The sequence below is a fragment of the Lycium barbarum genome, chromosome 7 (genome assembly GCF_019175385.1).
Source record: "Lycium barbarum isolate Lr01 chromosome 7, ASM1917538v2, whole genome shotgun sequence".
Lineage (NCBI taxonomy): Eukaryota > Viridiplantae > Streptophyta > Magnoliopsida > Solanales > Solanaceae > Lycium > Lycium barbarum.
The window spans coordinates 70,089,522-70,161,610 of NC_083343.1; the positions used below are offsets into that span (position 1 = coordinate 70,089,522).

The 72,089-nt window shown below is 39.0% G+C and overlaps 1 protein-coding gene and 1 long non-coding RNA gene across 11 annotated transcripts; one reads left to right on the forward strand and one right to left on the reverse strand.

Annotated features, from left to right (window-relative positions):
• Window positions 1-39,873: 39,873 nt before the first annotated feature.
• LOC132603469 (uncharacterized) lies at window positions 39,874-51,786 on the reverse strand. 10 transcript variants are annotated; one of them, XM_060316557.1, is made up of 13 exons: window positions 50,407-51,775; window positions 44,684-44,819; window positions 44,268-44,341; window positions 43,906-44,065; window positions 43,771-43,795; window positions 43,538-43,627; window positions 43,008-43,179; window positions 42,849-42,925; window positions 41,684-41,756; window positions 41,161-41,232; window positions 40,939-41,072; window positions 40,597-40,670; window positions 39,874-40,487 (listed from the first exon to the last, which is right to left on the reverse strand). In XM_060316557.1, the coding sequence occupies exons 2-13, from the start codon at window positions 44,706-44,708 to the stop codon at window positions 40,426-40,428; spliced, it is 1,038 nt and encodes a 345-aa protein (XP_060172540.1). In that variant the 5' UTR covers window positions 44,709-44,819; window positions 50,407-51,775; the 3' UTR covers window positions 39,874-40,425. The 10 variants fall into 10 exon arrangements, 6 of the variants coding, with proteins under 6 accessions (XP_060172540.1, XP_060172538.1, XP_060172539.1 ...); XM_060316555.1 differs by having other exon boundaries at window positions 44,553-44,819; window positions 50,407-51,774; XM_060316556.1 differs by having other exon boundaries at window positions 42,849-42,922; window positions 44,553-44,819; window positions 50,407-51,769.
• An 8,483-nt stretch (window positions 51,787-60,269) lies between these two features.
• On the forward strand, window positions 60,270-66,253 carry LOC132603470 (uncharacterized). Its single transcript, XR_009568328.1, has 2 exons — window positions 60,270-60,447; window positions 60,817-66,253. It is a non-coding gene; the product is annotated as an uncharacterized LOC132603470 (long non-coding RNA).
• Window positions 66,254-72,089: the final 5,836 nt, after the last annotated feature.

Consider the following 72,089-nt stretch of genomic DNA (forward strand, 5'->3'; position numbering starts at 1 on the left):
ATTAAATAAAATCAATTCAAAACATCCTTCCAACATCACTCTTATTCGGCCACACTATACACATACATATTTCATGAATTTCATCCATTCCTACATACTTCAACATACATAAATCATCTATAACACATGTAAAAGAATATTGGATACATACCTTTCTCCACACATCTTCTTTCTCGGCTAGAGTCCACAACTCGTACAACGAATACTTTGCTTACTCCAACAATTACTCCATGTTAAAGAGGACCTTCCAATTAGTAGAAATGCTAGAAGAAAATAATTTTTCTTGATCAATTTTCCATGGCTCAATTTTGGGGAGCCATAGCCGAATGGCTTCTTCTTCATTTTCTTTCTTTCTCTTCTTCTCCAAGCTTCTTAACTTAAGAGGAATATGTCTTATGTTTTTTCCCACCACTTGTCTATATATATAATTAGGCCCTTCAAGTAAAAATATGGACACATGACCATGGGTGGGACCCACCCACACCACATGGCCATGGTGGCATGTTCTTGAACATTCTTGAATTTTTTTTTTTGTGAAATGCCCTTCTTGCCCCTAGCCTTCCTCAATATTACCATGAACCACTTTGTGAATTTCCCTTTTTAACCTTAGCCTTTCTCAATATTTTCATACTAATAAACAACTTGTACATTAAAATAATTTTGGAAAATAGTCTTGCCCTTAACTTACCACGACTTCCTTGAAATATCTGAATGTACGAAATGCGGGACATAACAACTGCTCCAGGAAGAAAATGGAGTTTGCCAATCCCAGCTGATAGCCAACCATCCTAGCTGAATACTTTTACCTGCAAAACAATCTGGGACTGTGTGGCATGAACACAGCGCCCCCAGGCAAAGGGACGTCAGTACGAACAATGTACCGAGTATGTAAGGCAGCAGTAATCATAAAGAATGAGATATAAGCCATAATGAAAGTATGAGAAACCACCTGTAATATGAATAGCCCTGAAGGCAGAGAATAACCATGTAAGTAGCCCCAAGGGCAATGACTAGAAATGTAAATATATACCATACCCGGCCCTTTAGTAAGAGACTCGGTGAAATATAAATATATACCGTACCCGACCCTCTAGTGAGAGACTCGGTGAACAATGCAATGAAACTGTGTACGAATACGTACCCGGCCAGGGACTCGACGAATGATATATTAACAGCATGTAAGAGTAGAGTATCATGAGCAACCATATGCAAACTATATCATCATCTGAGACTTAATAGAATGATTAGAATGAGCCGACACTTGAGAATCAAAGACAATTGTCATGTCAAGTACCGCTGAGAACTAGAATTCATTGGAGACATGTATGTTCATCGTTCGCTTGTTTACGTAATTCATGCCGAAAAGAAAGAAGGGATAGCTTTACATATATATAGAAGCAAATGAATGCAAGTGAGACTCATAAGATTATTTCTGAAACTCTTTGAATTACCTGGAAGCATAATACCCTCGAATGTCACTATAGATTATAATATCAAAATAGGACTTCAGGAATCATAGACACGTATCAGGACATAATGAAATAGCTTCTGGAAATCAAGAACATTAGTCATTCTAGTATTTAAGAATAGAAGCTTCTTTGGAGTTTATACGTTCGTCGTCCGTTTGTTCCATATAGACCATGCCAAAAAAAGAAAAGGGAATAGCCTTAACATACCTTGTCGCCTCCCAAGTTAAACATAACTTAGGTCTCGGGCTTCACCAATCTACAAACAATACCAAATATGCCAATAATCAAATTAGGATACTCTTTCAAACCAATCCTTAATTACGTAGAAATCTGACGATATTCGGGTAGCATCTTCCTTAAAAACTTAATAATTCTCATGATTCCAATTTAGCCAAAATATCAATCACAATACCAATAACAATACCAACAAATATATATCCAAATAGAATCAAATCCATTCATAGATCACCTCCAAAACAACCCAATATGCATTCCTATACCGATGCTTGTATACACTTCTTTATTTTCGTACATACATAGTATAACAACAAACACAACAACAACAACAACTACAGCCAATCCCACAATATTCCATCCCACAAAACAATTCATAACAACCACCAAACAGTCCACATGATAACAACAACAATTTATCCGATTTCCGATATAGTCTTCGTAATTCTTTCATCTAGCAACGTAGATACGACTCGGATAACTCAAATACATCTAGGAGATAATAGTTCTTACCTTATATGCCAAGAAATGATTTTCTTCCACCTTACTTTCCTTCAAAGAAAGCCCGATTTCAACAACGCGATTAAACGAAACAACGAGATCGAAGTAGTGAGTAAAACCCGAATATAATGAGACTTTGATCTTCTTGAAATCTACAGGTTGTTGTATATAGGGAGTAGTACATTGCTGCTATAAAGGGAGTATTACATTGTTGCCATAGCTATGGATATCACCTTGAAATAAGCACAACAACGTTGTTGCCTATTATTTTTCATTGTTGCCTCCATTCTTTTTAGGAGCATAATTCTAATCAAAGATAAATATCAAGATTACCCCAATCCCCTATTGCCTTCTTTATCTACATCCTCTCTTTGCCATTTACGAATTGTATATATATATAAAGATAGCCACCAGCCACTTAAATACATGAATGAGTCTTTGTTCCCCATTTTACATCTAGAAGCCACGTGGAAAAGGTGTCCCCTGTCAGTTACATTGCAAGCTCACTCTTATCTTTAGTTAATAAATGCTTGTCTTTTTTTTTTTCCCACTATGCCTCAAAATATAACTAATTACCCACATAATTAATTGCTTGATCACAATTCACTATTTCGTAGCCTCCTTTGGCACCTACAAAATATTATTTCCAATCACTATTGTCACACTTTTAAGTCTAAAATAATTTTGGGACTTCATTACTTTTACACACCGAACTCTTGATTTCCATGCTTGAATATGGCCAAATCCTCTGGCTCGGGTAAATTTGCTCATGTTGGACTGTTCAATTTCCTGGTCCAAAAATACAGGGTATTATAGCTTAGGCTGTAATTCATTCAAATAAATTTCGAACCTCGATAAATCTTATTTTCTTCGATTTGTTTAACTTCTAATCCTTATGATACATCCGTAATCACTCTAACCACCTATAAGCTTGGGGGATAACCTCATTTCTATTACTAATGTCATTTAACTCGCACGCTTTCCAATGCATGAAAACACGGGATGTAACAGAAGATAATGAAGGCTTCTGAGATTGAGTCTGTTGAGTTGGCTTCGTATCGATTGCGGGATGTAGCTGTTAATCGGTATGAGTCTTGGGAGTTTATCTAGGGGCGAGGGTGCTCCTCCAGCGGTATGGCATGAGTTTGTGGAGGCCTTTCTTGGCCACTTCCTACCTCCAGAGATGAGGCGAGCTAGAGTTGATTGATTCTTACATTTGAGGCAGAATGGCAGGAGCGTTCAAGAGTATAGTCTTGCGTTGGATTCGTTGGCTAGATATGCGCCAACTATTGTAGCTGATATAGCAGATATAGTGCATCGTTATGTGATGGGACTAGATCGTTATTTGATTGATGGTTGTATGGCAGTGGCTCTTCAGCCAGGTATGGGTATTGCTCGGGTACAGGCATATGCACAGGGGGTAGAGGATCGACACAAGGGACGTCATCCAGATAGAGATCATGACAGAGGCCACCATAAGAGGGCTAGATCAATGGGTTATTCTGGTGAGTTTCGAGGCGGGCAGCCACGGCAGCATATTAGATGTTCTTCCCAGCCAGCACAGAGTGCACCCCCACGGTTCACAGGTAGAAGATTCGACTGCACAGGGTATTCAGAAGCCGGTCAGAGCTCCAAAGGTTTAGGTTCACAGATGAGCAGGGGTTCGAGTCAATCGAGGCCACCTTTGCCTCGGTGTTCTCAGTGTGGTAGGCCCCATTTTGGGTAATGTCGTTTGGCTATAGGTGTTTGTTTTTTTGCGGCCTTCAAGTCCATCTGAGGAGAGAGTGTCCTTAGAGAGGTGGTACAGGTGGTATGGCTCAGCCTACGGGGTCGGTTGCTGGTTTATCTTCTTCTGTAGCTATGCGCCCTACGGGGCAGGGTATTCAGACACCAGCAGGACTTGGTAGAGGTAACTGACGGAGCTTCCAGTTCTAGCGATCCTTCGAACCGCATATATGCTTTGGCTAGTAGGCAGGATCAGGAGGTGTCACTGAATGTGGTTACAGGTATATTATCGATTTTCTCCCGGGACATATATGTATTGATAGAAAGATGGGTCGCTGCGGATGTGTATTGATTATAGGCAGCTGAATAAAGTAACAATAAAGAACAGGTATCCCCTCCCCAGGATTGACGATCTATTTGACCAGTTGCTGTGTACTAAGTGTTTTTTAAAGATAGACTTATGGTCAGGTTATCATCAGGTGCGGGTAAAGAAGGCAGATATTCCGAGGACGGCATTCAGGACCCGATACGGGTATTATGAGTTTAGAGTGATGTCGTTTGGGCTGACCAATGCTCCGGCGGTGTTTATGTATTTGATGAACCGGGTATTCAAACCATTCCTAGATATGTTCGTTATTGTATTTATTGATGATATTCTGGTTTATTCACGTTCAGAAGAGGAGCATGCAGACCATTTGAGGACGGTACTTAGGGTACTCTAGCACCACAAGTTGTATGCTAAAATTTTCTAAGTGTGAATTCTGGTTGACTTCAGTAACATTCTTGGGGCATATTATTGAAGTTGACGGTATTCGGGTAGATACGCAGAAGATTGAGGAGGTAAAGACTTGGCCCAGACCTACGACACCAACTGAGGTACGCAGTTTTCTGGGCTAGTAGGATATTACAAGAGATTCGTAGAAAAGTTTTCCTCGATTTCAGCGCCTTTAACAAGGCTAACTCAGAAGGCAGCTGAGTTCCAGTGGACTAATACTTGTGAGCAAAGCTTCCAGTTGCTGAAAGACAAGCTGACTACGGCTCCAGTTCTAAATCTTCCTGAGGGACCAGATAGCTATGTTATTTATTGTGATGCTTCAGGCGTTGGACTAGGTAGTGTATTGATGTAGCATGGCAGGGTTATAGCCTATGCCTCTCGACAGCTCAGAAGCATGAGAATAATTATCCTACTCATGATGTAGAGTTAGCAGCAGTGATTCATGCCTTGAAGATATAGAGGCATTATTTATATGGGGTTCATGTTGATATTTATACGAATCACAAGAGTCTCCAATATATCTTTAAGCAGAAAGAGCTGAATTTACGACAAAGACGGTGGCTAGAGTTACTAAAGGATTATGAAGTTGATATTCTATGCCATCCAGGGAAAGCAAATGTTGTAGCAGATGCTCTTAGCCGTAAATTTATGGGTAGCTTGACAGATGTGCAGCCAGAAAGGAAGGAGATGGTTCGTGAGATTTACCAACTAGCTAGCCTTGGAGTCCGTTTGGCTAATTCTGGAGATAGTGGAGTTTCTGTTCAAGAAGTTACTGAGTCCTCTATCATAGAAGAGGTAAAGAGACACCAGTACGAGGACCCTGTTCTGGCACAGTATAGAGATACAACTCTTCAAAAGGAGAAGACCCCATTCGAGGTTACACCTGACGGAGTGCTACGGTATAGAAGCAGATTGTGTGTACCTGATATTGTAGAGCTACGACGGCAGGTTATGGGAGAGGCACATTATGCCCGTTATTTTGTTCATCCGGGGTCAACAAATATGTATCATGACCTTAGATGCTTATATTGGTGGGATGGCATGAAAAGGGACATAACGGAGTTTGTTGATCAGTGCCCGAATTGTCAACAGGTTAAGGTCAAGCATCAGAAGCCTGGTGGATTATTGCAGAAGATAGAGATCCCAACTTGGATATGGGAAGTGATTAATATGGACTTCATTACAGGTTTACCTCGTACTCAGCGCAAGTATGACTCTGTATGGGTTATTGTGGATAGGTTGACAAAATCAGCCCATTTTCTCCCAGTCAGGACTACTTATTCAGCTGAAGACTATGCGAAGTTATACAACAGGGAGATTGTGAGACTTCATGGGGTTCCCACATCTATTATATCGGATAGAGGAGCTCAATTTACAGCTAACTTCTGCAGATCGTTCCAGAAGAGATTAGGGACACAGTGTTACAACTCAGAAAATTTCATGTCGTTATGCGGTAAATAAGCCAACGTAAGTTAAGGTGTATATGATATCCCTACTAGTAAAAAGGGATACTTAATGATTCTAATTAATATTCTAATTAAGTGTGTAGGTATATCTACACTTAATCTCTTAAGGTGCAAACAATATAAGTGAAGGGGAGGAGGCTTAGGTGTCAATTTTATAGTACACATATACTAAAAGGTTGCCAGCAATCACACCACTATACATATCCTTGTTTATTAAGATAGCAAATCAGAATATTAGCTACATTTGATTTTGGTACTAATCCTTTGGGAGGAGCAAGACACTAAAAATGTACAGCAACCATTTCAATATACACAACGTATAGCAACTATTTCCTCCTACGAACCAGCAGCAACATGGAAAGCTAAATAATTTATTGACCCCTCCGAAGCTCGTATTCATGGCATAATCCTTCTTTTCATCCTTGTGTTGATTTGGGGAAGTGGTGCAATTGGTGCAAGGGGTAGTAGGATCTGTTCTAGCTTAGTTAAGGTAAGATTTCCTCTTCTTATAGTGTAATTGGAGTTAAATGATGTTGTAATTAAGAGATTAACTCGTATTAAGCGAAACGGGAAGTAAGAAAATGCATATGATTGTATTGGTGTTGTAATTGGGATGAATTGGAGTTGTTTCAATTAAATTGGTTTGGTTATTGTTGATTGATTGTTGTGTGAACTTGGGAATGTAGTAGAAACAGGGGAATGCTGCCGGAATTATTTCAACGCAAATCATCATTCAATATATGCAAAATATGCATGATATACCAATAGATTCCTAGCCTAACGAAGGTGTAAGTGTTACTATAGGCCGAGACGTTGATTAAACTATGGGTTAAGGATTTGCTAGCAGGCCATTATATAATATACGAGGTATGTAAAACTATCCCTTCTTCATTCTTTGGCATGAATTACATAAAATGAACAAACGACGAACACATGTGACTCCAATGAACTCTAGTTCTCAGTAGTACTTTACATGATAGTCGTCTTTGGTCCCCCAACTGTTAGTTCATCCTATCTATTCTCTCGAATCCCAAATGATGGTTCATTTTGTACATGATTGCCCCTAATAGTAAATGTTCTCATATCGATAATAACTCTTTCAAAAGATATTCTGAGATAATATGATTGTGCATTCACAAAAGAGTCTTCATACAGGATTATGAGTTACTAATGAAAGGCTTGGCATTCGTATACATTTTCATTGCATCATTTCACCGAGTCCCTTACTAAAGGGCCGGGTACGGTATATATTTACAAAACCACTGATACAAGACTAACTCCATCGAGCTTCATGAAGATGGAGTCTTTGAAGATCATGGGAGGTCCACATAGGATGGCCTTCAAGATATGGGAGATAGCTTGGATGGAAGGCTTTAAGAACGTCACATTCAAGATATGGAAGATAGCATGCAAAAGGAGCTAGCACTTAAATGCAAGCCTTTTCAAGTTTCACTTCCATGGAAGATATCCAAACAAGGCCCTTACTTCATTAAGGGTATAATTGTAATAATGTAGTGTCTTCTATTAGTTAGTTAGTATAAATAGCTAGTCTTTCATTTCATTAGGGGACTTTTTGACTTTGGATGAATTGATGAGTGATTTTGAGAGTTGTCTCTAGAGAGAGAAACTTGTAGAGAGGCCATGGATGGCTCTTATTGGCTATTTGATTGTTGAGAGGTTGGTTGCTTGGGAATTCAATTCCCTTGAGGTCATCCTAAGAGGTTGGTGCTTGTTTATGTTAATTAATAGAGGTCTTTAGGTTTGATACACCTTTAGGTTGCTTTTAATTCCATTTTCTTGTGTCAATCTATCTATCCTTTACTTTCCTTGTTATTTTATTGCTTCCGCGTATCTGTTATTGTATCAATTGGTATCAGAGCTTAGCTTAGGTTTGTTCCATCAAATCTAGTCTTGGGTTTTGATTCAACAAAAAAAAATCAAAATTCAAAAAAAAAAACGAATTTTCTTGTTGATTTTGTTGAATCTAGTGTTAGATTAGAGTTTCCTAGTGTTTCTAGAGTCTAAATCTTCAATTTCGAGTCAATTTGGAGTTAGGGTTTGTGTTCCACCATTGTTGAGCTTCAAAGCTTCAAGAACTTGAAAGTGGGTCTTGTTGAAGAAGGTGAAATTGAAGGTTGAAACCTATTGGGATTTGTTCTCTACATTAAAGAGAACTTAAATCCGAAATTTGAGCCAATTTGGAGTTGATTTGAGGGTAGTTGAATTTTTGAATTGTTCTTGTGTTCTTGAAGACCATCAAATCTTCATAAGGAAGAAGACTCTCCAAAGGGTCATTTGATCCAAAAGTTGTCAAATATTTCTGATTTTTTGCGGACAAAAAAAACATCGAATTGGCCCATATGCGACACTACATGCGACACATGCGAGTCGCGTGTTGAACCTGCGAGTCGCAGGTAGTGTCGCACCTAGTGACAGAGAGTTGAACGTTTTGGGGGGATCGTCTGCGAGCCGCGGATCACCGTCGCAGGTGGTGTCGCACCTTGTGACAGAGAATTGGCATTTTGGCTGCATCATCCGCGAGTCGCGGATCACTATCGCAGGTTGCACCTGCGAGTCGCACGTGCTGCACAGGTGTCGCAGGTTGCACATTTCAGGTTTTTCAACTTTAATTCTCTTTGATTCCATTTATCAAAAAAAAATCTTGATCCTTAGTTGATGGTCTTGTGTCCCTAATCCTTTGGTAGGGAACAAAAAAAAAAGTATAGAAATTTAAAAATTTCCGTTATTTCAAATTGATACCTTGGATCAATTGGGGCTTCCCGGTCTTGTTTTCAAGTTATCACCTACCCGGGCCCGAAAATTTAGTTATTTTCCCGATTTTTGCACTCCATTTTCTTGTGTCTCTCAACTAGTAGCCATTTAGTAGTTGTTCCTACTTGTGTTTGCTAGTTCTTATGTCCGCATTTCTTTCGTGCCAATTCTTTCGTCCTTTTCTTCATTTTATCTCGTTGTTAATTTCTTGGCTCGAGTGCGTTTGTTTTAATTGAGTCGTCCTCGTTCTTCTTGAGTCTACAAGAATCCATTCCGATCTCGAGTAGTAATTGTGCACCTTGCAACCAACCGAATCCAATCGAGAATCAACATCGGCTAATCCAATTGAGTGGTAAAAGGCAAAAGTGTGTCAGTTCATTTGAGTGGTGCTAGCCGAGCACAAACGAGTGTAAACACGAGTGTGGTGAGGTTTCTTTACTACTAACGTGTTTGCTAAGTTTTCTTTGCAGGTACTTCTCCATGGATTCCGATTCATGTGGTGGCGATTATGATTGTTATGACGATGATGGTTGTAGTTATGAAGGGGAGGACTATTGGAGCTATCAAGGGTGTGACGACGGGGAATATGAGGGCTATATGGGAAATGGTGATCATGAGGAAGTTCGAGGAGAGAATTACCATTTTGAAGGAGAATATGAAGAGAGTGGTACTCATGTGTCTCATGAGGAAGATAGGGATGAAGAAGAAACTTGTTATGCTTCACATGATGAAGGTGAAGGTTCTTATGCTATACATCATGAAGATGAAGATGACTCAAGGTATGACTCTCTTTCACACGTATCTTATGGGTCTTATGGGGAAAATCCTTATACAAGTAGGACTCGTGGAGGGTATATCTATGGAGGTAGTGGAAGTGCTAATGTTGATTATGGAAGGAATTCTAGTTGGCATGCATATGCTTCTTCTTGTAGTACTTCCTATCCTAAGCAAAGTGGCATGAGTGGGAATGTGAGTACTAGTTGGAGTCGTCCTATACAAAAGAAGGTGTTTCCAAAGAGGAGATTCATGGAGACCAAGGTAAACCTTTGTGGTAGAGAGGGAACCCTTGTGCTTGATGACGATTGTTACACCAATTTCATCACCCCTCGTGCGGTTGAAGAATTAAGGCTACCTTGTGTGAATAGGCAAAATCCTTATTATGACGAGGAAGGATATTGGGTTGATAGGAGGGTGATGGTATATATTTCACTTGGCAAGTACCAAGAGGAGGTTTGGTGTGATGTGCTTCCAATGGATAATTGCCACGTATGCTTAGGAGTCCCTTGGTTCCAAGAGCATGGAATCCCACATGAACAAGATTGGCATCGATATGTAGTGGACAAGAAAGGCAAATTGCTCCTTCCATGCATACTTTCTCGGAGGAGTCCAAGTATAAAAGTGCGAGATACCTATGTGAAATGGCCTACCTTAGCTAGGGAAGCTAGTGGAGAAGAATATGAGAAATGGGAATCCATAATAGATGAGATCTTCACTAGCTACAACTATTCGCAAGAAATGAAGATGGACTTAGCCGTCCAAACTTTTGACTCAAAGCTTGTTCAATATTGGGAGTATGTGAAATGTTGTGGGAGACGAGTGAGGAGTCCAATCAAGACTTGGGAGGACATGAAAAGGATATTGAGAGGCCAATATCCCAAGCCCCATGTGAGACGAAATAAATCTTTGAAGGGTACCTCTTTTGAGAGAACCCCATGCTTAAAGGCAAGGACGGCGGCCCCAACCATTCCTTTCATTGGTCAAAGGAGCTTACGTGAACATCAAGGTAAGATCACTTATCCTTATACTCCTATATCTTTGTGTAATTTTAATGCCGAGTCAAGTATGAAAGTTAGCTTATCGTGCATTAAGCCTAAAGCTTCTTTGTCGTCTATTGGTAATGCCATTATTGAAAGTGTTCCCACACTAGTTGATCCTATTGATGACCGAATTTATCCTTCTTGTAAGGTCGATTTGTGTCCACCTAGTGTTGACACTTGTGCTTCGAATGATAGTGCATTATCGAATAAAGGTGCTCAAACACTAGTTGATCCTTTAGATGACAAAATTGATTCTTCTTGCAAGATCGATTTGTGTCCATCTAGTGTTGACACTTACGAATTGAATTGTAGTTTGTCATGTGGTCACCATGTTAGTAATTCTTGCGAGATTGACATACTACCAACTACTGTTGAAACTTGTGTTGATCAACTTGTTTGTAATGATAATTCACTACTTGAGGATCCTTGTGACGTGCTTAATGTACCTCTAGTTAGTGATGATGTTGATATAGTTGGTCAATTGAAAGAATATGACATATCACCCTTGCTTGTTTCGTGTCAAAATGAGTCTCTTGATCGTACTTTAGTGTCACGTGATAAGACTCCAATTTGTAGTGGTGATGTGTGTCATGTAGATAGTCATGTGAGCGAAAATGCATTGAAAGATGACATTGGTTCTTTTGAGAGTGAAATGACATGCTTTGACTCCTCATTGTTCATGGATTACTCTCTTGTAAAGGATAATGTTTTATTTGAGGATGACATGACTGTTGAGAGTGAAATACCTAGTGGGTTGTTTGGTAATGTTGAACGTTTAGTTTCCTTTGGAGGCTATAATGTGATATGTAACCCACTATGGATGAAGACACTCTTTTCCATGATGGAGATCTTCCTCTGAGGAATTGTGATCCATTTGTGGGGAAGGAAAGTGTTACAAAGGAAGGTAGTTCTCGTCTAGAAATTGCAAATTCTTTCTTTCATATTCAACTTCATAGTAACCCCTTGGATAATCTTGTCCTTGAACCGCATGGTGAGGTTACATTGGGGAGTGATATTGATGAGGAAGTTATTTTACGTGATACCTTTCTTTATTACTTGTTTGCATATGATGACATTCTTGAGCATATAGGGAGTGCATCTTATGTGGGATAAGGCTCTTATGATCTAGCCGATTGTGTTCTTGACCACACTAGATGGATGTTCGTCCCCTTTGATCCGGGCAACACCTTGTGTGATTTGAGAGCACTATCTTGGGGGAGTCCTTGTTTGAAAAATGAGAGTGTTCTTGTTTGGACATTATGCTACATGTCAAATAGAACCAATGTCGAGTTGCATACTTCGTATTTTGAACCCATTGGTTTTATTACTCCCTTATGTCATGAACCTTGGAGGAATCAACTGCTTGATACCTCATGTGTGCAAATGTTAGTCATGATTGTCATAGATGTGTGGTTGTACCACAAGTTTGTTCATCCTTGGCATGAATATGTGATTATTGCATTGTGTGCTAACCCTCAATCCTTGAGGAGTATGTTTTTGTTTGTCTCCCTTATGGTTTTTCAAGGTTTAGATTCGAGGACGAATCCTTTTCAAGAAGGGGAGAATGATACAAGACTAACTCCATCGAGCTTCATGAAGATGGAGTCTTTGAAGATCATGGGAGGTCTACATAGGATGGCCTTCAAGATATGGGAGATAGCTTGGATGGAAGGTTTCAAGAACGTCACATTCAAGATATGGAAGATAGCATGCAAAAGGAGCTAGCACTTAAATGCAAGCCTTTTCAAGTTTCACTTCCATGGAAGATATCCAAACAAGGCCCTTACTTCATTAAGGGTATAATTGTAATACTGTAGTGTCTTCTATTAGTTAGTTAGTATAAATAGATAGTTTTTCATTTCATAAGGGGACTTTTTGACTTTGGATGAATTGATGAGTGATTTTGAGAGTTGTCTCTAGAGAGAGAAACTTGTAGAGAGGCCATGGATGGCTCTTATTGGATATTTGATTATTGAGAGGTTGGTTGCTTGGGAATTCAATTCCCTTGAGGTCATCCTAAGAGGTTGGTGCTTGTTTATGTTAATTAATTGAGGTCTTTAGGTTTGATACACCTTTAGGTTGCTTTTAATTCCATTTTCTTGTGTCAATCTATCTATCCTTTACTTTCCTTGTTATTTTATTGCTTCCGCGTATCCGTTATTGTATCAACCACGGATCAGCTGGCTTTTCTCACCGAGTCCCTTACTAAAAGGCCGGGTACAGTATATATGTATGTATATGACTTCACTCACTGAGTCCCATAATGGGTCGGGTACGGTATACAGAGTATATATATGAATGACTGACGACATAAGGTACAAATGCATTGGTATCCCTGGATTATCATACTTATCTCCTGTCATCTTTTCACTCAGTAATGATCTTCATTCTTGTACTTCATGCTTTACATATTCAGTATATTTTCCATACTGACCCCCTTTCTTCAGGGGCTGCGTTTCATGCCCGCATATACAGACACTCAGTTTGGTGATCTACCAGCCTAGGACTTCTGCTCAGCTGCTTGGAGAGCTCCATTGTTCCGGAGCTTGAGTCATTTTGGTACAGATCCTTTGATATAGACTTATGCATACCCAGGGGTACGGCGGGGCCCTGTCCCGTCATATTTCTCTATTATACTCTTAGAGGTCTGTAGACATATGTGGGTTGTATATATGTTTTGGTCAGCTATATCGACGTAGTTCATTTTGGATATTCCTGTATATAATGGCACTCTTGTCGGCTTGCATATTTTGTTATGTTTTGGTTAGCTGTGACTCCTCAGGAGACAGGTTCATTCTGATTTATGACATTATGAGTCTACAGCATGCTTTTACAAATTTCCATAGTGTCCTCAGTTTCAGTCTGATTATATCTAACAGGTTCATATACGAGTGTCCAGCTCGGGCACTAGTCATGGCCCATCGGGTTGAGTCGTGACAAAATATCTCATCTTTATATCATTTAACGCACATATGGCATGAAATCAAGTCAAACAACAAAAATGGCATGAGATGTAAAGTACTGTATGCAATGCAAGTGAATAGTATGCAATGCAATGGCCATATGCACCGATATACACACTCTCCTGCAGTAGGTTTCACGGGACCCATGGGGGACTTATGAGGTCCATACACTCACCCGGAATACCATATCTCCTAGATCACATTAAGTCCCAGCCATTTGGTTGTAATATCATCATCACTCTTGTTATAACCCATATTTTCATACATTGGGACGTTTGAAAATAAACGCGACAAGTTAAAGACAAGACTATCTTAAGATACGAAGTAGAGACTTTAACTTCCGGCTTCGTTTCAAGTCACAAATTACCTACAAATTTCGTTTGGCATGGAAGTATTAATGGGAAATTGGGATTAAATTAATCATTATTAGATTATTAGTGGGATTGGGAACAAAAATCAGTCCATTATTTTAAGCCATGTTTGGCCGTGTAGTTGAGTGAAATGGTCAAAGATTCTTGACCCAAAAAACTTGAGTAGGACACTTGTCCAAACCTTGTATCCCATATATAGGGTAAAAATCTGATTATTCATCAACTCACTACATCATTTCAACATTACAAAGTGTAGGAAAATATAGTGTTAGAGAGAGAAGCTCTCGGCCTAGAGCTAGCCGAGAGTGGTGGGGTGAAATTGCTCCAAACAAAATCAGTTTCTACATCAAATCAACTCCTCATCAAGTGCATGAGAACGTGTAGTAGTTGTTGGAAAGAAACAAGGAGGTGTAGCATTTCAATAGGGTTGAAGATTCGGCCAAGGTTGAAGAACAAGTTGTAAGGTAAGAATGATCATTGTTCTTGTGGTGCATGATGATTTGAATGTATAATTCATGCATGTTGTTGTTGGATTGTTGTTGTGGTTGAACTTGAGGGTGAGCCGTGAGCTTGGTGAAGCCATGGTTGGTCTCATTTTGCATGCATTGTTGATGGAGTGAATGTGTGTCAACATATGTAAATGAACAAAGATTGTAGAAGTTTGTTTATGATGTTGCATATTGGTATTGGACTATTTTTCTTAAAAATTGAAATGATCCGTGTAGACTTAATGGAATCATGTTTAATCTTCTTGTACATATATTGGAAATGGATTGAATGTGTTGTGGTTTGGGTGAATGGATGAAAATCATGAAGATGTGGTAATTGTGTGGAAGCCGTTTAAGGAGACTGTTTTAGGGGAGTTTGTGGACTGTTTTGTGCCAAGTTTTGATTGTTGTTGTTATGGACATTGTGGTGTATTGTATGCATATTGAATATGTGAATTGAGGTGTTAAAGAAACGAATCATGTTGAAGTATACAAGCAGCCCAAAACCGTGGACTGTTTTAAGGTTAGAAGTGAATTAGTGTATGTTGAATGTTGAATGTTTTTATGAACATATAGTGAAAGTGAAGTGCAATGATTCAAGTTGAAATTGAAATGATTTGTGGGCTGTTGTAAGAATAAAAATGATGCTAAAACAGTTCCAAGAATCGTGAAAGTAATGTTATTAAACGTGTTGTTGTCGTTGTAAGTTAAATCTGGAAAATTGCTAAGTGAAAATGGTATTGTGGTATGTGTTGTTTGGCCGTGAGTTTGGGACTGATTTGAATGATGTGCAAGCTGTCCAAAGTCCCTTAAGTCATGTTAAACAAGTTTGGATTGATATATGAAAGAATGATTAGCAATGTTAGCTTGTAGCACTAGTTGGTTTGAATGCGAACAAAACGTCGTTTAAATGTTAGAAAGGGATTGTGAGCGTCAAAATACGTATTAAATTCCTTTGTAGACTAATTGTAACTCTTGATATCTTGATATAGGATAAGTGTTTTTGGGCAGCAAGTACAAGTTATAATACGACTAAACGCTAAAGGTATGTAAAGCCTATTCTTTCTTTTGGCATGTCCTAGACGTAAGTATGAAATGATATGAACCTTGGGGGTAAATTCTATTCTCTAGCTCCATGCATGACTTATGATTCTATACTTCCTTAATGCTATTGTCACGAGCCTACTACATGATTAACTAATGAATGATGTATAGAAGTTCTTACTCTTAAAAGAATGGCATGAACAGAAGCATACTTGACTTTCAAAAACTACATCATGGAAATTGATACATGTACGTGAAAGCTGAAACGTTCCTTGCTATAACTTATAATAAGAGTTGAAAATAATTGAATATGATTATTATCCCAATACTTTAGAGCTGGTTAGTTGCTTATCTATTGAGTCTCAAAAGATGAATTGCGTATATGTGGTTGCTTATCATTCTGCTCGTGCTTACCGCTATATCCTTCACTGAGTCCCGGGCCAGGACACGTTCTCGTGCGCATATTTACTATATTAATCACCGAGTCCCTCACTAGAGGGTCGGGACACGTTATATATATATACATATGATGATATGATGATGTGATGATATGATGATGTGATGATATGATGACATGACGATATGGAGATGGTGGCCAGGAGGGCATATTCCCTATTACCGAGTCCCTCACTAGAGGGCCGGGACACGTATTTGTTTATGTTTATGATGATATGATTTTAATTACCGAGTCCCTTACTAAAGGGCCGGGACAGGTTATATATGTTATATACAGAATGACTATGCAGCTTTGATTACAACACTCTACATTGATATTGAAATGAGAATGATACAGATGAAATATGTTCAAAGGAAAATTTTACGAAATTCTGTTTGTTGCGTTGGGTCCTATACACCTTGTCTCAGTATGAGTCCATTACTATATTTCATGCTTTACATACTCAGTACATATTCCGTACTGACCCCCTTTCTTCGGGGGGCTGCCTTCATGCCCGCAGGTACAGACGCTCGTTTTTTAGATCCGCCAGATTCAGCTACTTTGAAGTGCTCCTTTGTTCCGGAGCCTAGCTTGTGGTATAACTCCCTTTTATCGTATGTGTATGTGTTTATTCGGGGTACGGCGGGGCCCTGTCCCGTCATATGATACTATCACTACTCTTAGAGGTCTGTGGACATCTATGTGGGTCTATGTATAGTTGACGTTGCGTTGTATGAACATGACTTATGTTTGGGGCGTACCCATTCGTGATGGCAGCCTTGTCGGCTTGCATAAGTATGTATGTTTGGAATGTTGCGTGTAATGGCAGCCTTGTCGGCTTGCGTATATATAAATATATGTTGTTGTTGAAAATGGTAACTCCTCAGGAGACAGGTGCTTATGACATACAGAATCGTGACAGCTTTAAAATAACGTCTTGCCTTTTTATACAAATAAGTTCATGAGATGCTAGTTATAAGTGATTACAGTTAACAGGCAATATGAGTGTCTAATTCGGGCACTAGTCACGGCCTACGGGCTTGGGTCGTGACAAAAGTGGTATCAGAGCGGTTAAATCCTCGGAGTGTCTACAGACCGTGTCTAGTAGAGTCTTGTTTATCGATGTGTTGTGCACCACGTTTATAAACAGGAAGCTACAGGACATTTAGGATGTCATCTTTCCTTCTCATTCTAGATCGTGCGATAGAGCTGTATTATCAGGATAATCTTTCCCTAACAGATTGTTATGTTTACAGCGATGCCTCCAAAGAAGGCAACAGCCGCCCAGAAGGGCAAAGCGGTAGTTGGAGAGACCAGTGGGACCCGAAGGGTCACTAGAGCTTATTCCCAGTATGTGCCTGAGATTAGGCTTCAGTCAGCGAGCTCCGCTACACCATCATTATCAGAGGAGCCTAGGGCAACAGCAGCTGCAGATCAGGAGACAGAATTACCACCAGCTCCTGAGGCTCCAGCACCCGAGCCTCTAGCTCCCCAGCCTAGAGCGGAGGACAGGGCTATGCCTGACGCAGTACAGTTGTTGACCAGGTTGGTGGCGGGGCAGGCTCACAGACGCGGGTTAGGAGGTGATTATGTGGGCAGACACGATAGTTTGAGGGTCCGTGATTTTCTGACTTGTAACCCCCCAGAGTTTTATGGGTCAAAGCCCGCAGAGGATCCATAGGAGTTTATTCGACATATGTTGCGTACGTTGCGGGTGACTAAATCTTCCGAGACTGAGTCGGTCGAATTGACTTCATATCGGTTGCGGGATGTGGCAGTTAATTGGTATGAGTCCTGGGAGTTATCCAGGGGTGAGGATGCTTCACCAGCAGTATGGGACGAGTTCGTAGAGGCTTTTCTGGGTCATTTCCTGCCTCCGGAGATGAGACGAGCCAGAGTTGACAGATTTCTACACCTGAGGCAGAATGGCAGAAGTGTTTGAGATTATAGCCTCGAGTTTGATTCACTGGCTAGGTATGCGCCCACTATTGTAGCTGACATGGCAGACAGGGTGCATCGTTACGTAATGGGGCTGGATAATTACTTGATTGATGGCTGTATGGCAATGGCTTCTCAGCCCGGCATAGATATCGCTCGAGTGCAAGCATATGCACAGGGGGTTGAGGAACGACAGAGAGGCCGTCGATTTGATAGGGAGCAGGACAGGGGTCAGCATAAGAGAGCGAGATCAGCGGGGTACTCTTCTGGTGACTTTCGGGATAGGCAGCCCCAACAGCAGTATAGCAGATACCCTTCCCAGCCGGCACGGAGTGCACCTTCACGATTTACTGGCAGGAGGTTTGATAACACGGGGCATTCGGGAGCTGGTCAAAGCTCCATGACTTCAGGTTATCAGATGCACAGGAAATCAGGCCAGATGAGACCACCTATACCTCCATGTCCTCGATGTGGCAGACGCCATCCAGGGGAATGTCGTCTTATTACTGGTGCTTGTTTCTCTTGCGGCCATCAGGGCCATACTATGAGGGAGTGTCGATTTGGGGGTGGTGCAGGTGGCCCAGCTCAGCCTACGGGATCAGTTGTGGGTTCTTCTTCTTCGGTGTCTATGCGCCCTATGTGGCAGGGTATTCCGACACCAGCAGGCCGTGGCAGAGGCCGTGGGGGGGGGGGGGGGGGGGGCTTCCAGTTCTGGCGGTCCTTCAAACCGCATATATGCTTTAGCCAGCAGACAGGATCAGGAGGCGTCTCCAAATGTAGTCACAGGTATACTATCGATTTTCTCCCGAGACGTATATGCATTGATAGACCCAGGCTCCACATTATCATATATTTCCCCTTTTGTTGCTAGTAAAATTGGAATAAAATCTGAATCTATAGAACCATTTGAGGTAGCTACACCAGTAGGGGATTTTGTTTTAGCCAGATTAGTGTATAAGGATTGTTCGGTGGTCATATGTAATCACTGCACCAAGGCAAATTTGATAGAACTAAACATGACTGAGTTCGATGTTATTATGGGGATGGACTGGCTAGCTTCTTGTTATGCTAACGTTGATTGCAGAGGCAAAGTAGTTCGGTTTCAGTTCCCAGGGGAACCAATTATAGAATGGAGGGGGAATACAGCATCGCCGAGGGGTAAGTTTATTTCATACCTCAAGGCAAGGAAGATGGTTAGAAAGGGTTGTATTTATCATCTGGTTCGTGTGCATGACTTGAAAGCAGAAACACCGACTCTTCAGTCAGTCCCGGTAGTTAATGAATTTCTAGATGTGTTTCCAGAGGAACTTCCAGGCCTTCCTCCTGAGCGTGAGATAGAGTTCACTATAGATGTACTGCCAGACACTCAGCCCATATCTATTCCTCCTTACAGAATGGCACCTGTAGAATTGAAAGAATTGAAGGAGCAACTGAGAGATTTGTTAGAAAAGGGCTTTATTAGACCCAGTACATCACCTTGGGGCGCACCGGTATTATTTGTACGAAAGAAGGATGGGTCGCTGCGGATGTGCATTGATTATAGGCAGCTGAACAAAGTCACAATAAAGAACAGATATCCCCTCCCCAGGATTGATGATTTATTTGATCAGTTGCAGGGTGCTAGCTATTTTTCAAAGATAGACTTGCGGTCAGGTTATCACCAAGTGCGGGTAAGGGAAGCAGACATTTCGAAGACTGCATTTAGGACCCGATACGGGCATTACGAGTTTAAAGTGATGTCTTTTGGGTTGACTAATGCTCCAGCAGTATTTATGGACTTGATGAACAGGGTGTTTAAGCCATTCCTCGACTTGTTCGTGATTGTATTTATTGATGATATTCTGGTCTATTCACGATCGGAAGGAGAGCATGCAGATCACTTGAGGACAGTAGTTAAGGTCCTCCAGCACCAAAAGTTATATGCTAAGTTTTCTAAATGTGAATTCTGGTTGACTTCTGTAGCATTTCTGGGGCATATTGTTGGAGCAGACGGTATTCGAGTAGACTCGCAGAAGATTGAGGCAGTCAAGACTTGGCCTAGACCTACGACGCCTACTGAGGTACGTAGCTTTCTGGGGCTGGCAGGGTATTACAGGAGATTTGTGGAAAAGTTTGCTTCTATCTCAGCGCCTTTAACAAGGCTAACACAGAAAGCAGTAAAATTCCAGTGGATCGATGCCCGTGAACGGAGTTTCCAATTATTGAAAGATAAGTTGACTACAGCTCTAGTCCTAACTCTTCCTGAAGGGCCAGATGGTTATGTTATTTATTGTGACACTTCCGGTGTTGGGTTGGGTTGCGTGTTGATGCAGCACGGCAGAGTTATAGTCTATGCCTCCCGACAGCTCAGGATGAAAGAAATTATCCTACACATGACCTGGAGCTGGCGGCGGTGATACATGCTTTGAAGATATGGAGACATTATCTATATGGCGTGCATGTGGATATTTATACAGACCATAAAAGTCTCCAGTATATCTTTAAGCAGAAGGAGCTGAATTTGCGACAAAGGAGATGGCTAGAGTTACTGAAAGATTATGATGTCGATATTCTATATCACCCAGGAAAGGCTAACGTTGTGGCAGATGCACTCAGCCGTAAATCTATGGCTTGTTTGGCAGGCGTGCAGCCAGGAAAGAAAGAGATAGTCCGTGAGATTCATCAGCTAGCTAGTCTTGGAGTTCGTTTGGCTGATTCTGATGATGGTAAAATTTTGGTGCGAGGTGTTGCTGAGTCCTCTATTGTGGAAGAGGTGAAGAAGCGTCAATATGAGGATCCTGTCTTTGTACATTACAGAGACACAGCACTTCAGAAGGACGAGACCCCATTCAAGATGTCATCTGATGGAGTACTACGATACAGAGACAGATTATGTGTACCTGAGGTTGCAGGATTACGGCAGCAGGTAATGGGGGAAGCACACTATGCTCGTTATTCTGTTCACCCAGGATCGACAAAAATGTATCATGACCTTAGGTGTTTGTATTGGTGGGATGGTATGAAGAAGGACATAGCAGAATTTGTGGCCCAGTGTCCGAATTGCCAACAGGTCAAGATAGAGCACCAGAAGCCTGGAGGGCTATCGCAGGAGATGGAAATTCCAACCTGGAAATGGGAGGTAATTAATATGGATTTCGTCACAGGTTTCCCACGCACTCCACGGAAGTATGACTCTGTCTGGGTTATTGTTGATAGACTGACAAAATCAGCCCACTTTCTTCCAGTCAGGACTACGTATTCAACTGGAGATTATGCCAGATTGTATCTTAAGGAGATAGTGAGACTTCATGGAGTTCCCACAGCTATTATCTCGGATAGAGGGGCCCAGTTTACAGCTAATTTCTGGAGATCCTTCCAGGAGGGATTGGGGACACAAGTGAGTCTCAGCACAGCATTTCATCCTCAGACTGACGGACAGGCCGAGCATACCATTTAGACGCTACAAGATATGTTACGGGCCTGTGTCATTGATTTCAGGGGCAGCTGGGATGATCACTTGCCACTTATCGAGTTTTCTTATAATAACAGCTACCATTCTAGCATTCAGATGGCACCGTACGAAGCTCTGTATGGCAGGAAGTGCAGATCCCCTATAGGTTGGTTCGACATGGGTGAAACTAAGCTGATAGGCCCGGATATGGTTCAGCAGGCTGTGGATAAGGTGAAGCTTATTCAGGAAAGATTACTGGCAGCCCAGAGTCGACAGAAGTCATATGCAGATAATCGACGTCGTCATTTGGAGTTTCAGGTTGGCGACTGGGTGTTCTTGAAGGTGTCACCCATGAAGGGTGTTATGAGATTCGGCAAGAAAGGGAAGTTGAGCCCGAGATACATTGGACCTTATCAGGTTATCCGTAAGGTAGGCCAAGTTGCCTACGAGCTAGATTTACCAGCGGATTTAGAAGCAGTACATCCGGTCTTCCATGTGTCAATGCTTCGGAAGTATATAGGCGATCCTTCCAGGGTGTTTCCGGCAGATGATGTCCAGGTAACAGAGGAGCTATCATACGAAGAGCAGCCTATAGCTATACTTGATCGACAAATCAGAAGGTTGCGAACTAAAGACGTGGCTTCGGTTAAAGTGTTGTGGCGGAACAATAATAGGGAGGAGATGACTTGGGAGGCCGAAGAGGAGATGAAAAAGAGATATCCTCACTTGTTTTCCATGCCTACAGGTAATTTAAACTCCCTTACTTGATTGTGTTAATTGTCTGCTCAATTTATATGTTAGCGATTAGGAAAACCCTTCCCAAGACTCTTATAGAACCCGACGGGATGAAAATCGACATTCGAGGACGAATGTTCTAAAGGGGGGGAGGATGTTATAACCCATATTTGCATATATTGGGACGTTTGAAAATAAACGCGACAAGTTAAAGACAAGACTATCTTAAGATACGAAGTAGAGACTTTAACTTCCGGCTTCGTTTCAAGTCACAAATTACCTACAAATTTCGTTTGGCATGGAAGTATTAATGGGAAATTGGGATTAAATTAATCATGATTAGATTATTAGTGGGATTGGGAACAAAAACCAGTCCATTATTTTAAGCCATGTTTGGCCGTGTAGTTGAGTGACATGGTCAAAGATTCTTGACCCAAAAAACTTGAGTGGGACACTTGTCCAAACCTTGTAACTCATATATAAGGTAAAAATATGATTATTCATCAACTCACTACATCATTTCAACATTACAAAGTGTAGGAAAATATAGTGTTAGAGAGAGAAGCTCTCGGCCTAGAGCTAGCCGAGAGTGGTGGGGTGAAATTGCTCCAAACAAAATCTGTTTCTCCATCAAATCAACTCCTCATCAAGTGCATGAGAACGTGTAGTAGTTGTTGGAAAGAAACAAGGAGGTGTAGCATTTCAATAGGGTTGAAGATTCGGCCAAGGTTGAAGAACAAGTTGTAAGGTAAGAATGATCATTGTTCTTGTGGTGCATGATGATTTGAATGTATAATTCATGCATGTTGTTGTTGGATTGTTGTTGTGGTTGAAATTGAGGGTGAGTCGTGAGCTTGGTGAAGCCATGGTTGGTCTCATTTTTCATGCATTGTTGATGGAGTGAATGTGTGTCAACATATGTAAATGAACAAAGATTGTAGAAGTTTGTTTATGATGTTGCATATTGGTATTGGACTGTTTTTCTTAAAAATTGAAATGAGCCGTGTAGACTTAATGGAATCATGTTTAATCTTCTTGTACATATATTGGAAATGGATTGAATGTATTGTGGTTTGGGTGAATGGATGAAAATCATGAAGATGTGGTAATTGTGTGGAAGCCGTTTAAGGAGACTGTTTTAGGGGAGTTTGTGGACTGTTTTGTGCCAAGTTTTGATTATTGTTGTTATGGACATTGTGGTGTATTGTATGCATATTGAATATGTGAATTGAGGTGTTAAAGAAACGAATCATGTTGAAGTATACAAGCAGCCCAAAACCGTGGACTGTTTTAAGGTTAGAAGTGAATTAGTGTATGTTGAATGTTGAATGTTTTTATGAACATATAGTGAAAGTGAAGTGCAATGATTCAAGTTGAAATTGAAATGGTTTGTGGGCTGTTGTAAGAATAAAAATGATGCTAAAACAGTTCCAAGAATCGTGAAAGTAATGTTATTAAACGTGTTGTTGTCGTTGTAAGTTAAATCTGGAAAATTGCTAAGTGAAAATGGTATTGTGGTATGTGTTGTTTGGCCGTGAGTTTGGGACTGATTTGAATGATGTGCAAGCTGTCCAAAGTCCCCTAAGTCATGTTAAACAAGTTTGGATTGATATATGAAAGAATGATTAGCAATGTTAGTTTGTAGCACTAGTTGGTTTGAATGCGAACAAAACGTCGTTTAAATGTTAGAAAGGGATTGTGAGCGTCAAAATACGTATTAAATTCCTTTGTAGACTAATTGTAACTCTTGATATCTTGATATAGGATAAGTGTTTTTGGGCAGCAAGTACAAGTTATAATACGACTAAACGCTAAAGGTATGTAAAGCCTATTCTTTCTTTCTTTTGGCATGTCCTAGACGTAAGTATGAAATGATATGAACCTTGGGGGTAAATTCTATTCTCTAGCTCCATGCATGACTTATGATTCTATACTTCCTTAATGCTATTGTCACGAGCCTACTACATGATTAACTAATGAATGATGTATAGAAGTTCTTACTCTTAAAAGAATGGCATGAACAGAAGCATACTTGACTTTCAAAAACTACATCATGGAAATTGATACATGTACGTGAAAGCTGAAACGTTCCTTGCTATAACTTATAATAAGAGTTGAAAATAATTGAATATGATTATTATCCCAATACTTTAGAGCTGGTTAGTTGCTTATCTATTGAGTCTCAAAAGATGAATTGCGTATATGTGGTTGCTTATCATTCTGCTCGTGCTTACCGCTATATCCTTCACTGAGTCCCGGGCCAGGACACGTTCTCGTGCGCATATTTACTATATTAATCACCGAGTCCCTCACTAGAGGGCCGGGACACGTTATATATATATACATATGATGATATGATGATGTGATGATATGATGATGTGATGATATGATGACATGACGATATGGAGATGGTGGCCAGGAGGGCATATTCCCTATTACCGAGTCCCTCACTAGAGGGCCGGGACACGTATTTGTTTATGTTTATGATGCTATGATTTTAATTACCGAGTCCCTTACTAAAGGGCCGGGACACGTTATATATGTTATATACAGAATGACTATGCAGCTTTGATTACAACACTCTACATTGATTGTTATATCCCGTGTTTTCGCACATTTGGAAAATTAGAAATAATCTTGACTTGTAAGAAATAAAGTCATAATTGATTCCATCTAACACATGAGTTGTTTATGAAAGAATATTAATTTGGAAGTGTCGAGGAAGGCTAAGGGCAAAAACGTGGAATTTTGGAAATTAGTTTCGGGAATTACAAAAATAAAAATTTTAGCCAATTGGGCTTGTAAAATAAGAAACAAATGAGGCCCAAATCAAGGGGGGGTGGCCGGCCAACATGGCCTTGGCCCAAACCCATTTAAGTAGTCATGTGCTTGGTCATGTGACAAACAAGACAAAAGGGGATAAGTCTTCATTTCTTCAAGAAAATTCAAGAAAAATCAAACAAGCAAAAGAGAGAGCAAAGAGTAGAGGGTTCGGCCATGTCCATGATTTTTCACCCCTCAAAAATCTTGTTCTAAAAATTGTTGTCTTGTGATTTTCCTACTAAACTAAGTGCCCTCTTCAACTTGGTGTAGTTGTCTTGGAGGAAGAAGCACTTGGTTCCTCAATTTGATCACCTATTCAAGTGAAGAAGACTAGAGAATAAGGTAAAAATTCATCCCTTATCCTTGTGTTATGAAGTCTTGTTTGTGTTGTAGTATGTAGAAATGAATTGATTGTATGGAAATATGGAAGTTTGCAAAGTGGGTAGGAGATATAGTGTATGGCCGTGTGTGTATATATATTGTATAATTATGGTGAGTTTAAATTATGTCATATTCTAGTTGTGATTGTGGTAAAATGCATATTGGGAATGAAAGTTGAATGAAATTGATAGAAGTTGTTAGTGGGGTGTTTGGCCGTGTGGTTTGGAGTGTGTGGAATGGAAATGGATTAAGTTTGTTTAATGTGCTATTATGATACTTGCAATGTATATGGAGATAAAATGATATAAGTTTGTATCGAAATGGAATATTGAAGCTTATGTCGTTTTAGTACGATTTTGCGACATTATGAAAATGAAGTTATTAGGTTGCTAATTATGACAAGTATTGATGAACTTGGAAGAAGGAAACATGTTATGAATACGTATGCCAAAGATTAGGAGTTTTGGATAAATTACGACTTTGGCGGAAAGTTTGTATATTAGGTATATCGTGTGTATAAGTTGAGGAAAACGATATGAAATGCTTCTAAACTATGTTGTGGTGATCTAGATTGATAATGAATGTGAAATCGTTGAGATTAGTTTGAAAGTTAAGGTTAAAGTAAAGGTTATGGCATTATGTCGGCAAGTAAAACTAGTTGTGCCATATTGTGTTTCTAGTGTTTGTTGTTGATGTTGATGTTGATGTTGTTGTTTGGGTTGTTGTTGATGATTTTGAGCCGAGTTGAATTCTCGGGGGTGCTATATGTATAGGGGAAGTGCTGCCGAAATTTCGGTAGACAAATATGAGTTGAATTGAATTCGTAGCATCTACAGCTTACAATTGGTACATGTGAATATTTGCAGATTTTCGACGAAACGGAGAGTGAGCTTGGATAGGCTTAAAAAGCTCAAAAGGTATGTAAAGCTACCCCGATCCTTCTTTTGGCATGCCTAAGTGTATTAGGATCGAATTCGGGCCTCGAAAGACTTTCTGCCCCTCGGAATCCACAAGTGAAAATATCACTTTTTCTTTCAGTAAGATTGAACTCTTTTGGTATGTTTTCTTGGAAATTATGCAAACTTTCTCTAAACTCCTTGGAAAGCTACAGAATGTCCGTAGAACCTTTATAGGTGACCCCATAAGCTTAAAGGGTGTAATTTGGACCCACCGCCTTGCTTGTCCCGAGGTGGGCCCACTATTCCCGGTTTTGCCCTTAATGTACTTAAGTTTTCTTTTCGAATAGTTCTTAAAAGAAACGTTTTGACTACTATTCTAGTTACCTAACAAACAATGTTTTAAATACTCCATTGAGTCCAATAAATTGTTTTGACACTCGGAACGATTTCAGAAAGGCTATACTTCTGTAATTCATTATGATATCTGAAACTCGTTGTTTATGTTCCCGTTCGACTTCATTGGATCAGTTTGTCTTTGATATGCCTCATCGAGTTTATTAAAACATTTATGATATTTTAAATTGCATTAGTCTCTCACTACTCCATTCGTGGATGCCCCAATGTTTCCCACACTGAGCCCGGGCCAGGATATGTTGTCAAGCGTGATCCTTTGCATTGTTCGCCGTGCCTCGATGTGAGGGGGCAGGTATACGCGTACATGGGTTTGTGGAGTATGTTGTGCCATGTACGCTTGTTCTGATATGATTTACTATGGCCATCTGATATGACATATTATGTTACGGGGTTATGCCCCTATTCTGATTCTTCTGTGTTGTGGCACCAGCGTCGGGAGGGTGGCCACGTTCTGTCTGCCGAGTCCCTTGGCAGGGGCCGGATTTGATATGACATATGTTTCTGTACACACTCCGCATGTTTTAAAAATGTATAGCTGATACTTTGTATTTTTTGTTTACTTTTTGCACGTTCTATACCAGTTATGATTTTGTTTCTGCAACTCAGGCTTTACATATTCAATACATATTTCGTACTGACCCTCTTTCCTCGGGGGCTGCGTTTTCATGCCGCGCAGGTACCGACGACAGGTTTGCTGATCCGTCCGCTTAGGATCTCATTCTGCTATTTTTGGAGCGCTCTTTTATTCAGAGCCATCTTTTGGTATAGTCTGTCACCTCTATATATGTATATTCTCGTTCATGGGTACGGCGGGGCCCTGTCCCGTCATATGATTCTGTCGGTCTGTTAGAGGTCTGTGGACATGTTTGTGGGTTGGGATCTTTCTGTACAGCTGTGTGTATATGTTGTGTTTGGGCGATCCCATTCGCCGCAGCGGCCGGTCCGCATATATTTAAATGTTACTCTGTTGGCCCTGTGCGGCCTTTGTTGGTATTTTCTGCGTGCAGGGTATATGGGATAGTCCGTAAAACAAAGGAAACTCTGCCAAAATTTTTCTGGAAATTATCTAAATTGGAAATAAAGCCTTGTCGGCTTCTGCTATGAATGTGTTTGAGTGCCCAGATCGGGCACTAGTCACGGCCTACGGGGTTGGGTCGTGACATTGATACTCAAATGAGAATGATACAGATGAAATATGTTCAAAGGCAAATTTTATGAAATTTTGTTTGTTGCATTGGGTCCTATACACCTTGTCTCAGTATGAGTCCATTACTATATTTCATGCTTTACATACTCAGTACATATTCCGTACTGACCCCCTTTCTTCGGGGGGCTGCGTTCATGCATGTTATATCCCGCGTTTTTGCGCATTTGAGAAAGCTGGGATAATCCTTCCTTGTAGGAAATAAGGCTATGTTTCTACTTTATTTACCATAAGTGTGATATTCATGAAGAATATTGTTGCGGAAATGCGAAAGAAGGCCAAGGGCAAAAATTGGAATTTCGGAAATTAGTTTCGGAAATTACAAAACGGGATTCATAACCAATTGGTCTCAAAGAAAATGGATGATAAACTAAGGCCCAATTCAAGGGCTTGACCGGCCATGGTCCAAAAGTGAATAGCCCAAGCCCATGATTTTATTTAATTAAAGGCTAGCAAATAAACATAAAGGACCATTTATCACTTCTTCAAGAAGTTTCAAGAACACCAAGTGAGAGCAAAAAAAAAACAGGGGTTTCGGCTAGGAGAGGAGAGGAGAAGATCAATAAATCTTGTTCAAAAAAATTTTGTTCTTTATGTATTTCTACCAATTCAAGTGTTCTCTTCAACATGGTATAATTATTGAGGTAAGAAAACCGTTCATTCTTGCAAACTCACAATTGTAGTCAAGTGGAAAAGTTTGAAGAAAAATTAAGAATTTCTCTTCCTTTATATGCTATGAATGGTTTAGTATGTTGTAGTATGTGGGAAAGAATGAAATTCAAAAGAAAGTTGGGTGTGTGTTGTAGCCGTACATGGTGTGTGCATGTGTGGCCGTGTATTTGTTGTAGAATGTAAGGGGTGATGGATTAATTTTGTGTAGTAGGTTGCTTGCTATTGTAATGCATGGAAAATGAAAGCAAATATATGAAACTATGGATGTAGTGTTGTGGCCGTAGGGCATGGTAAATTGGAGAGGAGTTGAATACATTTTTAGTTAGCATGTTAATTGTGTTCTTGTGATGCTTGCTATGTGAATATAGATAAAATGATGCAAGTTTGTATTGGAATGGAGTGTAGGAGTTTATGCCGTTTTAGTACGATTTTATGTAAATATGGAAATGGAAGTCGTTAAGGTGTAAATGATTATGATTGTTAATGAAGCTGGAAGGTAGAAACATGTTATGAATATGTATGTTAAAGATTAGAAGTTTTGGATGATTTATGATTTTGGTGGAAAGATGGTATATTTTGTATATCTTGGGAATATATTGTATAAATGATAATAAATGCTTCCAAATTTCATTGTAATGATCTTGATTGATGATGAGCATGAAAACGTTGATATTGATTGGGAATATAAAGTCGGAATGAAGGTTAAGACATTAGATTGGAAAAAAGGGTTAGTGTGCCATGTTGTGTGTTTTGTAGCGATTGATGTTGATGTTGTTGTTGGGTTGTGTTGATTGTTTTGACCATGTTGAACTTTTGGGGATGTCATATGTATAAAGGAAATGCTGCCGAAATTTCGGTAGGCAATATGTGTTTAAGTTTGGAGTCTTAAGGTTTGAAATTAACAATTGGTAAACTTGACCATTTCTAGATTTTGGATGAAATTGGGATTGAAGCCAAGCGAGCGTAAGACGCAATCGAGGTATGTAAAGCCTTCCCCTTTATTCTTAGGCATGTTCTGGAGGCGATAGGCTCGGCCGCGAGCCTTAAGTACGACTCCGTCCCTCGGAATTCGAGATGGAAATCCGCTCCAATTCCTTCAGTACAATTGAAACCCTTTTCTTATAAAATGCCTTCAAAGTGAACTTTTGCACGAAACCTTCCCAAACGGAGTCGGAACACTTCCAAATGGTTATGGATAACCTCATAAGGTCTATTATCGATAATTTACGTATGTCGCCTCGAGTTGGTCCGAGGCGGGCCCACAAGGCTCGATACCTTCTGTATGATCTTAATTACTTTAGTTCTGTCCGATTTTCTCAGAAAACATCTGGACTACTATTCTGATTATGATATGACTGTTTTTATACAAATCTTACAAAATAACTTTTGATATCTGGAAATCTGGTTCTGGTTATAATCTGTCGTGCCTCCCCAAGTGACGTGTAGGCGCGTAGTTTGAAAACTATCCGAATACTTTGGTTCGATCGGCCAGTTGGCCTACTTTTGTTCTGTTGAGTCTGTATGACGATCTGTAAGTATGTGGTTTCTCATTAATCAGTTCGTGCACATGCTATGATTCCTTTCACCGGATCCCGGGCCGGTACGTATATCATGCGGTGGGCCGCCGAGCCCCATATGTGAATTCTGAAGTATGATGTGTCCGGTTTCGGGGTACTGTGTTATATGTCCGTCCCCGGTTACCGAGGATATATTACGAAGTATGATGAGTCCGGGCTCGGGGTGCTGTGTTATCTGTCCGCCCCCGGGTACCGTGGTTATGTTATGATGTGTGACGGAGATCGGAGAAGAACTTCTGATATCTGAAATGTTGTGGTGCCAATGGCAGGAGTGGCGACCACGTTCCTATACCCTATGTGTGATTCTTTCTGTCTATATGACTTATGCTTCTGTATGTCCGTCTAGATTATCTGACCGACGGGTTATGCTTCTGTATGTCCGTCCGGATTATCTGTCCGACTGGTTATGATTTTGTATGTCCGTCCGGATTATCTGTCCGACTGGTTATGATTCTGTATGTCCGTCCGGATTATCTGTCCAACTGGTTACGATTCCGTCTGTCCGTCTGGATTATCTGGCCGACGGGTTCCGATTCTGTATGTCCGTATGGATCCCGATTCCGTATGTCCGTATGAATTCTGATTCTGTCTGTCTGGACCATGATTCTGTCCGTTTGTCGGGACTATGACTCTGTCCGTCCGGCTTATGAGCCTGTCTATTATATCTCCGTGCTTCCGGTACAGATCATGATTATGTTTGTTATGTTTCTGCTTTACATACTCGGTACATTTTTCGTACTGACCCCCGGTTCTTCGGGGGCTGCGCTACATGCCCGCAGGTACAGACGCACCAGGTGATACGCCGCCAGCGTAGGGTTCTGATTCTGCTGTTCTGAAGAGCTCCTTTGATCCGGAGCGTACACTTTTGGTATATATCTTCTGTTTTCCGTATATTTTGTATGTATGGAAATTCTGGGTACGGCGGGGCCCTGTCCCGTCATATGATTCTGTATGTCTGTAGAGGCCTGTAGATATGTATGTGGGTTACGGGTTTCATCTGTTCAGTAAGTGTGAACGATTTTGTGTCTCCGTATGTATGTTAGCCTCATCGGCTTACCTGTAGATTTCTGTATGTTCAGTTATGTATATGTTCGCGCGCGTGCCGTATCTGTATCGGCCTAATTCTGTAAACATCTGCTTAAGAGAAAAAAAAATCTGTATGATACGTATTTCTGTCAGGTAGGTATGTACGGGTACCCAGTTAGGGTACCAGTCGCGGCCCACGGGGTTGGGTCGTGACAGAAGTGGTATCAGAGCGGTTAGTCCTCGGAATGTCTACAGGCCATGTCTAGTAGAGTCTTGTTTATCGATGTGTTGTGCACCACATCTATAAACAGGAGGCTACAGGGCATCTAGGATGTTACCCTTCTTTGAATCTTAGATCATGCGATAGAGCTAGCTGTAGGAAATGAATTCCTTTCGACTAACTTTTAATTTCAGCCAAAGGACGGCATCGACAGAAGACAATGGTTGATGATATTGGAGGCCGCACAGTACTCAGGTAAGCAATGATACGAAAGTCGTGTGTCGGAGAAGTTATTTGAAGTGTTGTAGAAATATAAAGTTGAAGATCGAACAGAAAGTGAACAGGAAGGAGCCTCCGATGTTGTTTGAGTTGGGCATGTGAGGTAAGCCTCGACATCTGTATACTTCTATCTGTAATTGTTAGCCCCGTGTGGCTATGAGACAACATGATATGATGTATATATATGCGTATATGTGTTGGCCCTGTGAGGCATGGTTGGTATTTCTTGTGTACAGGTTTCGGATAGTAAGAAATACAGAGGAACCTCTGCCCAAATTTTTCCAAAAATAGGGAGGTAAATCTGTGAATTAAATACTAAAGGGTTCCGCGATACTTGTCGGAATTTAGTTTCCTTCTATCGGTGGTTGGAGAGCACCTTACGGTGATATTTTATCAGATTTCACCGACTATTTGGGGCCGGAATTCGTGGGACGAGGACTTAAATCTGTGGGCTGTCTGTAATCGTATGTATATGTGTATGAAAGTGAATATTGAAGATTCAGAAAAGCAACACGGTAATTGTACGACTTAGCCCGGGGTGGGACCCGCTACGAGAATTTTCTGAAAATTTGCTAAGACCCCGATCTGCCCTAAAATTTTGTGACAAAGGTCGTGCGGGGCAGTCGACGAAATTATACTAGCCGCAACGCATCAAAACGCAAGAAAGTTTCGAGGTTAAGCGTGCTAAGGCTAGAGTAATTCTGGGATGGGTGACCCCTGGGAAGTAATGCAAAATTTTTCACAAGTGTAAGTATGATGGATATAAATGGAAAATTGGGGTAACCTAAAGGAAAAGAAAATGTGTGGAGTAACTAGTGCCCTTACAGAAGTCGCGCAGACTGATGCAGACAAAATGGGCGAAAATAAAAAGCGCAACACCGCTCGGGAAATTGAGCAAATTCGAATAACAGTCAGAGACGTTCGCCAGTATATATATATATATATATATATGTATGTGTGTATGTGTATGTGTATGATTTTCGTCTGGTGCCCACATGGGTCAAGAGCCGAGTCCCGGCGACTAATATTGTGATAGACGAAAGGTTTTACTAAACTGAATACATAAAACGAAGCGGGGGTGAGGATATCAATGTCATCAAGGAATAGAAAAACCCCCTATTACATTATAACTTAGTCTGGTGTGACGATGTCCAGAAAAGAAAATGAGTATGGATAGTAGGAAAGATGAATGATAAGAAGTGTGAATAAGCAGAATCCTTCAAAAGAATCGATAAGCGACGCGTAAGACGATTTGTATGACAACTTGGTGAACAAGTTTACGAATGAGTGAACAGGTCTTGATAAATAACTTATGATACAATGGTCGGAGTGAATAACGAGATGCCGACAAATAAGGGAAATTTTCATAAATTACTGGAGCCTTAATAAGAGTGATCTGATTCTAATTCAGATTTTATCTGTTATGCTTCTGCACTTCCGCTTCTGATAAGGCTCTGCCTATTACGCCTCTGTACTTCCGAACTCGATTATGTTTCCGTCTGATAAATCTTTGTATGTCTGATTCTGAATACGTTTCTGTTTGACATACCTCTGTACGATTGACTCTGATTACGAATCTGTCTGACACGCCTCTGTATGTCTGACTCTGGATATGAATCCGTCTGATACATCTCTGTACGTCTGATTTTGATCACGCATCTGTCTGATACATCTTCGTATGTCTGACTCTGATACGAATCTGTCCGATACATTTCTGTATGTCTGACTCTGACTACGAACCCGTCTGATAAATCTCTGCATGTCTGACCCTGATCTCGGATCTGTCCGATACACTCCCATACATCGTATTTTGACCACGAATCTGCCCGTCATAGCTCGGTATACCTGACTTTGATTACGAGTCTGTTTAATACGCTTCTATGCGTCCGATCCCAGTTATGAATCCGTTTGGAATGAAGTGCTTGGTATGAAGTGGGATTGTGATAACGTGGCAAGGAACCGAGGAGTGTAACAAGAAACGATATTGATTATGATGTCTGAAAAGCATTCGTCTGTTACGAGAATATAGCTTATGGCCCGGTGATTATGTGGGGTATGAGAAAATACATTATAAAGACATTTGAATCGGTGACGTAAAGAATTACCCCATCATGTTGGTAAAGAGGCCATGTCGGAAAGTCCACGAAGGACAATTATAAAGGGAACCCTCCCGAGGTAGTATGACGCCCCATAAGGTCAATTTAACATTCGAGGACGAATGTTTTAAAGGGGGGGAGGATGTTATATCCCGCGTTTTTGCGCATTTGAGAAAGCTGGGATAATCCTTCCTTGTAGGAAATAAGGCTATGTTTCTACTTTATTTACCATAAGTGTGATATTCATGAAGAATATTGTTGCGGAAATGCGAAAGAAGGCCAAGGGCAAAAATTGGAATTTCGGAAATTAGTTTCGGAAATTACAAAACGGGATTCATAACCAATTGGGCTCAAAGAAAATGGATGAAAAACTAAGGCCCAATTCAAGGGCTTGACCGGCCATGGTCCAAAAGTGAATAGCCCAAGCCCATGATTTTATTTAATTAAAGGCTAGCAAATAAATATAAAGGACCATTTATCACTTCTTCAAGAAGTTTCAAGAACACCAAGTGAGAGCAAAAAAAAAAAAGAGGGGTTTCGGCTAGGAGAGGAGAGGAGAAGATCAATAAATCTTGTTCAAAAAAATTTTGTTCTTTATGTATTTCTACCAATTCAAGTGTTCTCTTCAACATGGTATAATTATTGAGGTAAGAAAACCGTTCATTCTTGCAAACTCACAATTGTAGTCAAGTGGAAAAGTTTGAAGAAAAATTAAGAATTTCTCTTCCTTTATATGCTATGAATGGTTTAGTATGTTGTAGTATGTGGGAAAGAATGAAATTCAAAAGAAAGTTGGGTGTGTGTTGTAGCCGTGCATGGTGTGTGCATGTGTGGCCGTGTATTTGTTGTAGAATGTAAGGGGTGATGGATTAATTTTGTGTAGTAGGTTGCTTGCTATTGTAATGCATGGAAAATGGAAGAAAATATATGAAACTATGGATGTAGTGTTGTGGTCGTAGGGCATGGTAAATTGGAGAGGAGTTGAATACATTTTTAGTTAGCATGTTAATTGTGTTCTTGTGATGCTTGCTATGTGAATATAGATAAAATGATGCAAGTTTGTATTGGAATGGAGTGTAGGAGTTTATGCCGTTTTAGTACGATTTTATGTAAATATGGAAATGGAAGTCGTTAAGGTGTAAATGATTATGATTGTTAATGAAGCTGGAAGGTAGAAACATGTTATGAATATGTATGTTAAAGATTAGAAGTTTTGGATGATTTATGATTTTGGTGGAAAGATGGTATATTTTGTATATCTTGGGAATATATTGTATAAATGATAAGAAATGCTTCCAAATTTCATTGTAATGATCTTGATTGATGATGAGCATGAAAACGTTGATATTGATTGGGAATATAAAGTCGGAATGAAGGTTAAGACATTAGATTGGAAAAAAGGGTTAGTGTGCCATGTTGTGTGTTTTGTAGCGATTGATGTTGATGTTGTTGTTGGGTTGTGTTGATTGTTTTGACCATGTTGAACTTTTGGGGATGTCATATGTATAAAGGAAATGCTGCCGAAATTTCGGTAGGCAATATGTGTTTAAGTTTGGAGTCTTAAGGTTTGAAATTAACAATTGGTAAACTTGACCATTTCTAGATTTTGGATGAAATTGGGATTGAAGCCAAGCGAGCGTAAGGCGCAATCGAGGTATGTAAAGCCTTCCCCTTTATTCTTAGGCATGTTCTGGAGGCGATAGGCTCGGCCGCGAGCCTTAAGTACGACTCCGTCCGTCGGAATTCGAGATGGAAATCCGCTCCAATTCCTTCAGTACAATTGAAACCCTTTTCTTATAAAATGCCTTCAAAGTGAACTTTTGCACGAAACCTTCCCAAACGGAGTCGGAACACTTCCAAATGGTTATGGATAACCTCATAAGGTCTATTATCGATAATTTACGTATGTCGCCTCGAGTTGGTCCGAGGCGGGCCCACAAGGCTCGATACCTTCTGTATGATCTTAATTACTTTAGTTTTGTCCGATTTTCTCAGAAAACATCTGGACTACTATTCTGATTATGATATGACTGTTTTTATACAAATCTTACAAAATAACTTTTGATATCTGGAAATCTGGTTCTGGTTATAATCTGTCGTGCCTCCCCAAGTGACGTGTAGGCGCGTAGTTTGAAAACTATCCGAATACTTTGGTTCGATCGGCCAGTTGGCCTACTTTTGTTCTGTTGAGTCTGTATGACGATCTGTAAGTATGTGGTTTCTCATTAATCAGTTCGTGCACATGCTATGATTCCTTTCACCGGATCCCGGGCCGGTACGTATATCGTGCGGTGGGCCGCCGAGCCCCATATGTGAATTCTGAAGTATGATGTGTCCGGTTTCGGGGTACTGTGTTATATGTCCGTCCCCGGTTACCGAGGATATATTACGAAGTATGATGAGTCCGGGCTCGGGGTGCTGTGTTATCTGTCCGCCCCCGGGTACCGTGGTTATGTTATGATGTGTGACGGAGATCGGAGAAGAACTTCTGATATCTGACGTGTTGTGGTGCCAATGGCAGGAGTGGCGACCACGTTCCTATACCCTATGTGTGATTCTTTCTGTCTGTATGACTTATGCTTCTGTATGTCCGTCTGGATTATCTGACCGACGGGTTATGCTTCTGTATGTCCGTCCGGATTATCTGTCCGACTGGTTATGATTCTGTATGTCCGTCCGGATTATCTGTCCAACTGGTTATGATTCTGTATGTCCGTCCGGATTATCTGTCCAACTGGTTACGATTCCGTCTGTCCGTCTGGATTATCTGGCCGACGGGTTCCGATTCTGTATGTCCGTATGGATCCCGATTCCGTATGTCCGTATGAATTCTGATTCTGTCTGTCTGGACCATGATTCTGTCCATTTGTCGGGACTATGACTCTGTCCGTCCGGCTTATGAGCCTGTCTATTATATCTCCGTGCTTCCGGTACAGATCATGATTATGTTTGTTATGTTTCTGCTTTACATACTCGGTACATTTTTCGTACTGACCCCCGGTTCTTCGGGGGCTGCGCTACATGCCCGCAGGTACAGACGCACCAGGTGATACGCCGCCAGCGTAGGGTTCTGATTCTGCTATTCTGAAGAGCTCCTTTGATCCGGAGCGTACACTTTTGGTATATATCTTCTGTTTTCCGTATATTTTGTATGTATGGAAATTCTGGGTACGGCGGGGCCCTGTCCCGTCATATGATTTTGTATGTCTGTAGAGGCCTGTAGATATGTATGTGGGTTACGGGTTTCATCTGTTCGGTAAGTGTGAACGATTTTGTGTCTCCGTATGTATGTTAGCCTCATCGGCTTACCTGTAGATTTCTGTATGTTCAGTTATGTATATGTTCGCGCGCGTGCCGTATCTGTATCGGCCTAATTCTGTAAACATCTGCTTAAGAGAAAAAAAAATCTGTATGATACGTATTTCTGTCAGGTAGGTATGTACGGGTACCCAGTTAGGGTACCAGTCGCGGCCCACGGGGTTGGGTCGTGACAATGCCCGCAGGTACAGACGCTCGTTTTGGAGATCCGCCAGCTTAGGATACTTATTCAGCTACTTTGAAGTGCTCCTTTGTTCCGGAGCCTAGCTTGTGGTATAACTCCCTTTTATCGTATGTGTATGTGTTTATTCGGGGTACGGCGGGGCCCTGTCCCGTCATATGATACTATCACTACTCTTAGAGGTCTGTGGACATCTATGTGGGTCTATGTATAGTTGACGTTGCGTTGTATGAACATGACTTATGTTTGGGGCGTACCCATTCGTGATGGCAGCCTTGGCGGCTTGCATAAGTATGTATGTTTGGAATGTTGCGTGTAATGGCAGCCTTGTCGGCTTGCGTATATATAAATATATGTTGTTGTTGAAAATGGTAACTCCTCAGGAGACAGGTGCTTATGACATACAGAATCGTGACAGCTTTAAAATAACGCCTTGCCTTTTTATACAAATAAGTTCATGACATGCTAGTTATAAATGATTACAGTTAACAGGCAATATGAGTGTCCAATTCGGGCACTAGTCACGGCCTACGGGGTTGGGTCGTGACAACTCTGTCCATGTACCACATCCAATATCCGGCCTCCCAGGCCCTTTTCTCGTATTTCATCAATCAAATGTCAATAATATCATGAAAATACGAATGGATATGCATACACCATCAAAATGTGTAATATCAAGTATATATGTCCTTTTCATCGTTTAGACGAGATGTGGAGTGATGAAGGCAAATCAAGTAATTATTCATAATTATTCAACCAATAGTGGTCATCATAGCCCAAATAACAGCAATCATACCAACCTAAATAGATTTATCCACCATTCCTCATGGCCTGAACTCTAAACACATAATCTCCATCACGTAGCATAATTATTTCATGTTTTAGTTACCCATACAGTTACACCAGTACTCGCACAAGTGCTCGTCACCTCACGAGTACGGGACTCTCAATTTTCCATTACACCCATTTTATTAAATTAGCCAACACGTAACACTACATAAAGGGTCTAGTAAGTCTCAACTAGCCTTACATTTGAAGTCCCATAGCTCACGAACAGATTGCCTTTCATTGACCCTTCCAAACGATCCGCGCGAAGATTAAGCCTTTCAAAAGCTCTTCCGCGTCTAAATTCATAAAACGAGCTCGATCTAGTCAAAATAGTAATCTATGAAGTTAGACGAGTCCAATGATACTCATATTGCTATACTTAAATCCAAAACCCAAAAACAAACCCAAAAAGCAAATCCCGAGCCCACAAGGAACTTGAATTTTATTGTAAAATTGATTTACCCATAGCCAACAGGTTCTACATCCAGAAAATCAACCAATTTCATCCATGAATTGACCCTCAAATCAAATGTTTTCCATTTCCCAACTTTAGAGCTCAAAAACCCCAATTTCTACATCCCAAACAAGGATAAAAACGATAACCAGTAGAATAATCACGGGGAAACACAAAAATAAAAGTTAGATACTTACCCCCTTTCGAAGATGAGAATTTAGATAATTAAAAAAAAAATGAGAATTTAGCAAGATAGTTACTCCCTTTCGAAGATGAGAATTTAGCCACTGAAATCACCTCAAACGGAGCTCTAGAACTCAAAATATTCTAAATCCCGATCTGGTTTTTAAAACACTATCCAGGCAATTTTTCTTCATTGCTATTGCAACTGCCATGTCGCGATTGTGAAGGCATTTTTTTTTGTAGAAAACGTTTCTTCATCGCGACCCGCGAAGCACAATTTTGCACCAAAAAACCAGAAAATTCCCAATTAGTTTCCTATCCTCGATTCAACACCTGAAACTCATTCGGAACCTCCCGGAGACAAACTATATATGCATTTCAGTCATAAAACACGCTACGAACCTGCTCGCACACTCAAAATTACAAAAAGAGGTCACCTTGACCCGGTGTTGACCAAGGTCAACTCCAATCCTTCAAAATAATAGATTTTCAACCAAATATCCAAATTACACCCGAATGCCTCGGGACCTGAACCAACAGTCCAACTAAGTCAAAAATCACATTCCGTACCTAATGGAATCAATGAAACTTCAAAAATGACACATTTACCTAAACTTATGAACTTCCAATTTAGCTAAAACTAATCCGAAACTCACCCGATTTTCTCGAGAGCCACGCCACCCATCCCGGCAAGTCATAAATACCGAGATGAAACTACAGAAGAATATTTTGGGTAAAAAGAGTCCAGAAGCTCAAAACGACCAAACAGGTCGTTACCGAAAATGTTCCTTGTTTTGTTGTACTAAATATCTTGAAAAATATTTTTCTTAAAATAGAGAAAATAATTATCTTAAAATTTTGAGGGAAAACATTTTCCAAATCTCTAAAAATACACCAACACATCCCCAACACACACCGCACTATCCAGCCACACCCTACCTGCCTACCCCACTCACCTCAACCACCACCTATCCCCCCCCCCACCCCTCCCCTACCCGACTCCCATCCTAACCCTTACCCCACCCTGCCTAGCCCCCACACCTACCCCCACCCCCTTCCTACCCCTCTCCCCCCCCCCAACACCACCACAAGTTCTCCAAATCCACACCCCCCCCCCACCCAACCTCCCCCAACCACAGAAGTTGCACTCTAAATTCAAAAACCTCATAGGTTTTGCTTTGAATATATGCAAATGCTCTTAAAATTACATTTTCCAGCTTGCATACCAAATAAAAGAAAATGAGTAGAAAAATCACTTATATTTTGAAAAATATTTTTGCGGAGAACATTTTCGGTGAAAAGTTTTTCCGTTGCACCAAACACACTCGTTGTGTTCTTTGAGTTTTCCTTCAATACATCTACCCAAGGGGAGTACAAACTGTTCAAAGGAAAAGAAAAGATAAGCGAACAAAGATAAATAATACTGCAATCATTCTTTTTCCTTTTTATGCTTTCACTTAGCTGTAAGAAATCGAGATTCTATAATGTTACGTAAGCTATGACATTTACACGTATCAAGATCTGTTTTGCAGATACGGAGGGCTGCCATTTAATTAGGCTTGTAGAATTAGGCACTTGGTTTCATCCAGAAATTAAATGAATCATGTTAGTGGAAGTCTTGATACGCACTTGTCTTGTATTTCCGGGACAGGCAGGCATGAAACCAAGCCATAAGAATTGGAAGAATGTTGGAAATGTGAAGTCTGTCACACATGTGATGCTGCTACTTGCCTGCTTTCCCAAACGATGGGAGCCACGAGCATCCATACTGCAAAAGATGAGGAATTTCAAAGCCTCACATTACATGTCTAATAATCCAAAATCTTTATCCCTTATTATTAACCATAATTAACATGGAAGTTTGCTGAGCTACTTACTGTAAACACAAACTGCAAGCCATTCATTCACTATCCTTACCCAAGTACTGGTCCAACCAACATCTATTGTAAACCTGCGGATTAACAACAAAAATCACTAGGTAATAAGAAGCATTTAGGTAGTATAACTTTAACTTGCCCATAATAGGTGAAGGGTTCGAATCCACCAAAGACCGCAAATTCTATTGGTCTATTTTTCTTTTTAAGAAGTAGCAAGCAGCATTTAAATTCCCTCCATCAATGCTCTTACAACCTCATATCTGTTATCATTTCCAGCTGAAAACAAAACATTTTATCGCCCAAATCAAAATTAACCTATTGTCTCAAGATGGAGCAGCTTGCCTCTTCATGGCGTGATTAGGATTCCATCCAATTAGTAGCATTGCAAAATACATAGCTCCTGTTGCAAAGACGAAATGAAAGAATCCATAACCATATGGAACATCATCTTCTTCAGGTGCATCATCCTTCTTGAACTGTAACTTCTTTCTGTTAGAAATTTTCCTTTCATTTTTTCTCTGGTATTGGGATTATGCAATTGAAAAGTATGAAGATGAGGTAAACCTGAAAGCATTTTGAATCAATTCCAGTTGAAAACGTTGCAATGACAATTGCAAGGACCGCTACAACGAAGCTCTGTACAAAATTAAGAGTGAAAAGCTTTGAGTTTTGGAGAAAAGGTGGGAAAATCATGATAATCAGCTACCTTATCAATTACATGTTGAAAAGGGGATAATTCGAGTATTCTACTAAACTATTATATGTTTTAAAGTCAAGACTTCAATAAGAATTCTAGCAGCATATGAGATACTTCCCCTAGATTATATGGAGTAGCATTTAATATAAAGGCTGGATAAAGCCTGTCCAACTTATGACGCAAGGGCAATAGAAAAATACTAGAATTGAACCTTTTCCAACTTGACTCAAGATTAACAAACTAGCAAGACACACTGCTACATGTTTAGTGACTCAATGAACATCTTTATTAATCAAAAAACTTTTTTTTGTTGAGGTGTTGTAGCTACTTTGGACTCAATTATGCATTAGTTAAAATCCATTGAGCAGTTTTGTGTAAGTTAAAAATTACTATGATGGTGAAGCAGTCTCCTTTTCCAGTTGCCGATTCTGCTTTCCGGATGCATTTCTCCTCTGGGGGTTCACTGTAAGTAGATAAAAGAAATGTATAAGAATTTGATCCATGAAATGGCATAATTTTATGAAACCGTAGATACCTAATTGTGAATTTTCATTCTCAAATGGAAGCTTGAACCGAACAGCGGCAGTTTCTCAAATAAATGTAAATTATAACATGAAAACTTAACTCGTGACAAGTTTAATTCATCTACTTCCACCTGTGCCATATTTAAATGACTGAAAACCAATCTTGAGACATGCCAATTCCTACAGGATTATGCCTTGACGTTATTAGGGGAAAATCTTGTTTACTCAACAAACGACATTACTTATAGAAATTGATATTCCTGAAAGGCTCAAGTGCTGGTGTCTCAAATTGTAGCCTTAATTCTTTTATGAGCAGGGACGGCCCAAAGAGAGTGTTAGGATCGGATGTCCGGGATAGTGCGGAATAGACAAAGCAACCAATTAAAGACAATAACAAAGATAATAAGAAACAAAGATTTAACGTGGTTCGGTCAACTTGACCTACATCCACAACCAAAAGAGGAGCAAATTTACTAACACCAACGGATACAAAATAGAGTACAAAACAACAAAAGAGAGTACAAAATTAGAGTAATTAAATACTCTAATATCCCAAAAACCCCAAGAGAATAACCTCACAAGATCACTCCAATAAAAGGTTAACACAAGTATTTCCCAACACAACTCTCTTATAAATACTCTCTATAGAAAAATACAAACTCAACTAAGTTCTTCTCAGATTGGTGTCTCTACTATGGAAGAGAAACCTTCCATTTGTAGTAGCAAATCCTTGGGCTCCAAGTAGTAGTAAGAGAAAGGAGAAAAATTGGCCTCCTTCACACACAAACTTGCTCTCCAAGAATAAATCCAACTTTGGCTCCAAGAAATACATGTGACCAAGTAAATTGGCACATGCCAAAGAAGGCCACATCTTACAGAGAGCCTGTGGCCTAAAGCCAAAATTTAAAAGGAGGCCTTATATATATTTAGTAAAATTCTAATATATTTTGTTTGAAACTTACTCTTATAACTTCTTAAAACGAAAGATAGTTAATGAAGAGTGTAGGAAGAAGCACAGAAACGAATCACACCTTCTGATGGCAGACCAGCAGAGAAACACCACATATAGCCCCATAAAACCTGGAGTCAGGAAACCAGCGTTCACCTGCTGCCAAAATAGATATACTCCATATATCATCAATTAATCCCAACTAATAAAATATACTGTAACACAAGAAACTCAGACTTGCCTTGGGGTGGAGAGAAACACTTGTCATGAGTTGGAGGAGTACTAACGTCCAGGAGATGAAGAATATATTAAGAAGGCATGATGGTTGAGGCGTATACCAAATGTACATTAAGATGATCCCAAAGATGCATATAATATATGCACTGGTTGCAAGTAACATCATTTGGATGTGGCTGCAATATGGTTTTATTTCCATTAGCACTAATCATCTAACGTTTTAAACCTTCATAGGAATTACATTAACATCACTGAAATGTACTTTTTGGATTCTGGCTGAACTTTCTTTGCCTGCTCTGCTCCCTTACTCAGCCAATTACTTATGATATTAATTTTATTTGAACAATAATAGAACTAGCAAACAGAAGTTATTATTTATAACAGTAAATAGCGCCTGAAACAGTTATAAACAACACCGAAATGAGTCGATAGCATGATAATGCATGTAATTTCCAAAAATCTTGTCTGAAATACATCCATATGCATAAGATCAAGGCATGCTAATTTATTGAAAAGAGGGACCAAGCCAATTACCATCTCACAGCATATTCCTTAGAGTGGCAGCAACCGTTTAGCCATGTGATAAAACTGATTATACTTACAAGCTGGATTAATAAAAAGACCCTGCAAATGGATCAAAAATAGAACCAACGAGAGGGTGTGACTAACTGTGGTTCTGTGAATTGCCTAAGATGTTAAGCTCAATTTTAATATCAAAACCAACACTAAATTGATTGTGCATGATGTGTTAGATGAGTTGGTCATACCCAGCACCAAAATGTGCAACCTGGCCTGTCCAGAAGACACAACATCATCGTTCAGATAATAAAACTACATATGACTGATTAAATCTAAAGCATTTGAAACAAAACATAAGTACTAGAATATGCATCTACACTAACCATATATTGAAATAATCTCTCCTGGAAGAAGAAAGGGCAGTAGAATTAGACAAATATTCATGAAAAGCTTGGCAGACCACCATCCTGAGTGCCATAATTCTCTGCGGTCATTTAATTTCGAAGTACCAGCTGTAGAGAGGAACATGGCGAAATAGAAAAGCTAAAATGATGTTAAGGCTTGGTTGCTAAAACCGTTGAACGAGCAGAGCATTAAAATTTCAAGCCATAAAAATTTCAAGTAAAAAGAAAAAAAAGATGGTAACATATGCTTCAAGTATCAAGCATCAACTTATTATCCTCAAGTAAATTTTACTATTAATTGTAAACTAGCTAGCTTGATTCAAACGGGGTTAGGAGGATACAGAGCACCCCAAGCTTACTCTCAATACTCCTTCTGCACCCAAAGAGTCTTCACCACCATTACATTCTTTAAGTCCTGCAGAGGTATCTATACATTGTTAGAATTGTGGCTATGATCTAGCAGAAGAAATAGGAAACTGGATTACTTCTGGAAAACATTAAGTCCTTCCGAGGAAACAAAAAGGTTTTTGATGCTATAGAATTAAAAAAGAAAACATGGTTTGGTGCGGCATGGCACATCTCTGTAATGTCATAAAAGACCCAACTAAACAATGAAGTAATCTTACTCTTCATTTCTTTTAAAATGCTATGGCCATAATCACGAACAGCCCAAGCTAATAAATTTGCAATGAGAAACAATAAACCGTAAACATATCTAGCCATCCAAGGATTGGAGCCATGTCGAAATTGATCTAACCAGGAACCTTGCTTGATCTTGCCATATCTCTCAGTAATGCCCTCCTCCATTTCCCCTTTAGAGCGAGGTAGAGAACCTGTAGTCATGGCATAAAAGTAGGAATGAAGTTGACTTCTTTGCTCTAGAACCTCTCCATCTGCAAAAGCAAAAAAAAAAAATTAAAAAAAAATGATGAATTTTAGTAGGACTAGGATGCAGTGACCCAACCGAATGGGAATGGAATAAGATTCATGGTAAAGAGTTTTAACCAAGTAATCCTAATTCCGAAGATGTGACTACGAAGCAAACCAACTATTTTCACAACCTGCTTTTCCGTCTGATCAATTAAGAATGAATTAGTACCATCAGAACGACATTTGCACAACAATCTAAATCACAGGTTTATTAGGCACGGTTTGACCAAGTTCTTGTATCTTTTTTTTTTTTTTTAAATTATTTGGAATCTTTCATTGTGACTGACAACTCCATTACAATAGTCGAGAATGAGATCAGACGAATAAAATGTATTCTTAAAACTTTATAATGTAGTCAATATAGATTTAGTGGATTTGCTCATCCATAAATGCAGGCCATGGAGACAGAGAACTAAAGTATAATTGTAGGGGCAGGGGTGTTAGAGTTGCAGAAGCATGGTTACGAGTCTAAGTGAAGATTGTTAGAATATGCTATTAATCATGTTTAGATATAATATTGTTTATGGAATAATTATTTATTTATTTATTCAATTTAATAAAGTGTTATGTTAAATAGATCATTTTGTCATATATGTGTTCTCAACTTATGCAGTAGGTGATATAGTTTAAGCTTATACACAGAAGATTAAATCATCGATTTTTATAAACTAAAAGTTATAGTTCACACTAGTATATGAAAATTTGGACAAATCATCAGAATGATTGTAGCACGAGATCAAAAGCAATTTGTCTTGATTCACCACTAAAAAAATGGGAAAACCCAACGGAAAAAACCGACGGTTTCCGCCCTTTTTTCAATAAATTTTTAATTTTTTAAAGAAAACCTAAGTAATTCCGTCGGTTATTTTTTGCGCAAAAATGTATGAATTTTTTTTTTCTAAAATACACCAACGGACTCCGTCGCTTTTTTATCTTTTTTATACAAAAACAGCGCAAAACTGCAGTTTAAGAGTATAAATTAAAACAATGGAAGTATTTGATTAAAGAACACGAGTGGTCTAGTGGTAGAGTTGTTCAATGCCAGGGTACATACCTGAGTTCAATTCCTAGTTGCTACATTTCATTATTTTTAAAATTAAAAAAAAAAAACTGCTGGAGTCAGTCGGTTTTGGAAAAATGACGCGACCTAAATCAATGATTCATATTTTGTAGGTTTTCACTGAAAAACCGACAAAGTCCGTCGGTTTTGGCCGTCAAGTTTGGGCTGTTTTTTAGTACTGATTACCAGAATTGTATAGCCCAAACTTCTCGTGCTAGTGCATTTTGAATGTGTTGAACAGGACCGAGTAGGGATAGACATTTTAGACTGACCATCAACAACATATTCTCTAAACTATTAAATATACTTATATTCTTAATTTTGATATAACTATTATGAGTTGTATATTATAATTGTCATTTTGATTTATTAAAAGGTGAAATCCTGAGATGGGTCAATATGCCTGGTAAATTGGATGACAATAATATATATTGGTGAAATAATAAGTTAGTTGATGGAATTTGTGTCTCGGTATAGAGATTGATGATACGCCTTTTCGAGAAGTTTATAAGTTTTCATGTGCAAACCCGGCCAACCAGTTTATGAATCCGGCACATGAAATAAGTTAAGCTGCAGTGCTCTAAAGGAAATTAGCTATTAAATTAAATTCATCAGAATTTTAATTTATTGATTAGTATCTGTAATCGTAACATGAAGAATTACATAAGTGCTTAATGGGAATTTTAAAATATAAATGGAGGAGTGTAATTACGAATTTTTAGTTGAATGATTTGTAATTTATTATGGTAAAAATAATTCAAATTGGATTTTTGAATTATTTCCATAATACTGAGTTGGGATGTTGCTCCCTTTGTCTCATGGTTTTGTATACTTTTTCATGTTGCTTGATATGACCCCAAAGAGCTCAAGACCTTTCACTCGTAGGCAAGCAAGGGTGCTTTAAGTACTACAAGCCATGTTCATGAAGAGAGGAGCGTTGGAAGAGCTTGAAGAGAAGATCTCCAAAGTGTACAATGTTTGGATGATAGCTTGGGAGGGTGTTGAAGAGGAAGACACAAGAAAAGAGGCCACTGCACAAAGTGGCTAATATTGCAAATGCCGTGTGAAGGCTCAATGTTGGGTTATTTCCGCAAAGGCCACTTTTGGGCTTTTGTTGTAATAGGGATTAGTATAAATAGACCCCTTAAGTCTTTCATTTGCTCTTTAGCTTGACTATTGATCTAAACTATATGTTTTGAGAGTTTGTTTAGTTAGATATTAATCATAGTTGGTTTGGTTGAGCAAGTGTGATTTCTTAGTTGCTATTTGAATCCCTTTCCATTGAGTTCATATTGGATTGCTCATTTGTAGATTTCATTTGGGTCATTCTTGAATTCAAATAGTACAGGTTCTTGGAGTTGAATCCAATTGGGAGGATTTGGGTTTCATATACCCAAGTTTGCCCATAGATTTACTATTCTTTGGGTCTTGCTTCTATCCCCTTCCCTTCTCATCCCCAATCTCTCTTTCTATCCTTTTAATTTTCGCAATTTAGGTTGATTTCTAGAGTTTCGATTTTAGAAATCCTATTATTGTTGCTCCGACCAACCGCTTCCCATGAAGCGCCACTGTTATCGCTGTAAAAACTCCATGAATGGACATTGTAAATGCCGTGAAATCATCAGATCCGACCAACTAGAACCTCCTCTGGCGTAATTCGTCTAGTATCCTTGTTTGCTTTTTCAAATTTGATCAGGTTTATGTTTTCCGGTGTTGCTCCAGCATTTTCGTCGTGGAAGTAATGTCATGGTCCTCTATTCTCCCTGATGGCCTTGCCCTTACTGGTTCACGTCGCTTTATGGTCGTTTGGTACAAATTTTGGCCGGATAAACTTTTCCGGTGGTCTTCATTTTTTTCCCGATAATCTTGACCATAAAAGCTTTCAGATATGCTAGTTTTTCACGTTTTCTGGCAACTTTTCAGATATGCTAGTCATTTATACATTGTGTAGATAGTGTATAATAACTGTATAATATGTGTGTATACATTATACACCAGGTACATTGATTGTACATTTATTATACACGAATTATACAGAAAAATGTATATAATGTGTATATATATTGTATAAAAACTGTATATAATGATGTGTATAATAAATGAATGTATAGTGTATAACATACATTTTCGCTACAAGTCTTCTGATTTTTTGAGGTCAATCGCTTGTCAATACTTTGAGCCCGTTTGGATTGGCTTATAAGTTGCTTATAAGCTGTTTTCAGCTTTTTTGAGTGTTTGGCTGGCCAGCTTAAAGTCATTTTGTGCATAAAATAAGCTCAAAAAAATAATTGGGCCCATTTTACTTAGCTTATCTAAAGCAGCTTATAAGCTGAAAACAACTTATAAGCCAAAAACAAATAAGTTAGACTACCCCAACTTATTTTTTTTTAGCATATAAGCCGTTTGCAGCTTATAGGCATAAGCCCATCCAAACAGGCTCTTTCACGGTTTCACCGGATGGCTAATGTCCTTGCCCCAATATTTTATACTTAAGTATAGTAAATTAAAGTTGTCTAAGTTAATTTGTCGACTAGACAGTGTCGGCTAGACTATGAAGCCACACAAGTAATGGCTTGGGGCCCAATTTCTTGGGGGCCCCACTTTTTTCTTAAAGATGTATTATTGTATTAATAAAAATAAAAATAAAAATTGGTTAAATTTGAAGAGAAATTTTTAGGAGAAAATACAATAATTTTTTATTTATAATGTGGGAACTGTCGTAATAATTGGGGAATAGAATAATTTTTAGGAAATTATTTAATTATGTTTTATTGCCTCATCTATATCCTAACAATTAAAATGGACCCATATTATTATTCCTGTGTTTACCTTTTTCATTTTCCATTTCACTATTCTTATTTTCTATATTCTGAATTCTCAAATGGCTACAAAATTACTACTGCTTACAAGTTACAAAAGATCAAAATTTGCTTGTTGGTGTCTTCTTCAAAATTTCAAGCATTACAACAAGCAATCATTATATTGAAACAACACACCACTATTTCAATATCATTATATCTACTTATCAAATTCTTGAGCCAGATTTTATTATTCTAACTTTATTTTATATTTTTCATTAAAAATTTGTCGTTGTTGGTATTCTTACTTCATAACTATTTCGATCTTTCCTCTTTTTGTTTTTTTTTTTAAAGAAAAATTTTAAGATCTCTTTCCGAAATTTGACTTTAGGCCCCTAATCTTGTTGAGACGGCCACTTCAAAGCATCTAGTACCCCCTAGAGCTACTTTTTATGTGAATGGGAGATGCCTGTCCTTATTAAATTCATTCCTCCCAACAATTTCCAAATTGTCGATCTCTTAGATGACTTTCCGAAATTGCCTTTTATTATCTAGTGGTTGCTAGGTCGGGCCTATTGGCTTTCAATTCCTCCACGAAACTTTTTACCCTGTTTGATCATGCGGTGCCATGTCTTTGAACAACTTGGCAAAGTTCTCAAAGAATCATAGATGAAATGGATGTTTAATTTTAATCATAAACCTGTCATTTCATGCATGATACGGCGAAATTGGTCGTGTAAAAACTTGTACCACTAAAAATATTATTCCTTCCTGATCACCGATAGGAGAACTGGTTCTTTCCTAAATCAACACCAAACTGAAGACTTTCCTAGTTGGCATCTATACGAAAAGAATAAGAGGCCGACTTTTTGACTTGACTTCTTGAAATTATATTCTGGTTTTCCATACAAGATATAAACAAAAAAGGAGAAGGAATTAAAAGACCATAAACACGTGTAACTCACGTGACAAGTTTACTTGTCTTTTGTTGTTTTTTGTTTTTTATTTTCCAAGAAGTTACTTTTATGAACAGCAAAGAATCTGCAAAAGAGCACCTCCATAAAGACCCATTTTGAAGCGCGTTGTATTCACCTAACATGTTTTCTTCCGATATATGCCATTCCCTCCTCGATACATACAAAAATAATACGTACTGAGGGCTAATAGTTCCTTTATATCGACAAAAGGGACTTCAAATCTTTTGTTAAAGAAAGTTCCTTAATTCACAATTTATTCCCCCTATCATCAAAACATTACTGCTCTTCTTTTCCCTTATTGCCTTCGCCTCACAGCAGATAACTTCTTTACATACTATAAAATAAAACCATTTTCTTTCTGTCCATCAACTTGGTTTCTTCTAGTGTAATATTAGATTAAAGCTTATAGTATATAATCCTCCTTTTTGTTTCAACCCTCATGAAAATATAAATGAGGGTTTCCTTAATCAGCTAACGAAGATTACCATAAATATGCAGGAAAAAGTTCCCTTAATCTGATAAGAGGATCAATATAATGTCAATGGAAAAGTATACAGAAATTGATGGATTGTTGACTAAGCAAATACTTGAAGAGTTTGGATCATTGGCACGGAATGGAAGATTAAAGAAGAGAAATGATATACAGAAAGACCGCAACTTTAATCTGTTATTAATAAAGATTGAAGGATTATTAATGACAATTATACATACATACCGGTAAAAGAGAAGCGGATGAAACTCAAAATGGTCTGATGTAGTTGATACCAAAATAAGAACCAAAGACTTGTTGCGATGATCAGTATATAGTTGAATGAAGAAGCCAATCTCAAGGTGTAGGCTTCGCTTTCGAGTAACCTATTGTAAGCAATTTTCTGCTCTGCAACATCTTTAATTTTTTGTCCCGACGATTATATATATATATATATATATATATATATATATATATATGACATAAAGATATAGTATATGGTGTGATATATATGGCTACGTGGGGGTGGTTGGTCTGCGGGAGGACACTTGGTTTTTGGTTTGATGATATTTGTTCTGCTTTTTAAGACTGTGTTTAGACATTAGAAGAGTAAACTAGAAAAAAAGTGGCAAAATGTACTCCATTAGTTATCACGCTTTCATGCGTTTAAGTATAATCCTACTTTTGTGGAAGTGGAGCCCTTTCTTGTCTTGCCTTGGCGCATGCGGCATGCGATTTGGCATGCCTCTCCTAAATAATTACGGAAGCAGCTCCCCTCCAACATAGCTACTGTCCATTTGGTCCAGTGTACTATTATATGATTACAAGTGTACACTTTCAAATCCAAGGGTCAATAGTTGTTTGCCTAAAACAGCCTCTAAAAGTCTAAACCATGGCTAAAGTTCATTAGTAATTTTATCCTTTCTTTATTGGCATCATAGATGTAGGCAAAAATCTTGCTATGATATAATTTCTCTATTTTTCCTTATTATTTGCGTCAGCGTTCAGTTTTCTATTTTCGTTTTTATCATTTTCAGGGGTTTTCCTCTTCGTTTCTTATTTTCATTATTGAAGTCCCCCAAAATGGGTAAACATCCATCCCCAAAATCAATTAAATAAAGCTCGATCAAATTAAATAGTCAATTGTTTTTGTTTTTGACGTAATCTAGTGTAGCCATGGGCTGAGCTAGGGTGCCGCAAGGGGGTTAATCCGAACCTCATTCATCAAAAATTATACTATACATACAAAATTAAAATTATTTTTTTATGTATATATAACAGATAATAAATTTTCTTGACTTCTTCATATGTTTACTTTTAAAAAAAAAAAAAAATCCGTCTTCAGAGTGAAATCATGGCCCCGCCACTAAGTGTAGCAAATGAAGAAACTTGTAACTAATTAATAAATAAACCATAAACTTTACTTTTATCAAAATCTAGTTTAACAGCAAAAATGTAATTTCAAAAAAACTAGTACTAATATATCAAAATACCAGCGAGAACTTGCAATTTCAAACTAGTACCATCCTTCTTTCTCACAAATAACACCGGCGCTCCCACAGTGATGTACTAGGCCTGATAAAGCCCTTCTCGAGCGAATCTTTGAACTGCTCTTTCAATTCTTTTAACTCCGCAGGTGCCATCCTATAAGGAGGGATAGATATTGGCTGAGTGTCTGGCAATAGTTCAATAGTGAAATCAATCTCCCTCTCTGGGGGGGATGCCTAGAAGCTCGTCTGGAAACACTTCTGGAAACTCATTAACCACAGGAACAGACTGAAGAGTCGGCGACTTTGCCTGCACATCTTGAACTCAAATTAGGTGAAAAATATACCCTTTTCTGATCATCTTATTTGCCTTAAGGTAGGAAATAAACCTACCTCTAGGCGAAGCAGCATTGCCCTTCCATTCTAGGACTGGCTCGCCTGGAAGCTGGAATTGAACCATCTTTGCTCTACAATCAACATTAGCATAACAAGAAGCCAACCAGTCCATGCCCATAATAACATCAAAATCGATCATATCTAACTCAATTAGATCTGCTACGGTCTGGCGGTCACAAACTATAATAACACAGTCTCGGTATACCTGCCTAGCTATAACCGGATCACCAACTGGCGTAGACACCTCAAAAGGTCTAATCAACTCGGGCTCTACCCTAAACTTTCCGGCAACAAAGGGCGTAACATACGATAAAGTGGAACCTGGATCAATCAGTTGTTGACACCCAATTTTGTCCCTCCTTTATTTAATTTTGTTTACTCGGGATTCTAAATTTACTGACGAGCTAAATATTTATTTTTCACTATTCTATTTTTTACTACTATTATTTTCACTACTTTTATTTTCAACATCACGAGCATTACTTTATCACAAATTTTAAATGTTCGTCATCGTTTCATTTTCGGGTTTGGAATCGTTAAATTAATTACGAGATAACACTTTGTAAAATCTTTATTTTTTTCTGCATATTAATTATTAATTGTCTTTACATAGTATATGTTGTACTAGTTATTAAATTAGAAGCCCAAAAATAATTAAAATAGCGGAGGAAGGACCAATATTTTTCAGCCAAATTAATGGCCCAAAATACAAATACAATATCATTCCCCTACCCAAATAAACAACCCACATTTTAATACCCAACCCACATTTTTTTTAGCCCACTATCCATTCAATATCAGCGGCCCATTACCTCAACTACCCGACCCAATACCCACCTGACCTGGTCCATCCCACAACAAGAAATGAAACCCTACTGGTTTCATTTTATTCTCCATTCACCCGCCGCCCCACACTTTTTTCGTCTCTCCTCTCTCCTCTCTCCTCCTTCCTCTCTCCTTTCCTCACGTTCTCTCCACCACACCTGCTCCCTGCCACTTTCACCACGTCTGTCCCCCACGCCTCTGCTCCCCACTTCCTCTTGTTCCCCACGCCGTTCGTCTCTCTCCCACGCTCCTCTCTTCACTTTAACACAGACAAAACCCTATAAATGGGTCGAAGTGGAATCGTTTAGGGGGGGGGGGGGGGGAGATGGTTTTAGAAAAGGGGATTAGGAGGATTTGAGGGGATTTTCCAGTGTTTTGGAAGATACACAAGTTTTCCTGTCATCGAGTCTTAAATTTCTTTCTGGTCTTGATTTTCTTTTAAATCAGAAAACCCTTCTGTTGAAAATATAAGATTTGGGACTGAAATTATCATCGAAAAGATAGCCTCATTCTAAAAAAAAAAAAAACAGCCACATAGTACTCTATTTTCACTTTCCAATTTGAGACTTTAGTTACTTTAATCGGGTTCGTTCGAGTTCGAGCATAAATCCGAGACCCCGACGCCCCTGTTCACTGTACCCACAAAAGGTCAGTAAATCTCTCTTCATTGTCTGTTTATTAGTAGCTTAAGTACTTTCCTGTTTGGTTCATATGTTGATGTGTTTCATCGATTCGATAGTTAGCTGTTAGGTTGGTTTGATATTTGTTAATGTTAATAGATGATTGTGCCAGTTTCTGCTTAGTTCAGTTATCACATTTAGTATAATTTAATTGAAGCATCTGTGTCTAGTGTGACATTTATGTCCTGTTTAGCTTGGTTTTCACATTCAGTTTGTTAGTTTAGTTGCTAATGTTGAATATGTGATTTGTCCGTAGAATGGTCGACTTTAATGAATGTTATGTGTTGCCCCGTGTCGACCCCAATTCCTTGACAAATGATTCAGTTTGAACATGATGCTTAACTCGAAATACCGTTCTAAGACTGCAACATAACCTTTTAAACTTGTCTTCATCCAGTTTGACATTAAAAAAAAAAAACTGCCTGGAATTTGCCTAACACTGAGTAAAGAGATTTTTGTCCTTTAATGAACATTCCCTACTTTGTTCTCTTTGGTTAATCTGAAGTCTAGGGGCCTGTGATGCATTCAGTGATAGTTTAGAAGTGTTTAGGTCGTTCTTATGTATTGATCAGAGTTACTCTTAGTCTATTAAGATAATCCATAATTCATTTGGGAATAAGTGTATTTCCTCATATGATAGCAGCCAGTGGTCCTACCTAAAGTTTTCATTGCTGTTATAACTCAATTCTGTGGGAAGTTCAATGGACTTATTCAATCAAGTCGTAACTGCCTGAGAGTCTATTTTGAATTGGAAAACTCTCCATTATATTGACCAAAGTGATTTAAACAACGAGGAAGATTTTAGCACAAATGAAATAGTCTCATTCTCATGCTGTTTTGAAGAGCTGGTGGAAGATTTAGTGTAGAACCTTTCCTGATAAGCATCATCCCTGCCAGTTTGCTAGTTGGTTTCTATGTTTGTCTAAAAAATGGCTAGCACACTTCTGGTTTGTTTGATATTAATAACTGCATACTGTGGCATTTTTATTATGTCTTGTAAATGAGTTTAACTGAAGAGTTAAATATTTGGCATTAGAATTTTATTCATTTTAAAGACGTAGTCTTGATGCTTAGGAGAGTTGATCCTTGGTTGATTCAGGGCTGTATATAATCTGTATCCACAGTTTTGTGGTAGTTAACGTGCTATGTTGCTGAATGTAGATTAGCCTTTCCTATGTTGCTGAATGTAGATTAGCCTTTCCTCAATCGATATAGGTTAGGTAATTAAGGGTGAAGAATAATTAATCCACGTGTAATGAGTTAATAGACATATGCAGTAGTATATTTATGGGCAATTTGCGCATATTGCATAATAGCACTATTTCCGTGTAGGTGTTTAAATTTTGTTCTTTCATTTGACATTTGTGGGGAAATAGCTTTTCTAAGATTAACGAAAATACTGACTGAAATATGATACGTTGAATTTAGATTTGAGTAGTATTGATTATAGTTGGGCTCATTTACTAATTCTTTTTCCCTCTTTGTCTTCGTATGTGAAATCCTGCACGAGTCCGACGAACACCTCTCCAGCATTCGATGTTGGGCTAAAGCCCAACAAAATCCTCCTCTCGATTCAGCCCGCCCGCGGCAAAAGATAAAAATTCTAGGCCGAGGCCCATGACAGCAACAACAGATTTGCAACAGTAGCCCTTTAAATGGGCCAATCCGTTTGATTTTGTTTTCTTCTCTACCTTATTTTTATTGTTGTGTATTGTTATTTGCTTTGTATGACTAACATCTTATTTTATTTTATTTTCCTAGCTTAGATGAACTTTAACAAATTAGTGGGGTTTAGTTTAATAATGGGTAATTAATTTAAGGAAAACCAATCAATTCCATAAGATTCATTTGTTTTCTTGTTATTGATTTTCAAGAGCATTTCTTTATAACATTTCAAGAAAAAGTTAAAATGTATGTTCTATATCCGTTCTTGCTCTATAGTTCACGTTACAAACAATTTTCTAGAACTCACATTGTAATGCAATATACTTTCCGATATATGTAAATATAAATCCAAGTATATTTTATGAATACATTTTCCAGAATTATGCGTATTTTAGTTAAATAAAGCTAATAAAAGAGAAAGAAAACTCAATTCCTTTTGCGTCTTATTTACAAAAACAAGTCTAGATTGTTTTACACCGCAATATTCATACAATATAATTTTATCTAAAGTTCACGTTTATTGAATCTCCTCTACAAGTATTATTTCAAACAACACTATTACACTTTCGTTTAAAAACCTTAACGACATTTATAAGTCGTGTTTTCAAAATAGCATTGGAAATACTCTTTTTATACAAATTATTATTTTCTACAAGTCCTATTTTAAATAGCATTCTTACAAGACTATTTACTACTTTAGTCATATTTACAAAGCTATTTTCTTTCCTATAATACTATATTTACACTTAGCCTAACTAATCATAAGTCCGGTCGGTTAACCATTGTTAATGGGTCTTAAAGGGTGCCTAATACCTTCCCTTTAGACTAATTGAACCCTTACCTAGAATCTTAAGTTTCACAGACCTTAAACAGAGTTAACTTTAAACATAACTTTAATAAACTTTAGGTGTCCTAATTCACCATAAATAATTAGGTGGCGACTCCTTAAAATAAATAAAAAAACAGGAATCACCAATATGTTGTACTCTACTTTAACCCGGTTAAAAAGGGGTATAACATCAGTGCATAAACATCATGGGAGGAAACTGATAATACACCTGTAACAGCATCAGGAGACGTCTCACGGTCCTGCCCACCAGCCAATGCATACACGCGGTGCTGAGGACCGCTCGAGCTGGATGCTCCACTCCTCCCCCTACCTCGCCCTGCTAGCATCTAAAAAACTTGCCCTGAAGGGCGCACTGTAGAAGATGAGCCAGCCACAGACCCTATAGGCTGAACCATACCTGAACCAACCCCCATCGGGCACTCCCTCATCCTGTGGCCTGGCTGTCCACAAGCATAGCGAACATCTGAACCCAATCGACATGACCTGCATGTAACTTGCCACACTGGGTACATCGCGACAAAGGGGGCCTCATTTGACCTGACTCTGGTCGGTACTGAGAGCCTGAAACTCTAGAATTCTGGCCCGCTCCGGAATAAGAAAACCGGTCAAACCTCGGACCTGGGAACCACGGAGGTGCGCTCCCTACCGGCTGATAAAAACACCTGGGATGTTTTCGTCTCTGTCCTCCCCTGAACTCCCTAACCATATCAAAAGATCTAGACCTCTTACCATGGCTCCGATCACGCTCATGCTCTATCCTTCGCCGGCGCTTACGATCCTTCAAATTCTGTACATACATTTGTATATGGGAGATGTCCATGCCTGGCTGTAGTGCAGCAGTCGTGCACTCATCTATCAAGTGTGGCCCTAGACCAGCCACAAAGCGATGAACTCTATCCTCCATCTCAGCCACCATGGCTGGGGAATATCTAGCCAGGGAATCGAAATGTACACAATACTCTTGCACATTCATACTGCCCTGCTCAATACGTAGAAACCTATCTGCTCGGGCCCGTCGGACCTCTGGAGGTAAGTAATGGCGAAGAAAAGCATCTGAGAACTCTCGCCACACAGCTGGAGGGGCATTCTCTCCCCTAGATAACTCTCATGCCTGATACTACTGTATCGAAATATCCCGGAGTCTATATGAAGCCAACTCCACTGACTCAACCTCATCTGCGTGCATAACCCTCAAGGTCCTCTACATACCATCAATGAAATCCTGGGGGTCCATATTTTACTTTACCACAGAAAACTCAGGAAGACCTAACCCAAGGAAAGTCTTAACCCTCGAACTACTAGCCCTGTCTGCTGGGTCAACACCAACTCCCTGCCACGGTACCTGGGCGGCTACTAATCTGGTCAATAACCATACGACATCCCATACATCCTGGCCCTCTGCATCCGGCTGAGGAACTGGAGCTGGCGCTGGAGGCGGGGTATGCGATGTCTCAGATGGCCCCTTACTCTGAATCTCATCCTGGGCCCTCGTGGCCTGTCGAGTACGACTAGTGGCCTTACCGGCCGCTCTCTTGCCCTTCTGGGCGGCTGTAGCTTTCTTGCGGGGCATCGTTGAAATAAAAACAATTCATCAGAAGGGAACGCTTAACACAGGGCTTTATCGCACAATCTAAGAGAGAAGGAATGACATCATCCTAAATGTCATGTAGCCTCCCATAAACAAGACTCTACTAGACACGGTCTGTAGACAACCCTAGGACGAAACTGCTCTGATACCACTTCTGTCACGACCTAAACCGATGAGCTGTGACGGGAGTCTGACCTCTAGCGACCAAACACCTCTAAACACGTATCTGAAACATACTGAACATCAAAAGCCCATAAATGGCATAAACTGATCTCATAAGAGAGAAACATCAGAACTCTGTACAATCTGCATATATATACATGACATGCGAAAGAACAGTGCAAGCCAGCTAGGCTGCTACATATACTGTACACAAAAGAATAAAAGCCGACAAGGCTACACTATCTGACGACTACATACAACTGTCTACAAACCTCTACTGGAATAAAAGCTATAGAAAGGACGGGACAGGGCCCCGTCATACCCCTGTGCGTACACATCTCAAAAGGGGCATACCAAAACTGACTGTGGCTCCGGATCGAATGGAGCGTACTGACCACTGCTAGATCTAGAGGTCCTACTGAGCTGGACCACCTGTCTGTCTCCCTGTACCTGCAGGCATGAACGCAGCCCCCCGAGAAACGGGGAGTCAGTACGGATAATGTACTGAGTATGTAAGGCATAAGGACAAAATATGTACATAAGAATCATGGATAAGATCTGAAATCATAACTGAAATGACTGACTGCATGTACTTCTATGAACTAGTATCTGCATAAATCTGCGTAACTGACAATGCCTCTGTGGGCACATAATATGCATGCTCATACCTATCAATGATGGTCGTGCATCTATATGAGTGCGTATATAATGCCTGATGTATGTGTGTATATAACGCCTGTAAGCCTCTATGGCATCTCGTCATATCATATTAGCTCCCTGTGGCCATAATCAATATCATCATGATAGTAGTAATATGTATATAACGCCTATATCTCTTCTCATACTTTACATATATCTAATATTCGCGTATATAACGCCTGATATGTGTGTGTATATAACGCCTGATATGTGTGCGTATATAACGCCTTCTAGTCACGGGTCAATGTACATAATATATAATGAATGTAATGCATGACTAAGCTGTATGCACAGAACTGGCTACATAAGACTGGACCCATGAATAGAAGGATTACTCATAAATGGGGTACATGAACACCAAAGACTGAAGTACTTCTAATGCTTCTAAGAGTAGAGTAATATGGAAGCTCGCTTACTCGCTTGTTGGATCATATCATAGGATCAGGCCAAAAGAAGAAAGGAATGACCTTAACATACCTTGGGGTATCTCCAATCGCCCAACCTTTACCTCTTGAACTTGTAAATCTACAACTAAGGTAGCATAGGGCTTAATTAGGCTATTTACTTTGCTTACTAACCATCCTCAAATACGTATAAAGCTCAACGAACTATAGATAATAATTTCCTTTGTAAGCTTACAACTCTCTAACTTCTCATTTGATCCCACATCAACTACAATACTCACATAAACAATGACAACACACACATACAATATATATATATATATATATGCATCAAAATATACGTAAACCCGTTTCCAATCATCTCTTAATATAACCCTATATCACTACATTGCCCTTCATCAACTTAACACTTCCATAATTACCTTCTCTTTTCTTAATATCACTAAAAATCTTAATAACCAACTTAAATATAAGGGTAGAAATCATTTACATACCTTGAGGGGTCAAGAATATCAAGAATCACTTCAACTTCAACTCCCTAAACTCCACAACTTGAAGAAACCCTAGAAGCAACCTTCTTCTTCACCATCTCGGGTTTACGGGGTTCAGGTCTTGTCAAATCTTCACTAATATGATGAAAAATATTGGGAGAGAATATCTTAGGGTTTTTTCTGATTTTGGAAGGAGGAAAGTATGAAATAGGGTCGTGAACCACCTATTTATACTTGGAAGCCAAAAAGGCTATATCGGTCCGGTTCGACGGCCCGTCGACATGTCAGCGGTCCGTCGACTTTCTCCGTCAACCTGCGTCAGTAGATGCAAGGCTGCGGGATCCTGTCGACGCCGCACGTCGATGGTCCGTCGAATATGTCTATGACCCGTCGACGATGACTGGTGTCTTGCAGATTTTCTGATTCAGTTCAGATCAAGTCAATTCGATTCGTTTAACTTCTAACTCTATAAATTGCCAGGAATATCTGTTGGTACCCTCGTACACGGGGTAAGACATTTTCTACCTTCAAACTCGAGCTCGGGTCTCTATTCCAAGGGCATACCCGACTAGGAAACCATAGGTTCTACTACTACGAACATGAGGGGTGTAACATTTTTCACACTTTTAATTTGGTTATTTATTTAATTAATTAAAAAAACTATTTTTCCCTTTATATACATGAATATACATGCGTATACACGTATATACATGTGTATATGTATATACATGCATATATGTATAAGGAATTGGGCCATTCCCTTCTTCTTCTTTTAAACCGCCCGACCCAATCCTTTAATGGACCGACCTAGCCTAATGATATAATCGTATTCACATACAGACCACATAACGGTCTTATTTGAAAAGGGTTTCTACCAACTAAACCCCAACTGTTGCCTCTTTCATCGTCACAACTTGCTAGATTTGTCAAAGTTTTAGGCGAAGACCACTTTTTTCAGTCTATGTTCAGTCATTTTGGGGAAAGCATTAATTGCTCTCACCCTCTCTCCTCCATGCCATCGTGTTTCAACCATAGAAGAGGTAAGACTTACTATTTCTCGCTGTTGCTTTTCCTGTCCAGAACAAAGATGAGCATTAATGAAATTTGTCTCATTGATTTTGAAAACTTCGATTCCTATTGGTTCTATGAGGTTTAGGTGGATTTCAAAGGAAAATTCCCAACAATCTCAGTGTCCCACATCGAATTTCAACAACGAGATTTAGGGTTTTAGGGTTCTATACGAAGAACCTCATATCTCACTTTGAAACATTCATTCATCAATATACACTAAACAAGTCTCAATTCAGAGCAAAAATACCTAATTTAACTAGGGATTTAGCAGTTTTGCTAAAACTTTTAACTAATTAGGTTTGAGTCTAAAAAGTTTGTTTTCTTTCTTTGTGGTTGAGTTCGGGTGAGGAGCAAAAGGCTTCTATTCCAATCTCGACTAAAGGGTTGCACATAGAAGAGGTAAACACAATTCCTCTCAATTTTAGTTTTTGCATTCTTTATGTGTTTTATTTTTGATTATGTGAAAATGTATTTATCTCGTGTTGTTATGCTTTAGTATGATATTTTGTTAAGCCTGTTTTATTTAATTTAGGTACGTTTCTGCCTATTAGGTTCATGTTTAGGTCATATTATATGATGCATATGTTGTTTTAGTATATGTTAAGAGGGATTATGATGTTGATTAGTCAAATGCTTTATGATGTTTGCTACTGTTTAGTTCATGATTAATGATAACTGAGTAATTATTTGCTAGCCTGTTTAGTTGACTGTTAATACTTAGATATGTAGTGTTAGGTTCATATTTAGTATTATGTGATGTGTATACTGTTTTAGTACTTGTTTAGTAAAGATTATGATGTGGGTGATTAGCATGATGTTTGTTTTCACTTTGCGAGTCATGACTTGTGGCAGTTGGAATCTGAACGTGTGACTATGGTTGGGTCCTTTACATGTTTTAAGATCACATTTAATAGTAACAACAAAGTTTTAGTTTCCTTGTGAACTTAGACATATGTTTGTAACCTGTTTACATACTTTGTATGACCAAATGAGTAGTGTTAGACATGTTTGCTTTAAATCCCTATTTGTCTGTGTCACGACCCGACTAGGGGCCGTGACGGGTACCCGAGGCTAACCACCGAGCACCACTCGTTCTACTACTTATCATGCTCATTAAACGCTCTTTTATCAAATTCACACTCAAATTATAAGAAAAACATCTTTCATTTGAAAACATAAATACTTTCATATACATATGCCTCTCGGCCATCAAAATAATATATATACATAGTAGCAATCTCGTGAGACCATATAACCCACACTGCGTATCTACGAGCCTCTACTGGAGTGCTAGACATAAGGACGGGACAAGACCCCGTCATGCCCAAAATATATATACACAAAAGAATAATCATAAGCACCTCCGGACAATGGAGTGCTCTCAAATCAGCTGCTAGCTCCTACGAGTCTGGATCAGGATCACCTCCCTGCCTACTTGTGGGCATGAACACAGCGTCCAAAGAGAACGGACGTCAGTACGAACATTGTACTGGGTATGAGAGGCATAAACAATAATGAAACATCAATGAAATGAGGAGGCATCAAATGAGGAGCAATCTGTAACTGAATGTGAATCATAAAAGAAATAAATCATGCTGTCTTACTCACACTCATCATTATATCATATATGCATAAATGTATAAGTATAAGCTGCCCGTCCATGTAGGTACGGTGTAATAATAAGTAACCTGCGTCCAGGCCTCCCGCGTCCGGGGTATAAGCTGCCCACTATAGTGGTGTGTATATCTGCCCGACCCTATAGGTACGGTGTAATATCATCATCATACGCTCATTATAATATGCTCATCATAGTATGCTCATCATAATATGCTCATCATAATACATGCATGAAGACTCCAAGACAACTATCTTTATCGGGGTGACGTAAGGTCGTGATCCCCCGATTTCATTATGAAGCATTCACAAGCATTCTGCCTCACCTTGAAGGAAGTAGTATATAAGGTGAGTGTGTACAATGCATAACATCATCGACTTTATAGTACTCTGCCTCACCTTGAAGGAACAATACATAAGGTGAGTGTATACAATACATGACATACTTAACTTAATGGTATTCTGCCTCACCTCGAAGGGAATAATGTATGAGGTGAGTGTATACAACATACGACATCATTAGCACTATAGGAACGTCATATCATGAACTCTAGAGTCTTTAGACTCAAGCTTATCATCATCATCATTGGACTCATAATGTATCTCTCATCTCATATAGCTATTCATGAACATAGACTATTAGTTTTCTTGAAGATAGGAAATTCTTGAAGAAGGACGAAATTCATACCATAAGATTCATGCCATAGAAAGAAAGGACTAGCCTCACATACCTTTTCGTCTAGCTACTCTATCGCTTGAACGTTCCTCTCCAATATGTACGCTTCTACCTTCAAGAGAATTCGCATTAACGTTAGTTAATCGACTATAAGAACGTGTTACTATTTTTAGGGAAAGTTGGGCTGCATTTCCCTTGTTTATACTACTTTCCCCATATTCTATATCAACTCCCAAACGTTCATAACAACATTCATCATTTATTTACATTTACCACAATTCACCATTTCCCTTCAATTTCTCCACAATTATGGTCATAGCTCATTATCGCGTTGTCTCATATATAATACTTATTCCATGGTCTATAGGTCATTCATAACATGTTTACAATCACAACATACCAATATTCATAATTCAATCCAACTATTGTTCAACAATGACTCTATTCACTCATTTATGACCCATTTTCTATACTCTTCTACAATCCAAGTGTTTAAACTTATCAATACTTCAAACATCATGAAAATACCATGAAACGTACCTTAGATAGTGTAGAAACAAGACTTGAATGAGAATACTCTTCTAGCACCAAAACCCTATTTCACTTTTCTTGGGATTTCTTGGCTTGGATGACTTTAATGGGTTTCACACTCTTGATTCTTGTTGGTTTGATGAAGTTGATCATCAATTTCCTTTGGATTCTTGTGGATGAAGAGTGGAGAGAATATTCTAGAGGTTTCTTGACTTGTGGAGTGAAAATGAAATGAAAATGAAATGAGGGAGAGGTCCTTTATATTAATTCACAATCTGTCCCGACCAGAACATACGGACCAACATACGGTCCGTATATTTTTCACTGACCGTATGTCTGGTCCAGTGAAGTGTTCCATTCTGGGCTGGACATACGGTCCGTGTATTTTATACGGCTAGTATGTCTGGCCGTATAATGTCCAGCTATCCGAGACTTGTTCTCGTCGACTCGTTTGATCTCTGATCCTTATGGAACCTTCTTGACACTTGTTTAACACCTCAATACCAATCTAAGGGACGTTATTACTCTTCTCTAAGATGTCATTACACCATCATTAACTCGTCGCTTAAAATTCCTACCCGACACATAACATATCCTTTACTTTCTTTGTCAAACTTCTTCCTTTTGGTCAAATGTCTTTGAATCTCGATTTGGCTCATCGAATGCTATCTCGTACTTATCAAATCATCATATACGTCGTGCTATTCCCTAGCCTATTCACTGTACATTAACGGAGAATTTTCCACGGTGTAACAGTCTGTTTATAAACCTATGTGAATGAGTTTGAGATAGTCAAAATGTGATGGATGAGAGAGAGCATTTTTTGTTCTGTGTGGTTTGGACTTTGTTGATCAGTTGTAGATTCAAAATGCTGAGACATGCTTATCTTGTTGAGTTCCTTTAACTGGTTCATCCTCCCAATAGGTGTTTGGTTTGTTTGTTAGCTGTGGTATGCTAGTTAGCCAACTTGTCAACATGTTTGAGAACCATTTTGACTATACTGTGCCTTGTTTGAAGTGTCAACCCTTACCATGTCTGATAAATAAATATAGTCTTGTATGTTCAGTTTAGCCTAAATAACCCTGTACCTGAGGTGCTATTTTTGAGTGGTTGTCTAATCATCCCTGTTTGGCTCACAGGTTTACTGAACTGATTACACTTACCTTTCCTGTTTAGATGTTAAAAAATGCATCTATGTTAGTATGTAAAACCTCTTAAGTTATCTTGTGTCCTGCATTGCCTGTTGAGTTGTTTAAATGGTTCTTACATTAGCGTTTCACACTTACATAATTAGCCTATACCATGTTAGATCATAGCCCTAGTTGCATTCCATGCTTAGCTTATAACCCTGTTTCACGTAGTAAGCATGTGTAAGGTATAACTTGATAGTGAAAGTCCCTAAGTGAATGAAGAATTTGGTAATGATTTGAAAATGTTTCACCTAGGAATAAGAAATGCCTTTGCCTCTTGATAATTTGCATACATATGTCTAAAACTGTCCATTTAGGAGTATGTGTTTATTCTCTTGGTTTTTGCATCTGTTCATGTGATCATGCCTATTCTGCAAGTTGTTAAGTATGTGTAGATTGGAAATGATCATGGTCTTAATGTGCTGCTACTGTCAAGTCTCTCCAGATGCATGTTAAAGTGTTATCAATGTCTTAGATCTACCTCTCCTATCCCTTGTAGCTTTTTGTGTGGAATCTAGGTAGAATCTTATAACTCCTCCCCTTTCTTTTACCTCTGGTTAAGAGCATGTTATCTCTATGCTTATTTAAAAAGACTGCTTGTGTGAAAATTGAGGGATGATTTTGGTTTTGCTTGTGTACAAACTGGGTTTGTCTTCTCTATGTTTTTGGTTAACACTGACCTTAATACCATGCATCATGTTACTTAGTTTAGTGTACTTGTTTTTGTTCTCTTTATGTTGGGCTACCTTGCATGATTATTTCTGATTCAAAGTTAAGTCTGCGTGTGTTAATGGAGTCTGTTTGGTTTGCTGATTATCTATTTGAACCATGTCAAGATATCGGGGTATTCCTTCTGGTTATATTTGTAGTTGTTCATTGTGCTTGCTTTGGTTTGTTTGTTTTTGGTTTGAAATATATGAGATGCCTATGAATTTCCTTTCCTCTTTTTGCATTTTGAATCTGCTCATGTTGGCTTATCTTCTCATATTCCATATCTGATTTTTTGTTTGTGGTATGATATACCTCGAAGTATACATAGTATATAAAACCTTAGTATACACCAAGTGTATACAAGGGTTGTATATTAATGTATACCTTTCAGGTATATCATGTATACTCTGAATATTATGTGTATACCAGCCATTGCATATGTCTGAATGAGTATAAAAAATGATATATCTTAGTGTATATCAGATGTGGGCTTATGGATTTATGAATGTGAGTTTGGTTTAATTGGACCGTTACATGTTGAGCTGAATTTTTTCTCTTTAAGTCTAATAATTATAACTGTTAGGCCTGCTTTTGCCTCCTTTTCTCCTTTAAGCATAATTTGGGGCCTTTTACTTCTATCTGCTCATTGCTTCTAAATTTCCTCAGTGGATATAACCACTCTATACTTGATATATAGGCTCATATGTGTGACTATGTTTTCCCTTCAATTTTCTAAGTTAAATAAGTTTATAAATTTAGATACCTTCTAACCGTATTCTTCTTTTTCCCCTCCTTCCCCTTTGCATGGAACCACTTCCTTCGGGCCATTTGGGACAATCTCTTTACAAGCCAATGTTGGGCCAGAGGCCCAACACATCTCTTTGATCGAGTCCGCATTAGATGAAGGCCAAATCATGGGTGAAAATGGCAACTGATGGGCTCGGTAGGCCCACTAGCCTTACCCTCTCTTTATTTTATTTATCTTTTCATGTGTTGTATTTGTAAAAGAACGAGTGTAAATATTGAAGCATGAATGATTAGAACTTAGATATATATTGTCTAGAACAGCAAGGAAGCCTTCAGATGATTTTCAAGTTTGGACTTAACAAAGGGATAAAAGAACAAGGCTTTCAAAGTTAAAACCAAACGATATTCTCAAACCTTTTGCTTTGTGATTGCAAACTGGAAATAATATTGCTACATATATATGTATGCGATTTTGAGGAAGTGCAACATTCGAATGCTGATTTTTTGGAAACTGGAACTGTTTTGGGCCGTTTTTAAGGCAAAAGATTTGAAATGATTTTGGGAAGTAGTAAAGTGTTATAGAAAAAATGGATTTCAAAAAACATGAAGGACTAAAGGATTTTTTCAAAAACCTTTTGGGCCCAAGCCCAACCTTAAGTCAAATAAACAAGAGGAAATACACTTAAACTTAGTTTAAGGAAAAGGTTTAAAAAGTAGGATATGATTGACCTTCAAATGACTAAAATGGATGAAGATATTACCATTTGAAAGAAAACATTTTTGTACTTGTATAAAATCCATGGCATATTTACAGAGGAGATACACTCAAACTATTTTCCAAATAAAACTTATAAAGGATTAAAAGCATGACATTGGACCAAGTTTAGTTTAAACTCAACTTAAGAGAAATCTTAAGTGGGTTTTGGCCCGAAAATGAAATGACTTTAAGACTTTATATACATTTTCAAAGAAGGATTCAACTCTTTTATCTTCAAATAAAGAAGTTTTTGCCAAAATGTTTTATGATATGCATGATAAGTTATACAAGAAAGTAAACTCTTTTAGAAAATAATTACAGTAATCACACATTGAAGCTCGAAGGTCAATCGTATTCTACGGATCCTTAATACTAGGCTGCTTAAAAGCTTCCCTAGGGGATCACCAGAACCCTTACTTCGAACTCTAGTTTAAAAAGATTTTTCTCTTATTTGAATAAACCCTTTTTACTCGATTTTCCTAATTTCCCTTAATAAATTAGGTGACGACTCTAAAAAAATACGAAAATCCAAATAGAGTCCACAATTATGAAGTAGCTTTTATGCCTCGCGTAAAGTGAACTGTAACAGATGGAAACTATGCTGGGGATTTTAAATAGGTTGTAACCATAAAGGTTTCAATATAATGTGATTTTTGTAATTATTTGTTTTTTTTTTTTACTTTCTTTTATATATAACTGTCATTACATGTATAACATAAATTCCGCCACCACTGGCAAAAAATTGCATGGTTTCAAATAGGACACGCGGGTTCTCGGTCTAGCCTTCACAAAAAAACCAAAATACTTTCTTTTTAACACATTGAAGGTAGAGTTGGTTCGCGATCGTCCAACAACTGACAACAGTTCACCTCAAGAAGTTTGCTCGAATCCCAATCATTTGAAAAGCCCACATAGGATAGAGCAAAGCCAAATCCCAACGGACCAGCGCATGCTTACCTAGACGGGCTTGGATATTTGAAACGTATCTAAGCCCATTAGGAGACTACCCTGTGTCAAGACGGTCTATGACCCGAAGACACCGCATCCCACTATATGCTAATTGAAAACATGTTATGTGCCTGTGTATTGAACCATTGCCTGGGGGGGGGGGGGGATGGAGAATTAATCGTGCTCTGTTTTGTAAATGCCAACCAATTTGAAATGGTCCTCGAGGTTTCCGCCATGCTAGAAATTTGGTGGGGTTGGTTGAGTGAAGCACAACAAAAGACAGTCACAAATTGTTTGGGACACCTACCCTCATTGATGACTTTGAAGGGTTGTAGAGAATTAATCGTGGTGATCGCTGGGTAGTGGGACGAGGGGGGAGGGGTAGTCGTTTTTAGGTTTGGAAACATAGAGATTTCCCCGACTTTGGAGGAATTCTGAGATTGCATAGATAATGTGGGAACCTGTTTGAGAAGGAGGAAAAAACCTGACCATTACCTGCTAATACCATATAAGCCTACCCCCGACCAAATATTGAAATTACTATCCTTATCCCATACCAACTGGATCTTTGGTCCAGCCATAGCCTTTAGATATTTTTACAACCGATTTGAACCCCAAAAGGGATTCGTGGAGTATTCAATAGAATTCCGAACCTTTGCTAACTGGGAAGCCACCCGAACTTTAGCCTTTGCCATATGCTTATTGGGGCTCATGGTATTTCCTAAAGATAGCCAATTAACCATAGATACCCGAATCATTTCTGTCACCCATGCTATCTTTCATAGCATAGCCACACATGGAGAAACCAAATACTTTGACTTGGTCCCCATCATCCTAGCCGATATGTACCGAGCCTTAAGCTTATGCCGAAACCACTACAATTATTTCCAAGGGTGCAATTTGCAATTATAATGGTGGATCATCAAACATTTGAACAAATCCGAGGGTCCCTAATATCTAAGTGACCAAAATAGAAAGGATAGACTCGTATGCCACTGTCTAAATTTTGGGTATCAGCCTAAGCAAGGTTGGGCGTTCATTTTCTCAAAGCTTAAAGAAGACCGCGTACAATGGATGTTTCCCGATTTCATATTTGCCCAGGTTGTAGTCAGAGGTAGAAAATGCCCATTATTACCACTTATGGGGATCCGAGGAATCCGCCCATATGCACATACCAGAGTGTTGAAGCAGTTTGGTAGAACCCAAGTAATACCCCAAGTCGAGAACATAGGAGATTATATGATAGACTATGAGGAGGATAAGATTAAAAAATTCTAAGGATATTGTTCAAGAATGGAATGGTTGCATAACTTGGGGTCCCAAGACTTTAGTGTCACGACCCAACCCTGTGGCCGTGACTAGTGCCCGAGATGGACACCCATACACGCTTACTTACCAAATCAGCATATCAATGACTTATCCGCATCCATTATATATTAATTATTACAGATATTAAGGGCAGATGTTGTCTTAAGCGGTCGCATATGTCAAACACATCATACAAGGGCCACCAGGGCTGTCGTAGAACATATCGTCCAAAGCATATACATAAGCATATATACATGCAAGCCGTTAAGGCTGTCATAGCAAATAGGACCGCTTAGACGCAAATCACAGACATAACCGAACAATAACGACCCATGACCCACATATATGTCTACAGACCTCTAACAAAGATAACGGAATCATATGACGGGACAGGGCCCCGCCGTACCCCTGAACATATACATACATATAGACAACAGAAGAGTCTGTACCAAAATGTAGGCTCCAGAACAAGGGAGCACTCCAGAGCAGTAGAATAGATGACCTAAGTTGTCGGGTCACTCAAGTGAACGTCTGTACCTGCGGGCATGAAACGCAGCCCCCGAAGAAGAGGGGGTCAGTACGGAATATGTACTGAGTATGTAAGGCATGAAATACAGAAAGAGAATTATAACTGAAACAGAGGAATACCAGAATCGAGTGTAACCTTTTAAAACATCGAAGTACTTGCCTTTTTAAATGAAAATCATGCATATCCATATCATGTATCATATATATAGATGACGTGTCCCGGCCCTCCTGTGAGGGACTCGGTGGATAAAATCACGCATGTCAACATCATCTATCATGTATGCATATAACGTGTCCCGGCCCTCCATTGAGGGACTCGGTAGATAGAATCATACTGTCACGACCCAACTAGGGGCCGCGACGGGTACCCGATACTTGTACCAAGCACCCCTTATCTCGTGTCGTACTCTTATTACTAAGTGGGCCGTTTAAATAATTATCGTCATGTCTTTAATTAATACTATCATTAATAGCGTTATTATAAAGATGCATTAATAAACTTTACTACTTAATATACAACGACGGGGACAAACAAGGTTATGAACCATCTGACTGTACATATCTGTCTACGAGCCTCTAAACAAAATACATATAGTAACAAGATGGGCCGGGTGCTACCGTGCCCGAACATGTACACAAAAGTAGTACCAATAGACTGGAGCTCCGGAACAACTGGAGCACTCCCACTATACCGCTGGAGAAGCACCTAGGAATCAAACCCGTGTACCTGTGTACCTGCGCGGCATGAAACGCAGCGTCCACAAAAAGGGACGTCAGTACGAGTAATGTACCGAGTATGTAAGGCATGAATTATAAAATGATAATATGAACAGAACATGAACAATAACATAATGAGACAATATGAAAAATATGAATCAAGACATGTCTGTAACTGTCTGCCTCTTAAGGCGGAATCATGCATGCTCACTTTTACCTTTATACATACATAGATAACCTGTCTGAATCACATAACATCATTAGCCCGCGCCCGGGCCTCCCGCGTTCGGGGTAATCATCTCGTGCCGCCCACTAGTGGTGATCATGCCCGGCCCTCTAGGCTCGGTGTAAACTTAGCAGCCCGCCTTAGCGGTGACATGCCCGGCCATCTAGGCGCGGTGTAATCATCCAATAGCTGCCCGCCTTAGCGGTGACATGCCCGGCCATCTAGGCACGATGTAAATATCACAACTTAAGCATGCATAAGAGCCCAATCAAAAGCTATAACTTTATCGGAGTGACGTAAGGTCGGTAACCTCCGATTACATTATGGAATAATTAGGATCGTCGTGTCTCACCTTGAAGGGACTAGTATCATAAGGCGAGACTATCAACAAAGAATAGCATTAAGAGAAATCATAAAATAAGATCATAAGTCTCATAAAACATTAATTCATATACTTTGGAGTCTTTAGAAAATCGAGTCGTAACAAGGAATTGAATTAGACTCAAAAATTAATTCATTATTCTTATTTTCATATAGAATCCTTAACTTAAGGCTTTCGAGCATACCGCCATTTTTGTCATAATCATTCTAGACATATTCTTTTCTTCGACATCATGGTATCATTACAAAAACATATTCATCATCGTAGTCATAGAAGTTTACAATTTCATACACCTTTCTTGGAAAGATATAGACATTTTGGAAACCATTACGGGCTATTAGGAAGGTTTGGAAGTACTTATGGAATTATAGCATCGGAATCATGATATCTAACTTTCGAGATCAAGGAGATATAGAAGTAAATATAAAACCTTAACGTCGGAATCATGCCTTGAAAGAAAGGACGAGCCTTACATACCTTGTTTGCTTCCTTAATCAATCCAACTTAACTCTTGGCCCTTCCAAAATCTATAACAACGTTATGAATACAAACATTAGTTATGGATATTCGAGAATCTCACCCTAACACACACTTTGTCTACCGAAATTTCGGCAGCACTTCCCCTGTAAATACACCATCCCCAAAAATTCAACTTGGCTAATTTTAATCAACAACAATCCGGGAATTCAACCTGGCCAAACTATCAACAATGCCAACAATCATACTAACAATTTCAATAATCAACCCAAGATACATTCTAACAACTCAATCAATATACTACTTCCTTCAAGACCTTCCAACTCCAATAAGAACAATAACAACCTAATAATTTACGCACTAACAACATCATACTAACAACATTATATTCCATACATGCAAGAACATCATATTCAATTTACATAAACTTCTAAAACAAGTCTCCAACTACTACAACTTCACTAAGCTCATTAAGCTTTTATTTGCAACATAAAATCTACACACTAACAACCAAATTACCAATAAAATTTGCTCACCATCCCCTCACAATACAACAAATATACACGGCTATACACATACTATACAACTCACGGCCACCACCCCTATATCCATATTCTTCATGAATTTCACTCATTTTTATACACTACAACATGCATAAACATCCATAACATGTAAAAGAGGATGAATTCTTACCTTTCCTCTTCTCTCCTTTCTCGGCTAGAACTTGAAACTCACAAGATTATGTGGTTTCTTGCTCCAATGAACACTCCAACTTGCTAAGGACCCTTCAATTAGTTGT

Bases quoted from the DNA above. Each gene is read 5' to 3' on its own strand.
- LOC132603469 (XM_060316555.1), bottom strand. From the start codon at position 44,769: ATGACTACAGGTTCTCTACCTCGCTCTAAAGGGGAAATGGAGGAGGGC. The intron at 44,066-44,267 runs GTATCCTCCTAA...ACATCATTTTAG, and splicing joins GAGTAAGCTTGGGGTGCTCT to CTTTTCTATTTCGCCATGTT. The intron at 43,628-43,770 runs GTATGACCAACT...ATCCATTTGCAG, and splicing joins GTTGCACATTTTGGTGCTGG to GGTCTTTTTATTAATCCAGC.